The 60,404-nt window shown below is 34.6% G+C and overlaps 5 protein-coding genes across 7 annotated transcripts; 3 read left to right on the plus strand and 2 right to left on the minus strand.

Annotated features, from left to right (window-relative positions):
* Positions 1 to 379: 379 nt before the first annotated feature.
* Positions 380 to 17,000, plus strand: LOC129803169 (annexin B9). Of its 3 annotated transcripts, none has more exons than XM_055849541.1 (4): positions 380 to 595; positions 6,495 to 7,007; positions 11,390 to 11,797; positions 16,661 to 17,000. In XM_055849541.1, exons 2-4 carry the CDS (start codon positions 6,495 to 6,497, stop codon positions 16,715 to 16,717), a joined length of 978 nt encoding a protein of 325 aa, XP_055705516.1. In that variant the 5' UTR covers positions 380 to 595; the 3' UTR covers positions 16,718 to 17,000. The 3 variants fall into 3 exon arrangements, with proteins under 3 accessions (XP_055705516.1, XP_055705514.1, XP_055705515.1); XM_055849540.1 differs by having other exon boundaries at positions 442 to 595; positions 11,390 to 11,806; XM_055849539.1 differs by lacking the exon at positions 16,661 to 17,000 and having other exon boundaries at positions 440 to 595; positions 11,390 to 12,642.
* A 3,255-nt stretch (positions 17,001 to 20,255) lies between these two features.
* On the plus strand, positions 20,256 to 38,491 carry LOC129803172 (sodium-coupled monocarboxylate transporter 1-like). The gene is made up of 7 exons (XM_055849543.1): positions 20,256 to 20,546; positions 20,624 to 20,940; positions 21,021 to 21,088; positions 25,452 to 25,615; positions 25,705 to 26,332; positions 26,401 to 26,579; positions 37,815 to 38,491. Exons 1-7 carry the CDS (start codon positions 20,389 to 20,391, stop codon positions 38,080 to 38,082), a joined length of 1,782 nt encoding a protein of 593 aa, XP_055705518.1. The 5' UTR covers positions 20,256 to 20,388; the 3' UTR covers positions 38,083 to 38,491.
* Positions 38,488 to 46,526, minus strand: LOC129803174 (zinc finger protein 613). The gene is made up of 5 exons (XM_055849546.1): positions 46,162 to 46,526; positions 45,425 to 46,085; positions 45,275 to 45,371; positions 45,111 to 45,207; positions 38,488 to 39,068 (listed from the first exon to the last, which is right to left on the minus strand). Exons 1-5 carry the CDS (start codon positions 46,328 to 46,330, stop codon positions 38,938 to 38,940), a joined length of 1,155 nt encoding a protein of 384 aa, XP_055705521.1. The 5' UTR covers positions 46,331 to 46,526; the 3' UTR covers positions 38,488 to 38,937.
* Positions 46,527 to 46,714: 188 nt separating this feature from the next.
* LOC129803173 (probable phenylalanine--tRNA ligase, mitochondrial) lies at positions 46,715 to 50,620 on the plus strand. Its single transcript, XM_055849545.1, has 2 exons — positions 46,715 to 47,305; positions 49,732 to 50,620. Exons 1-2 carry the CDS (start codon positions 46,812 to 46,814, stop codon positions 50,552 to 50,554), a joined length of 1,317 nt encoding a protein of 438 aa, XP_055705520.1. The 5' UTR covers positions 46,715 to 46,811; the 3' UTR covers positions 50,555 to 50,620.
* LOC129803171 (another transcription unit protein) lies at positions 50,555 to 55,563 on the minus strand. Its single transcript, XM_055849542.1, has 2 exons — positions 53,705 to 55,563; positions 50,555 to 50,804 (listed from the first exon to the last, which is right to left on the minus strand). The coding sequence occupies exons 1-2, from the start codon at positions 55,446 to 55,448 to the stop codon at positions 50,608 to 50,610; spliced, it is 1,941 nt and encodes a 646-aa protein (XP_055705517.1). The 5' UTR covers positions 55,449 to 55,563; the 3' UTR covers positions 50,555 to 50,607.
* Between the last annotated feature and the right edge of the window lie 4,841 nt (positions 55,564 to 60,404).

Raw genomic sequence — 60,404 nt, forward strand, 5'->3', positions numbered from 1 at the left:
TAAGTAATCTTTTTTGTATTTTTGTTATAAAATATTACGACAACCACTTAATATCGAATTGACTTATATCAAAACGAGTTATAACTCTGAGAGATTATAAGTATATTACTTCAAAAAATAAAGGCAAAATATTCTAAAGAACTGAATTCTCTTTTAAACCTTGTTCAATTTAGAATTGAGAAAATACAGGAAATACGAAAAATTTCAATGCATGGGTTGGACGGCATACTTTAGTTAGAATGTAGAAAGAGGAGAAGTTAGTAATCAAGTAATTTTGAGTGCGCAACGCTAAGATATTCCCGCCTTTTGGGGGGATTTTCGTGCTATAAGAAAAAACCGTTGGAGCATGTATTTTGAATTGGGCAGTTTTGCTTCTACTACTTCACCATAAACGAGTTGGAGCGGCTTTTCTGGCACTTTGGCTCCACGTGACGTAATCCCCTTATTTTTACACGATACTCCACCACAGTGTGAGTCAGCTAGTCAGTATTAAAGTTGCGTTGGTACGAGTAAAATCCATCTTCTTGGGTGTGTCTTGACAATTCCGACAAGTTCACTTTTAATTCGTCCTGCAAATTTTGCATTTCTGCACAAGGTAAGCTAGATAAAAACCCTAAAAATTTCTCTTGCATGTAACAAACATTAATCATTTCAAATTACATTCCGTTAACATCATGGCCTTTTCCTATATCTCACTTTTATTGCAAAACTCTCCATTGTGTGTCGCTCAATAGCAATGTGAGAAGAACACAGCACTTTCGGCATATTTTCACTAAATAATTTACACCTTGCCTTCAGCTATATGAGAGGTGTTTGCAGTGAGATTAAACCCCATAAAAACAATCTTTTATCTTTTTTGGAAAATTGCTCTCGTGGCAAGTTATCAGGAAATAGAGGTGAAAATAATAAAAAAAAGTAAGCGCAATGTGAGAAAACAACAATGAAGAAAACTAAAAGTGATTCACTGAAAATGGGAGCGAATTTATTAAAATAAAAATGAAGAAAAAGATAAATGCTTGAGTTTGTAACAATTCCCACGCATAGTAATTAAACATCTCAGATTTTATGTCCGAAAAATTCGAAAGTCTACCAATACCATGTAAAGTCTTCCATTTCTTATATTTTCTACCCAACTCATCCTTCACAAATTTCCATTTTCTACAGTCAGTCATTTTGGTAAAATAGTTATATCAAGCTTTTGGCGCTTTTGGTCAGCTAAAAAAAAAACGAACACAGGCGCAGAATAAAAGAATAGAATATGCGGGATTTTTTATGTGAAGGAGAAAACCATATGAGTCCTTGACTCTTTTCAGTGCGTATAGCGTAGTTAATTATTTCCATCCGAAGCAAATTTTTGCTCAAATACTCTCAGCTTGAATCATAGACGCGATGTCGCAACATTAATCGCACGATTCACAAGAAAAATGGCAAGAATCACTCACAAAACAGCGTCTTTATTCCACTGAACAATTCACTGGAATAGTGATGATCTAATATTTTCTTAAAACAGCATAAATATAACATTATTGACAAAAATTTGTCACTCATTCGCTTATTAATTGCCTTTTGATTAGGTTGTTCACTAATAAAGCACATGATTTTGATACAACATTAAATGGCTTTTAATTTTAGAAATTGGATATGATAAGAACGCCAACAGATTAGTGAAGCTCATTAAATTCCAACTTGATACACCCCCCAATTAAAAATGATACCACGTGTAAGAAAGTGAAATTAAATGAAAATTTTGAAACTGATGCCTGAGTGAAGACTTCCATTTAAGAAAAAGTCTATCGCAATTTTCTACAAAAAAAATATAAAAATAGTTTTAAAAGTATGAAATCTATTTTTAGAAATCACTTCAATTTTCCCTGCAGTTCAAGAGATAAGTCTTTGACACTTGAGAAGTGATTGGTGTTCTTTAATTAAGATCTTTAGGTAAAGTGTCGCACTTTTTGAAATTTTTAAATGCTTATATTGATATGGCCGAGATTTGATATTTTGAATATTAGGGGAATTTTAGGGAATGTGGTGTATACCTTTGAATTTTAAATAGGTTTTTTCCTATTTTTAAAGTGAAACTGAAACTTACCATGATTTTACTTAGCTCCACAGTATTGTGAATCTCAATTGCATTATAAGGCTCAGTTTCATTAAAATATTTAAAGACGATTCAATTCAAAAATACCTCACTTCCCTCTAAGCATAATTAATTTTTTTATGAGACAAAAACATTTTGAATATTGACGTTTAACTCCAAAAGTTGTAATCATTCAATCAATTCAAAAATAGAAGAAAATTGCTCAATTTTAAAGATATCCCATTTCAAAGGTGCCCCACTACTCCCTACACGTTGTGGGAAATTTTTGTCAAAATTGGGCACACTCAAAATTAGATTAAAAAATTTTGGAGAAAATTTCTCATAATAGGGGCCATTCATTAATAGTAGGGGAGACTGGGGCAAAAAGTCACAAACCGAAAATTTTAAAATTCAATATCTTCCAAGATAAATAAGATAGCGGTTTAAATTTGTCTTAACTCTTCTTCAATGTCATAATGTTAGAATTTGAACAAGGAATTTAGAAAATAAAAAATATCGAAATTTTTAGCCCTATTTTTGAAATATTTTCCGTGCAGAAGATATCAATTATTAGCTACTTATATGAAATTTGATGCACTGGTGAATATTTCCCAAATTATCTGGATATATTTTGAATACGAAGCCGCTATCTATTTTAGAATTTTACAAAGATTCTTTTCTCCATAAATCCTTTTATTAAAAACGACCACTTGGGGTAAAAAGTAACAAAAGCTATGGAGCAAAAAGTACCAAAAACCGAAACAATTTCTGATGTCCCACGGTGAAAAGAAACGTCAATGCTATGTGTCGCCGCTTGTTGTTTGCATTGGTCAAACGATTTGCAGTCTTTTGTGTGTTTTTTGTAAAATAGCTTAAAATGCGCTTTTCTCGCTCCGATAAAGAAAACGGTGTTTTACAAAGGTGTAGAAGAATAAATTTCCTATGAAAATATGTAATCTAGGTATTTTACTTAAATTTACGAAATCCCGTAATAAAGCGAATCAAAATGTGATAGTATCTTATGCCTGATACTATTTGCCCCAGCAGTTTTGAGAATGATCACAAAATTACCTTTTAGAAAACGGACCGATAAATATATTTCCTTACAAAATAGAGGAAAATGACTTTCACAGACTTGTAGAGCGGTAAATTTCGTATAAAACTGTACTAATTAGAAATTTTGGAAGTGCTCGAATAGCTTATAAAAAAATAAAATATCCGTTTTGTGACTTTTTGCCCCAGTCTCCCCTACTCTTTAAAAATACATATTTCAAAGCAATCCCTTTAATTCTATGATTAAAAAAATTGAAGTGTTAAGTGAAATATTCATTAAAGTGTCAAAATTAAAAATTTCCTTAAAATTTTCTGTATTAAAAAATTAGAAGATCTTCTCGACCAGGTTTAAAATAAAAGAAATCTTAACGGAGTTCAATATTTCCTGAGCTTTGGTATTGCAAAACCTCTTATACATTTAACTTAAATGCTGAAAGAAAGGAGAATGGTCAAAACTATATGGGCGCTGGTCCCGGAATCGCCACAAACGAGAGTAGGCGCATTTTGTAGGTACTGATATAAGATTGAAAAATTGCCGGGACCCAGGACGATAAACGCTGGGAGTCCTTGTAAAAATGCCTTTATCCTTTCGTTAAATCGCTGTTTTGACAACGAATTACGCAAGAACGGCTAAAGTGATCTTGATGAAATTCGGTATAGGGTCACTGTATGGCTTAAATTTTTTATCCATGCATACCACCCCCTCCTCCCACCCTCCATTCTGATAGCCCCCATACAAAATGGGAGCACTTTACCTTATAACTTCTTTCTAAGAGGAGGCAGAAAGCTGTAATTCGACTAGATGTCTATAAATGCATATAAAATCTAGAAAATTATTGTTAACTTATTAGTTATTCATTTTTTTTCATTCTTTTACAAACAAACTACTTCTTCTCAGAAAAGAGGTCAAAATGTTCTCATTTTGTATAGGATTACTAGAAGGGGTGGTGGAGGAGGGGATTAACATTCATGGTTGAAGTGTCTTCCGTAAGCTTTGTTCCCTTGTTGAATATCAGCTTTCTACATCCTCTTAGAAATAAGTTATAAGGTAAAGTGCCCCCATTTTGAATGAGGGCTATCAGAATGGGGGGTGGAGGAAGGGGGTGGTATGCATAAATAAAAAGTTTAAAACATACACTGACCCTATACCGAATTTCATCAAGATCATTTTAGCGGTTCTTGTATAATTCGTAGTCAAAACAACGATTTTTCGGAAGGATAAAGGCCTTTTTTACAAGGACTCCCAGCATTCATCGTCCTGGGTCCCGGCATTTTTCTCAACCTTATATCAATATCTTCAAAATGCGTCTACTCTAATCTTTGTATGAAGATGAACCAGCGCCCATATACTTTTGATCATTCTTCATCATTCTAAAAAATAGTTTTTATGCTCTAGAACTGTTCCTCCATGGTTTAGAACATTGATCCCAGAACAAAAGTTGTTACCTATACTAATGTCTATCCAATGACATAGGTCCCGTTCGTGGCGATTCCGGGACCGGATTTGACCATTCTCCTTTGGCAATTTAAAATTAAAGATCTTTATCACCAAATATAAATCAGGCATTATACGCCAATTTCAAGGTTTAAGACTTAACGATTTATCTTAGAATTGAGGGAATATAGTGTCTAAAACAAAGGTATCCTATTCTGGATGAAAGGGTAATGATGCTTTATCTGTTCCGTCATGCCTCAAAATTTTCTGTTTTGAAAAACCTTCTCAATCAGCTTTAAAATTATTTATTATTTATTATTCCTATTTTATGTTCATACGAAATTGGAAATATTCCAACTTGAAGTTTTACACAAAGTATAACATTTTAAAACAAAGGTCTTGAGCAGAGAATAAAAGTCAGCTCTTTAAGGTCGATCTTGTGTCAGGATTGCTGAGATTATGCTTAACACGTTTATTTCAACATTTTTGTAAAAACCACAATATTCAAGGAATATTCAATAATATCACTCAATAAAAGCGAAGAAACATTGTTAGTACTTCACCACAGCTAAATAAGACTGAAGTAAACACAAAGTTCTGTCATATTTCTCGTAAACAATTGCTCACACTGAATTTTAAACAAAGCAATATTAACTCAAATCTTATTCAAAATTTAACGATTTTAGTGTTAAAATCTTCCAAAAAGAACAAATATTTAGATAAAATTCATTATTCATCAAATATTAGAATAAAAATCCATAAATTTAATCAATTTATTTCTAGTGTCCAATTTTATCCTTAAAGTGTCCACATTAACTTTAGGTTAGTCAGGAAAAATTTATTTTCTTTATGGGACACCGGTGTTCCAATCATCCTTAAAGGGTTAATCTGGAAATAATGCTAATTCATAAAATTTTAATTATATTACAAGTTACAAAATTTTAGGATATTCGTAATTGATTATATCTGTTTTTTAAGGATTAAACTTTAAATATTCAAGAATATTGATTGATTACATTGAGAACTATATTCCGATTCATGACAAATTCCTAAGACACGAGATTGTGAATCTCATGACATGGTTAATGTAGTTAAATAAGTGATGGTATTGTTTAATGATTCATAACACGTGATTGTGTTTGTAACTCTTGCTAGCAACACTAAGAAAAGGTTTTATTAGTAAAAAGAATTTTCAACAAACTTACATTTTAGACATGTGTTTGAAGATCTAGGAGGGAATATGATTTTTCATGGCCATTAGATATATCTTTTTGCCGATTTTTTTTCTAATTCAAGCATTGTGCTCAAGAGTTGGATTTAATTGTTAAGCTTCTCACGGAAGAAGTTTCTGAATTTGGCGGATATTTTTTTTGCTAGAAAAATGTGATTCAAAACCTTTCTGCAAAAGCCTATCGACATTGATCTCTAATCTGTCCATTTATATGATATTGAGAGATGAGAATTGCAGACAATTGTGGAAACTCGTTCACATTAGAAGGTTAATGAAGAGTGGAAAGAATGGCACTAATAGCTGAGATGGTGATTGACTTATGTTGGAGAATTTCTGTGCCTTGGAGCAAAATATCGTCGCATAGATGTTATACCTTCTCTATTTCTCTTTCAATGAATGTACACGTGATAATTTAATTACCCTTCTTTAATCGGTTTCTCGGTTTCACCTCATATACTTCTTGCGAATGCAATAGCTTATTTTTTTTATTTCTTATTTACCATTTTAAGACCTACGAGAGTATCTTGGCATCTTCTAATCCAAAGCACCTTTTTTTATTTTTTTGCCATGAGAATTAGTTTAAAAGATATTAAATCGCACATTGAGAAAGATTGTGTTTTTAAAGGGAAATTAGGTCACAATTTCACACAATATCATCTATGCGAAATTTTCTAATTGATTTACGCATCTTTCAGATGTCTTCAGCTGAGTACTATCCCTTCCGTTGCACTCCAACCGTTTACCCGGCCGATCCATTCGATCCCGTGGCTGATGCTGCCACCCTAAGGAGTGCCATGAAGGGCTTCGGGACGGACGAAAAAGCAATTGTCGAAGTTCTTGGTCGTCGAGGAATTGTGCAGCGTCTTGAGATTCTTGAGGCCTACAAAACCTCATACGGAAAAGACCTCATTTCCGACCTCAAGTCCGAGCTGGGCGGAAACTTTGAGAATGCCATCGTGGCTCTCATGACGCCCTTGCCTCAATACTATGCTTCTGAACTCCACGATGCAGTGTCCGGAATGGGAACTGATGAAGATTGCATCATCGAAGTTCTGTGCTCACTATCCAACTTCGGCATCAAGACCATTGCCCAATTCTACGAGCAGATGTACGGACGTACCCTGGAGGATGACCTCAAGGGTGATACCAGTGGCCACTTCAAGAGACTCTGCAGATCTCTAGTTCAGGGCAACAGAGATGAAAATCAGGTAAAGACACCTTTCTCCATCTCATTTCCGCGACTATCGAGGCGAAACACCTTTTTAGGCCTGCAATTAATGGCTCTTGTCGCGGCAGCATAATCAAGTTCAGTGGCACTTTTTGCTCACATCAACACTTTGTCACCTCTTTTCCCATGGAGGCTCATCTCCGGAGGAAAATTTCACTTCAGGCTCACAAGGGTGTACGCAAAGTTAGAAAATAACAGAAAATTTGCTAAACTTGCAACACTTAATTTTAAATAACGTGATATTAAATAAATATTTATCTTAATTAACCTTCATTTATCAAATTATCATTTTTTTTAATAAATAGATATTTTTATAGTAGAATATATTTATTAATTAGTGATCTAAATCACGAGAAAAAGCCTCGAATTCACGATTTTGGGCTGTCCACGAAATATTTTTTTTACATCAAATAAGGGTTATGCCCTAGAGACACTTACGACTTAAGTCAAGATACGGCTTAGCGTAATTATAATCAAAATAATGATTATATTTCCATCAGTTTCTGATTAATCCGTCTTACGGCTTAACTCTCTATCAAGTAAGACCGCAAAACGCATTTACTGAACGCATTTAATAAACATAAAACGCATTAACTGCGATAATATTACTTATTCGAAGTTAAAATATCTACAGTGTCCTCAGTTATAGTCTTACTAACATTATTTTCCTTATTTTATGAAGCTGAACTCATTTTAATCTTTCTTTTCGTTACCATCTTCAGTTTTGTAGGACAAGTCACAGAAAAACAACAAAATGTCGTTCGCGACATTTTTCGTTTTCAAGTGCAAAAAAGATTGTTTTAAATCTAACTGTAGTAAGAATTCTAATAGATATGCTATTCTAGCTTGTATATTTCAATTGATAAATGTGAAAAAAATAAAGTACGAGTTTAAGAAGAAAAAAGAAAAGGAAAACCGCATGTAGGCGGTGTTATTGGTTTAGACGTAAAATTTTCAAAAATTACCGAACTGTTTATTTAATTGTTTTGGATGTTATGGTAAAATATATTATTATTTTGCAATATATTAATCATGGAAAATAATTGAGATTACACGAAGACTGTCCAGAATAAGTGAAATGGTCGATTTCTGCGAATTAAACGAAATTTCTAAAGAAAAAGAAGATTTCAACAGTGATGATGAATTCCTTAATTCGTCCTTTAATGCTCCAGGTCGTGAAATAAAACCAGAAGTTGAGTAGTAACCTGCGACCTTTTCGATAAAAATCAGTCTTTTTGTCATACCTTGAGCTTCATTAACGTCTAATTCTAAAAATTTTAAACGTTTTTTCCTAAAATTTATCATTTTTTTAGATAATCATAGAACATTCATCCATAAAAAACGTTTAAAATTCATTTATTTTACTATTTGTTTACTATTTTTCAATAAAAATATTTAAGGTTTTTGATGTCTTAAACAGAAATGACCGCCCCCAGGCCTTTACTTTTTCTCACCTGGCGCCCAAACGAAAAGAGATAATGAAGAACAGATGGTTTTTTGAGTTTATTGGACCATTAATTACCCTAGACTAGATTACATTACATACAAGATTTTTTTGCATATTAAAGAAAATACTGTTAGAGGAGTAAACCGAGAAACTGCTTAGTTAGTGAGAAACTGATGGGAATTTACTCAAATCATTATTTTGATTATAATTACGTTACGCCGTCTCACGGCTTAAGTACTAAGTGTGTCTAGGGCATTACTCAGTTTTCGTACAGTATTTCAGAAAAGAGGTTTACCCTAATTTCTAAAAGTCTGGATTTTATGAAATACCAGCAATTTCAGTAATTTTTCATTAGCTTTAAGACCAATTGTCTCTAATAAACAATTCTGGGTCAAAGTGTTCACAAAAATCTTGGTTATTGAGAAACTTAGAGCAGCTAAGCCACGTAGATAAGTCTTAAGTTTGAATTCCTTGTAACAGGTTACATCTGATTTATAAAACTTTTAAAAGTTTGCCCAAAATAGCACAGGAATAAAGCAATTCAATTTTAATTTAAAAAAAAAACTATAATCCGTTCATTATAATATGCATAACCGGTTAGAACCGAATAAGACTTATCAGAAATTCCAAAAGCTTTCGAAGGAACCTAAACTTTCCCATACCGGTTGGAAAATACGCTATTTAGGGTCTATTTTACTTTTGACTTTGAATGACTGTTGTAAGGAATGATTTAGGGACATTTAGATACAAAGAAAACATAGAAAGTAGAATAAAAAAATAAATAGAACAAATGAAATGTAAAATCGGTAATTAACTGCAAAAAAATACGGAAAAGAATTGAAAACTCTTGGCTTCAAATGATATTGGTAGGGGAAGGTATCTATATGCTTTGCTAGGTCCTAAGCTTCATAATGACTAATTTTTTCTTATGTTACTGAATAAATGTGACTCCGAAATATATTTTAAAAACAGGACACTATCCCCTAGTTTTTAAATTGTGGATGCGATGAGTCATATTTATTGAAAAACTTAGTCATTATGAACCTTGGGACCCTGTAAAGCACTGGGCACTTTCCCCTACTTTTTTCCAAGATTTTAAAGAACATAAAATCTGTTAACTGATTAGAAAAATAATATATTACTGGAATGCCGATTTCAAACTTGAGGTTTTGCCCTGTTTCTGGAATTTCTCAAAAATTTAACGAAGTGGTTAAACTGATGAAGATAATATGAAGGCAGGACACGAATGTCCCTTCCGGAAGCGTCAGTGGAAAAACGCGAAAGGACATTCGTGTTCTGCCTTCATATTTTCTCAAAAATCTATATAACAAGCAATTTTACAGAGTTTTCGAAATCTAATGGGTCATTTGTCCTTAGTATCCAATCCTAAACAACAATTTCCTTTAAAATCATGCCTGATAAGGAATTAGTGACATTAAGCTAAATGGCTAAACCTTGGGTCTGTAGCCAATATAATTACTTAACTAAATCAATGCCTGAAAGGATAAAGGATTTTTTTCTGTATTCTTAATGTACCGTCGTAAGTGCGGATGACTTTGTCCCCTGCAGGTAACTTTGACACCCTCCTGTTCGTAAGCTTTTGTTTAATTCTAATATTTAAGGACGGTTCTTAACGATCAGACATGATAGATCGGATCGATAAAGACCATCCTTAGGTTCTAGAAAAGACCTGTGCTCATTAAAAGTCGTGTAATACCGGAAATTTTGTGTTGATAATTTTAATAGAAATTACAGATAGCCATACTGGCAACACTAATCCCGCTCACTCACGGTGCCATGATAAATATTTTTGCGCCAAAAAGACATAACAGACATAAAACTCATATAGAAAGAAATTGTCTTCTTGATATCTTTGTCGGAAGACGGATAGCTGTTCACAACACATCCTTTTACTTGAATCTTGCAGAAATACAAAGAAATTAAATGCAAATATCACTTGAAATGGAAAGTTCTAAAATCGCGCACAATTCAACTGTGAGAGAGAGAGAGAGATAAAGACACAAATGACTCATTTGATAAACGTCTGGCGGCGCTGCGGTTGCAAAAAATCTCTGAAATGCGACAAAATATTTTCTTCTCTATTTTATCCTTATTAGCAGGTCGTGTCCCTTCTTGTAATATGTACTTTTGCATTCCTTATTAACCAAAATAGTGTTGTACAAAAGGGCTTTTCTCAAACCTATCCTGAATTTTGGGACAGCTCAAAAGAATATGAGTCTTCCAGCTCAAAATTTCATCCCAATGTTTTTTGTTGGAATATCAACAATTATTCACAATTAACCCAAATAACTGTATTTAACTAAATTATTAAAAGGATTTTCTTGTGAAAATGACTTAAAAAACAATTTTAAACAATTTTCACGTTAAATAATCTCTCATTTTCTCTATGTGAATTTTCGCGGCATTTTGAAGAATGCCAACAGGCACCACCAAATTCACTTAGGCTTTTCTTTTAGCTCAGGCCTGTTCTAGAAGTAAAGAAAAGCTTACGATCTGGTATCAAAGTATGTATGAGAGACAAAGTCGAAGATATTCGCATATAAATATCCAATATAAAAAAATTTAAAAAAAAAACTTTCCGATCTCGTAATTGTAATTTATATTTCACGGAAAATTTCACATGAAACTTTGAATCAAATGATTCCTAAATTCGCACAGTGTTGCAAATATCTTTTCCACATGAAGAATTGTGTGTAACTCCCTGAGATCTGTGTTGGCTGAAGTGACGTAGAAAATTATCATGGTTGAGTCACAATGTCGCAGTATTGTGACCCCCACTGAACATTTATTCACTAAGCATCTCGATTTTTAGAGATCGTCATGGAAAATGATGCGAATCTTCTGAGATTTTCATATGATTTGCTGATGATGTGCTTTTTTTTGTATCTATCCAGGGAGTGGACGAAGCTGCTGCCATTGCTGACGCACAGGCCCTCTTTGACGCCGGTGAAGGTCAATGGGGCACCGATGAGTCCATTTTCAACTCACTCCTCGTGACTCGCTCCTACCAGCAACTGAGGCAGATCTTCCAGGAGTACCAGAACATCTCTGGCAAGGACATCGAATCTACCATCAAGAGTGAGTTCAGCGGAGCCGTTGAGAAGGGAATGTTGGCCATTGTAGGATGCTGCAAATCCAAGGTGGACTACTTCGCCGAGAGGCTCCACGATGCCATGAATGGACTTGGTACCAATGACCGAACCCTCATCCGAATCATCGTGAGTCGCTCAGAAATTGATCTGGGAGATATCAGAGATGCTTTCGAGACCAAGTATGGCAAGAGTCTCGTGTCTTGGATTAAGGCAAGTTGGGTATGGTATTGTTTTTTAAATTTTATTGCTCGTCTTCCTGTGCATCTTCTGGACACAGCTATGGGTAAAATAATCCACTAACCACCTTCTATTACAGGGCTGATACAGGAGATAACTTTTCTTTCGACTATTTTTGTAGTTTGTCGAAAAATCATAAAAATTTGTGCATGATTTTTATTTATACTTTTAATGGTGCACTGAGAGAAATCCGAAAAAGCCAAAATAACATGTCAAAAATGTTAATTTTACCCTGCGGTATTGATCTGAAATCGGTGTAAATATTACCCTTTTTAGGTGTATTATGGGTTAAAGTTACCCTTTTTCCGTGTTGATTTTACCCTCAAAAGGTGTAAAATTAACATTAAAAAATGTTGATATATTTTTACACCCGAAAAGTGTTAAAGTTATAACAAAAAAATTAATCGTAGCCTCTTTTTTTCTCAGTGTGACAATAATGCAAATAAGTAACGGATATTTTAGAGGCATTTGTTCATGCAAATTCGCAATTTTATTTTTAGAACTAATCTATATTTTACTGGTTTGAACTACTCTGGAATGTTTGGAGTTATCAGTTTATACTGAATTTTTAGAAGTCAATGTTACACTTCGCAATTCTTTATCAATTTTTGGGTATTGATAAATATTTTGCATTATCTCAATAGCAATGAAAACAAATCTTTGATTGCGATAAATCTTTATCGAGATACATAGAGGTATGTGTAAATTGTAAATCGACAAGAGGATTTCCATATCGGAAATCTCAATTTGAAATTTTATAAAAAAGTGCTGTTGTTATTGTAAAATCTAGAGCAGGTGGATGAAATATTAAAAAAAATATTTTTTAAGTATAATTCTTTCAGCATTCAGTCGTATTGTTTAACCCTTTAAAAATGACAAAGAACACAAAATATTTAATACGGGAAGTTGTAGCAAAATATGGCAAGCCGGCTAAACCAAAAGATTTTTTTACCCTTTAAGGACGATTGGGTCACCCGTGTCCCAAAAATGATTTTTTTCCTGCGGCCTACTAAAGCTGTACTTTGCTCTAAAAAGTTAGAAAAAATTATTTTTTCTGACCCTCGATTTTCAAAAGGTTGGAAAAAAGCTTCAAATTTTTATCATAGCCTTCATAAGCGTCACTAAGTCTTTAGAGACCTAAACCAGGAATATGGAAACTAAAAAAAAATATATATATCTGGTGAAAGTTTCAGTCCTATTTTTGTAATATTTTTCTTGCAACAAATATCAATTTAAACAAAATTATTTTCCAAAATGCATTAGTGATTGTTTTCAGAATATAATTTGAATCCGCAGAAGACATAATCCTTTTCAGGATTTCCAGGATATTTTCCAGTTCGCGTTTTTTGTCTTTTCTAAACCAGTGTAGAATTTTCCTAAAAATATTTTGGGAAATAACTATAAAGGCACAATTTGTTACAAAACTATCTACAACAGAACTTTAAAGAAATAAAACAGAATGCTACGAATTATCCTTAAGCGGCTTAGGGCAAGCCTGATAGTACTGTCCTCAACATTTTGAGAAATTTCACAAAATCAAATTTTAGAAAATACCTTATGTCTCGAAAAACACATTATTCTTGAAGATACAGATTCAAATCTTTTGGAACTTTCTGCAATAAATATCCGTTTTCTGACTTTTTTATTCAATTTTCCACTAATGCTTTCTTTCAAAAACGGAAAACAACGTTTGATGAAAAATTATTATTAAGCTTGCTTAATTTTCCAAAAAAAAAATTCTCAGAGCTTTTACAACGTACAATTACTTCCAAAAGCGATCAGAAATTTGTTACGTATTTTGACTTAAAATAGTCAATCGTTTTTAAAGGATTTAACTTCACATTTCCTTTTATGCAAATATGACTCATAGCTTATATAATATTTCTGGTGTTTGTTATCACGGGTGCAATGAATATTCTATTAAATTTTTTCAATCTATTTTAAAGATAACACCAATAGAAGTGATGCAAGGATCATTTCCAGACACTATCTAAGAGCAAGAAACCGAGGAATTGAATAAAAAAATTTGATTAGAGTGGGGGCATCACTTGTGGCCTGTCTTTACTTAAAGCCATGTCGTAATTTTTGTCAGAAGGATTCTGGAAACGAACAAATGTGATGTTATCAAAAGACATCAAATATTTTAAATTTTGAGGTTTTTCGAAATCATTTTGCGACATTGTAAAGTTTTTTGCGAGGAGACCATAAGTAAAGACAAAGGCTACAATTAATACCTCTACCTATTAACTGTGTTATTACATAAAAAATTATACTGGTCAGTAGAAAATCCAAAATTATCAAAAGTATTGCGTTTTGTTTACTAAAGACCACAAAATTAATCTGAAAACTCTTTTAAATTATTTAACTTGTCAAGATGGCTCATCATAAGTCCTTAATTTATCCTTTGCAGCGAAGAGTATTTTGGGTCATGAAAACTAAAAAATAGGTTATTTTCTCTAATTTTTTATTGTAAAGGAATTTTAATTCAAAATCTTAAGCATGTAAAAATACACCATTTTCAATAATCATTTTTTAATAATAAATTCAGCTATAGGGGCGTGATTTTCAGAGACCTTTCTGAAAATAAATTTACTGGACAAGATTTTGTAGTCAAGATTACTCAGAGTGGATCCATCTGAAATCAGAAAACCAAATATTCCTGTTGGCAGATAAACTGAACGAAGAATTTTTGAAAAAAAAATTGAAATATGGATTTCTGGAAGAACTTTATACAAAAAATATCACATGTTCGGTGAGCTTTACATCATAGTTCGTCTTGTAAAATTATTCCTGGGGTGGCATGATAACTTATTTTCGATACTATCGACTGTCGATTCTGAAAACTTTAAACGATAGCTGCACTTCCTGTATCCAATTTAGATGTGTATCAACAGCCTCATTCTTTTAAGATTGTTGCAATAAATGGCGCAACAATCCGTAAAAAGTCAACAATCACTTAATCTAACAGATATAGATTTATCGATACTATCGATTCGACAGTATCGAAAAGTTATCATTCCACTCCTGATCAAAGAAACAAAAAATCCTTCGTTCAAATACAAATCTAACTCTTCTGCTAACAGGAAATTTTTAATATTTTAAATCTAGATGAACCTACTTTGACCAATCTTGCCCTCCGCAAAGTCAGTTTTTTTTTAGAGCGGTCTCCAAGGATCATATCTTGACAGTTGAATTTACAAACAAATTTATTTAAATCAAACTGAAGAGCTTGAATTAAATAAATTATTATTATTATGAAAAAATTAGAGAAATATAATGTTTATTTTGGTTTTTTGACTGGCGTAACTTCTTCACTTTAAATTATGGTTTTTGAGTTCTTTAAAACGCTTTTATTATCTTGCAAATTTTGAAATTTTTCTGTGAAATTCAAGGTGGGAGTTCGGTCTATTTTTTTCGTTTTTCAATTTATTTTATTAACCAACGTTTGGATCCTGGATAGGATCTTCAAGGCCTAATTACATTAAAAAAAATCATATTCTTTAACTTTGAGCACTGTTTTTTACTGACATGAAAAATCCAATTGTATATGCGTACAGTCGACAACCAGAAGAGTCATTTAATTGCGTATAAAAGTACTTAGAAGCATTCAAAGCGGTATCTCGCTAAATATCTAGGAATCTTCTTGAAGATTTTTGTATATTTCATCGAAAAAAAAATTTATTGCTATAAAATTCTTTTGATTTGGTGACTTTATTTTATCTAGCTAAAAGGGCTTAGGGGAAGGCTTTCAGGCTTCGCACACACTCTGACTTCGAACACTTCATAATTTTCCGTATTGCTTTAATGAATCTGATTTATGTATGGCTATATATTTTATAGATATATATTTTATATATCTATAAAATAATACGATAGATTCATAAAAGTGATATGGGAAAATATGAAGTGTTCGAAGCCAGAGTATATGTGAAGCCTGAAAGCCTTCTACATGACTCTATCTATGTACCTTATTTGATTTTTCCTGACCATTTTTACCAAAATACTGCCCAATTTGTTACAGTCTGAAAATGTGATTTTTGCGCCACTTACGGTGATCTGACGAACTTTGCATGTCTTAAGATCTTTGTATATTAGTATATTGTGTTTGCAGTATATTGTATTTGCAGGTTCAGAAATAATATGGGGCACTCAATGGGTCAAGTAATAGAGCGCTCGCTCTATGATGCAAGTGTCCCGGGTTCGAATCCCCTTTAGGTCACCAGGAATTTTTCTGGCGTAAAAGGTGTTCGGATTGCATCCAGTGAGCTTCATTGCACTTGATTCCACGGGCATGGGACTGACAACCTCATCCCGTACAAGAAAAAATTAATAATGCATGTCTAGAAATCCTCTTGCGGGAAGGCCTTGTTCCTTTATGGAATGTTGTGCCAGCATTATTATTATTATTATTATTTTTACGGTGATCTGACGAACTTTGCATGTCTTAAGATATTTGTATAGCAGGTTCGGAAATAATATAAAAAAAAATCCAAATGCTATAGATAATCTGGGAAGACTTTTACTCCAACAGTATTATAGGTACCCAATTTTTATTGAGTATTATTCACCAATTAATAATTAAAATAACAAAAAAAAACATGGTAAAAAAACTAACTCATAGAAATCATTTTAGAACTAACTAGTCAATTGCTCTGAATGGATAATTATTTAAGAAAAGTTATCTCCGTCTTTTCCCGGATGTGTTTTTTTTTTTGTTTTCAAAATTCAACAGCCCTGTTTTCAAATTAATCTTGCATGTTTCATTTTCAGTGGCTCATTTGCTAAAATTCCTAAACAATAACCCCCTGTTTCTTATCATTTTATCTCCATCTTTAGGGCGACACTTCAGGTGACTACAAGAAATTACTCCTGACACTCGTCGGTGGCCTTTAGAAGAAGTCAGTGATTTTGAGTGCCTCCAGAGTGCCTCGTAACACTTTAATATTACCTCCTTCAGCAGCCAACTGAAGAGACAAATTTTACCAATATTTGCATATTTCTGAATATTTTGCGAATAAAGTCGTGCATGTTGTCGTTTTCTTTTTTTTTTGGAGAATCTCTTATTATATACAACAAAAGATATTAGATTTACACATGAGAAAAACCTACAAAAAAATAACTATATTTAAAAGTGGTTGTAACAAATTTTCTTGGAATAAAACTTCTTTTCAAACAACATTGACCTTTTTAAATCGCAACATTTTTTTTTGTGGATGATCGCGTTCCCATCCCGATATATATATTTGTTTCTAATAAGGAAAGCCAGAAGGTGATTTGTGCCAAACCACATTTCTAACACATTCTGCATACGTCCGCGATGGTGAGATAAAAAGACCTCTATCGATACGTTGAATTTCTGAAAATTTTCCACTGGCGTATCATAAAATATTCATGGAATTATTTCTTAGCGTCCATTACTCAAGTATAAATTGAGAAAAAATCCATAATATTGTTCCACAGAATTGTTGTTAATGTGCAAAAACTATAACTTTTTTTTCCCCATCCAGCTGGTAGTTTTGGTGATATTTGCACTGGAATCACAAACATCATCGAAATGAGTGAGTGAAATGGATGAGGGGCTAATCAGTGCAATAAAAAGGTCTTCTGTATAAAATTAATTTCAAGACGCTATACGAGTATCTGGAATACTTTATAAGAGTTTTGTATGCCCAAATTTTTTTTAAAAATTTAAAATTTAAATACAGTCGAGTTTCTCAAATTTGAACGACGGTTGAGTTCAAAATGTAAAATTTGAGGTTATGTGAAGAAAGTTTTGCGTGGAGTATGAATTAGAACTATTTTTCTTTGGTCTTTCCTCAATATTATCGTATTATAGTAACTTCCGCAACAAATTCCATCTATTTCATAATAAATGACATTGATATATTCTCTGAAGTTATTTATCTTAATTTAGGGAAAGTGAATTTCATATGAATTCCGTTCTTGAAATATTGTTCAAATTTGAGGAGTGAGAAATGTCATCTATACCCCCCAAATGTTCAAATTTGAGAAACTCTACTGTGGATGTTTTATAATAACTCATGTCGACCGACATTCTATAGATCAGTTTATCGTTTAATCGATTATTGTCATTGACGTGGAAAACTCTAGATATGAGGAAAACTTTCGATCGAAAAAAAAGCAAATGATGAGTCCAGCTATGTTCACGACAATGGCTAAATTTCGTCGACCAATGCCCTAACTACATAGTTTAACGAAAAAGTATCGACCAGTAAATTCTAACACAAGCTTCAAACTGGAGATTTAGCCCAGTTCGCAAAGATTTTAAAATCCTGATAATAAACCAATTTTATTGATTTTTCAAAACCTAATGGATCCTTTTATCTCAATATTAAATAATAAGGTACAATAGCGTAATTTGGAATCGGATCTAAATTGAAATTATGAGACTTTCTCATTGTTTTATATAAGCGAAAACCACTAAGAAGTACTCTTGAATGTAAGTCTTGTAGGGGAAAGTGCCCATGCTTCACAATGACTAAATTTTTCCCATGTTTCTCAATAAATGTGACTCATCGCACCCATATTTTAAAAACTAGGGGAAAGTACCTAGTTTTTAAAATTTATTGGGGAGTCACATTTATTCAGGAACAGGAAAAATTTATTCATTACGAATAAGGAGCGTACGAAGCCTGGGAATTTTCTCCTACTTCATTCTTTGTGTGTTCCTTTTCTCTTTGCCAATCTTAAACAAATTTTCAACACATCACGCAAAATTTTCCCAAAATCTTACCTAATATAAGAAATTAGAGAAGTTAAGCCACGTAGCTAAGCCTTGGGGCCCAAATAGACTCAGTCTGATCTTCGAGAATATTTAGCCTGTAAAATTTACCACGGGCATGGGACTGACAACCTCATCCCGCATAAAAAAAAAATAATAATGCATGTCTAGAAATCCCCTTGCGGGAAGACCTTGTTCCTTCATGGAATGTTGTGCCAGCATTATTATTATTATTAAAATTTATCGATTTATCCCAAAAACTGTCATTTACTTAGAGCTTAGGATCATCAGCTGGAGGTCCTTTGCATAAATTTGCTTTACATAATTTTTTATATTAAAATATTTTCATATTAAAGCTAAATACTCTTGAGGGTCAACCTGTGTCTATTTGGGCCCTTAGACCGTCTTCAGACTAGAGGTTTAGCCCAGTTCCCGAGGGTCTCAAAACCTTAAACAGCAACCGATTTTATTGATTTTTCAAAATGTAATAGGTCATTTACCCTTAATAATCCAATCCTAAGTCAAAATTTTCCAAGAAATCTTGACTGATAAGATATTAGAGAAGTTAAGCCATATGGCTAAGACTTAGGTCTGAAACCCGTATTAGCGTCCAAATAGATTCAGGTTGATACTCGAGAATATTTAGCCTGTAAAATTTGGCAGTATACTTATCCCAAAATATCATACACTGAGGATTTTAGGATCATCGATTAGAACATAAATTGCCTTTATATAATCCTTTACTGCTAAATTTTACATACTTAAGACTCTCGCTCAATCGGCTCTTTTTCAATCGGGCGAAAAATTTTGTTGACAATTTTCACGTTTAATTATGAAGCTAATTTGCTCAAATTCGCTGTAGTTCTTCCTATTTTATCGTGATTTTTTATAATTGAGCGCTTTTTGTGGAATTTACAAAGATTTTGACGCCCAAATCTGTCGATAAACCGGATGACATTTTGCCCCAAATGCCCAATTGAGAGAGAGTCTACTGTATTTTCAAAGATCAACCTGAGTGTATTTGGGTCCTTAGTTCTGAATCCCGTCTAACACTCAACAAAATATTTGAGATTTTTACCAAAAAAGTTAAAGTTCTTTCTTAAAAAGCTTAAAAGTGTATATTAAAAACACACTATTTACCGAAGAAAGCTTGTATGAAACTTCGTAAAGTTAAATTTGGAAAGGCGGACATTTAAGAAACAGCTCGACTTTACGTGCATTTGTGTGTACTGAAGCCACCTGTTATAGTCCGACATTTAGTATGTCCGACTTTCAGCACTGTCCGACTTTTAGCTCCGTCCAACTTTTAGCAAATTACGCTAAAAATAAAATATTTAACAATTGATTTTCAAACCAATGCACTTTAGGTTTCAAATTTTCAGCGTATGACAGAATATTGCATATAACGTTCCACTATATTATAATCAATCATAAATATCTTATCTAAAAAATAATAATGCATAAATAGACTTTTTCAGTATACTCCAATGCACAATCAGATTAGACCAATATATATGGAGTTCGAACCAAAATAAATTTATATGGGAGGTAAATGCCTGATGAATGAAACCCCAAGTTATTTATGATTCAATCGATAAACCCATCATTCGTTTATCTGGAAGAAAAAAATGTCATTTGATAGGAAGGGGCTTTATTTTGAACCTGCCGCAATATTTACTAGCTAAATGAAAGTCACGGGGAGAGTGAGAAGGCAGATCTGTAGCTGCAGCGGTTTGACCCTCAAACTAGTATTTATCAGCCTCCCGAAAAACGCGCCTTAAGACGGTATTCTCGCCAGAGTGGTTCAGTAGCTCATACGATAATGATCGGTGCTAACGTTGCGAGTCAATCCTTTTCCATTGTGGATTTTGTGATCTTGATCCTCATGCTCATCATATCGATGGGCATTGGGGTATATCATGGATATGCAAATCGCAGGACATTGAAGACTGAGGCTGAATACCTGATGGGTGGTCGAAAGTGAGAGTGGTTTTAGTGGAAAATTCCCTGTGTAAGAGAGATGATGTGGTTAAAAAAAAGAATGTGCTTTCTTGCAGAATGAGTGTGATTCCAGTGGGAATGAGTATTCTGGCCAGTACACTGAGTGCCATTGGTTTGATGGGTGTTCAGACGGAGATGTATCTCTATGGGAGCACCTTTGCTTTCTCCTTCTTCCCATTTTTGCTCACAGCCCTCCTATTCAACAAGTACATCCTGCCCATCTTCTATTCGCTCAACATCACCTCCATGTACCACTATCTCGAGAAGAGATTCGACTGGCGAGTTCGTCTCTTCGGTTCTATCTCTTTTCTCATCCTCTCAACACTCTACATGCCAATTCTTCTGTACGTACCAAGTCTGTCACTCAATCAAGGTGAGATATCTCTGGTCCATCATTCAGCAATAGAATTGCAGTATTGAAGCACTTTTTTTCGCTCTCTTTTCCATTTTCAGTAACTGGCACCAATGTACACATCACAAGTTCTATTTTGGTATCAATCGTTGTTCTTTACACCTGTATAGTGAGTTTTTTTTCTCATAATCTTTCTTTCAACTGCCTCTTTATGGATTTTTCCATGAGGATTGGCTATCCTAAAGGGGCTAATCATTCACAAACCTTCAATACACTTGACCTACAAATTTGACGAATTTCCTAAATATTTTATTGATAATACACTTGTTACCACTACCACACGTTTTCAGTTAGACAGAGATTAAAATTTTACGCAGTTACCGTCCAATTTCCACTTTATCAGCATATTTTATGCTTTTGGGCAAAAAAATCTGATTTTTTTCGCGAAAAAGTATCATCATTTTAGTGCTGATTCAGTATTCATTCAAAGATTAATGAAATATGGTAACACACCACTCAATGTTTTGCCTAAAAATTATTACCGAAGGCTAGTGAGGTCAAACATTCTGGAAATTTACATTTAATTGAGGAGTTTAGTCAAGAGATCTAAACCTTATGGAAAGTTTTCCACCGGAATACTTTCCAAAATCTTTCTGAGGATTTGCAAACCAATCATTGTTTTTTTTTAAAGTCGACCTTGCAAAGAGCATTTTGCAGACAAAAAATCAAACGGTCTTGTTCCATTGACGTATATTAAATATTTAATTTTGGGAATCAATAAAAAAATACAGCACAGAAAGGTGGTGGAGATAGTTAATATCAATAAACACTCAGAGAAACTCCTGAAATAATCAACTCCTATTGATTATTTTTCTTCAATTGTTTTTTTTTTTCAAGAATTCTTATAGTGCATTAAAAACTTTGCACGCTACCAATATTTTAGTTTTATTTTTTTTTTAAAGAAGCAGCACATGAAAGCTTTTTGTCGAAATTTGCTTCATGTAGCATATTTAATGCAGAATTTATTACATTTTTTTATATTTATTTTATTAATAATATTTCTTGTACCATCAAAAGCAGTAAAATATCTATAAAATTTGCAGTAAAAATCATTCACTATTATTAAAGTCATTAAAATTAATCGTTAGATCGTCTTCAGATCGAAGGTTCAGCCATATGGATTAACTTCTCTAATTTATTATAAGGCAAAATTTCCTGGAAAACTTTGAATTAAGGACATAGAATGGCGTTATTAGGTCTGTCTTTACTTCTGGCCTCATCGAAATTTTTGCTAGAAAATGATTCAGAAAACCAAAAAATGTGGAATGCTGTCATAGCATATCAAATATTTTTAATTTCGTGATTTTTCGAAATAATTTTATGACAAAAGTTGAATTTTTTGGGAGGAGGCCATAAGTAAAGACAGGCCACAGATAATACCGCCACCCTATGATCTATTAGGTTTTGAAAAACCACGAAATTTTCTTGGTGTTTAGGAATCAAAAATAATTTGGAACTGAACTAAATTTCCAATTCGAAACCCATAGGAATGGTTTCGAAGTATAAAGGATATCATTACGGTTTTTAGACTGAAGGTTTAATCTCGTTACTGAATATCTGAAATCTATGGAAAATTCTTAAACAGAAACACCCAGGACTTTAATTTCAAATCCCATCCAATGAATTCCAATGCCCTAATCCTAAATCCTTGATCATTTAGTTTTAATTGTAATTTGCAAGACATTTTTCATTTTTCTGCTAATGCTGAACATAAACTCCCGATCTCTTAGCGTCAAAGAGATAGTGATTCTAGCCCATTTCATGGCAAAGAGCTTCTGAATTTAAACGCCTCACGTCCAATTTAAGTTCCCGGAGTCTTATATATTCTTAAATTTAGAGTCAAAATTTTTCTGTGTGTAGCTAAACCTTAAGTTTGAAGCCCACTTAAGTAAAGAAAACTTGACACCTTGGTCACGAACGATTCTTCCAGAATCTCTGGCGTTTCTCTTGATAATCTCTATACTCTTTCAAGTTTCTATTCATTACCTTTCTAACTTAGCTGTTATCCTTTCGTAGTACGGACTTCAGATCTAAGGTTTAGCCATCTGGCTTAACACCACTAATTTCTTATCAGTAAAGATTTTTTGGAAAATTTTGACTAAGGATTGGATTATTAAGAGCAAATAACCTATTAGATTCTGAAGAACTAAATCAACTGGTTTCTCTTTAGGATTTTGAGACTTTCAGAAACTTGGCTAAACCTCTAAAGACAGTATAGGGATAGAGCGTTGTCTGAAACTTGAAGTATTCGAATCCTTTCCACGAATCATAAAAACTTAGGGTAGATGGCCCATTTAATGCCACGCTCCATTTGATGCTACCCCTAATAAATTTATATTTCTTATATATTTTGTCAATTCAATTAGTATTTTATAACGCGCTTCTAAAAGGTTGAAATAATTAAAGAAAAATATCAATTTATTAGATGTGGTATCAAATTGGCGTGGCATTAAATGGGTTATCTACCATGTCTTGTACTAAAAAAAAAACATTTAGAATTTAAATCCTTTTTAGATGATATGCATTTTTAAAACGATAATAGGGTAAATTAATCTAATTCAAAACCTGCTCCAAATGGAAATTTTTTGCTATTCCAAATGGAAACGTCACTGTTTTCCTGATAAATACAGTACTAAATTACTATATTTATATATTTTCTATACCACAGTTTCATTATTTAGTTACTTTTGCTCCAAATAAATCGAAAATCCATTAATATTCACAAATTTTAATTTGTTAATTTCTCAGAAAAATTAAAAGTGTACCTTATCACCATCGAATTTTTCATCGATCGACCATGTTTTTATCAATGAAAAACACAATAAGATGACTGTTGTTTATTCGTTTTGTTTAACATTTGTCATATTTCTGGCTAATTTTGGTTAAATTAAGTGCTAATCTTTATTGTTAACGGCACGTAAAGTTTTCAAATGAAATAATTACCTATTTCATGAAAAAAAAAGGGTTTTTCTGAAGTGTCTGAAAATGCTTCAATAGGAAACCCCGGAAATATGATTTTTTTTGGTGAGATTTTCTTATTGTCTCAGATGGGAAAGGAGAAAAGACCAGGAATAAGAACAAATCCTGCACTCAGGAGCAACTTAACAAGGTTTTGGAAGCCTTTCGTCGCGGTTTCACTTACACTGTTTGTCTCCAATTACAAACTTTCCCTTGTCTCCATTTGGATTAATTTGTTTCCAATAGAAGAATTTTACGCTCGTGTATTTTTCTTGTATTTAAGAAGTTTTCAAATTATATCTAAAGAATTTTCACTAAATAGTAACATTCTAGAAGAGTCAAGGAGCAAATTTATGTAATTTTCTTCAGAAAAATATGAACTTAATGTGTTGAATCTTCTGTTAAAGTTAAAGCGTCTGGAAATGGTTTTGAATTAGAACATTAACCCTAGCTTGAACTTTTTCGCATCTGTTTGGACTCTGGATGCCCAAGGAAAAAATGCAAACTATAAGGACGACGTCCAAATCTGGAATATTTTTTTAATACAAAAAACTGATTAATTTTTGAGTTACAATATTTTTAAACAAAAGTCATGAAATTGACTCGTTGGATGCGTTGGATATTTTACGGTCCGGATAGTGTTAATTTGATTACATCCCTTCTCCTCCTTACCTCTTGATCATTCTAGAGCTGTACAGAAAAGCTGTTATTTTTATCTTACAGAAGATTTTTAGAAATGGACTACGAGCATAAGTTGTTCTTGTACAATATCTAAACGTTGGTACCTCGTAGGATTTTTCCAATAAGTAAGCCCACATGGCTAAATTAGTGACCAGAACGCAATTGAAATTACCGTTGGCATGACGTTTTATTTAATTATTTTTCAACGGCTTTCTCTCCCGAAGTATATGCCAAATTTAAAATTCATTCCAATCTTATAGAAAGTACGTTGAACCCTCAAAATATCACAGCCTAGATATTACTTTCCCAGATCATTAATAAATACAAATTAAATCAAATATATAATACGAAAAAAAAAACGTTTTTGCGATTGATTCTTTTCAAAGTATCCGGATCCGAATGATAATTTCTCCTATTGAAAATTGCTAAAAAATTGTTTAGAATTCAGACCTTTAGTACCAAAAACATAATTTGCGGTTGTGATTTACATCCAAGAGCTACTGCTATTTTTGGACTTTTGGTATTGGTATTAATTTAAAATACACTTATTTTTCTCTCAGTATTGCTTCCTGATGGCTGCGAAAATTCTTAGTATATTTAAATATTTTCAATCAATATTTAGTCAACAAACACAAGTAAAAAATTTCAAACTTTTTCCACAATTTGTGTAAGTTATTTAACAGCCAGATGCAATGAATCACCTGGAAGTTTATTACTTAAGCTTCTGTGTGTTTTTTTGAAGCTGTGAATGAGTAGCCCCTCTGTGGACCCAGAAAATTCATGGAAGTCCGCTAAAATCTTCACAATTCTCTGCGATCTCTTTCACTCCGCAGGGTGGCTTCCGTGCGACAGTATGGACGGATGTTTTTCAAACAATCGCTATGTTTGGGTCGATAATTGTGGTGCTAATAAAAGGCACTATGGAGATAAGCGAAGAAATTGGCTTTGATGGCATTTTCCGCAACACCTACGAGAGGGATCGCTATGAATTTCCCACGTAAATCACACACTAATAAACCCCTTAAGGGCCTCCTAAATGTTGGAGGATAATGCGACCGAATTAGTGTTAACTTGTGCAACTTGTAGATTTAACATTGATCCCACTATACGGCACTCCTTCTGGTCCATCACTTTCGGAGGCGTCGGCTACTGCGGTTACATCTTCTGCAATCAGAATGTCGTCCAGCGGTATCTGTCCCTGCCAACTATGCAGAAAGTCCATCGTGCAGCCTGGCTTTCCGTGGGCATCTTTGTCACCATCTACTTTCTCAGTATCTACGGAGGATCCTTGCTTCTGGCCACCTTCACTGACTGCGATCCCAAGATGGCTGGTTTCATCCGGGAACACGATCAGCTAATCCCTTTCTTTGTGCTGCTCATCTCCCGAAATCTACCCGGACTAGCGGGAATCTTTATCGGAGGGATGTTTTGTGCTGCACTCAGTTCAATGTCCACTTTTCTCAACTCTATGGCTGCTGTGGTACTCGAAGACTTCTTCAAACCCCTAGCCAGAAAGAAGCTCAGTATGCGTGCCAAAAATTGGATCATGAGGGGCGTTGTGGTTGTCTTTGGACTGCTCTGTATCCCATTAATGGCCATCGCTGAGAAATCCAACACAATCATGCAGCTGACAAATAGTTTTGAGGGGGTTACTAGTGGTTCCGTCCTAGGAATCTTCATCCTGGGCATTTTCTTCCCCAGCATCAACGGAAGCGTAAGTTAGAACCTCTCTAGCATAGCCAAAATTACGTTCCTAACAAAATTTATCTGATTTATCCCTAGTGTGCCCTTACAGGAGGCATCGCAGGACTGATTCTCATGGGGTGGATTAGTTTTTCCGCCCAGAGTGCTATTGCAGCTGGTGATATAGTGTTCGAGACAAAGCCTCTATCTCATGAAGCTTGTCCAGATCTCTTCAACGTCACAGTCAATCTCAATGAGACATCGTTAGAGACAGAAAGGTGAGAATAGGCCAGGTTAATTTAACTAATTCCCATGTTTATGTGAGATAATCACTTGAGAACAATGATTCATCCTTAGAAATTTCCAAAAGACGTCATCACTTTTTTTTTCCTTAATTTCCGAAACACAAAGACGTCCATTCGTCCATTAGGTAGCCCCCCAATATCAACTAAAATTCCAACCGTAAGGAGTATTGATTTTGTAATAGGAACTTATGGAAAATTTCCACAATTCGATATGATAACTATATATATGCCAAAAAACGTGATTCATTTTTATATATAGCTGGTATCTGAAGCCAATTCAAGATCGACATGTGCTAATTAATCACCCGATATTGATATAAACCAATTTAACAAGAAATATTTTTGGTTATCGATTGCTCTGTTATTATGTTTTATTCAATAAATGCAACTTGTAAGGAATTTACCAAAACAATTAATTTTATTTCCCTGTCGGTCAATTGTTTTTAAATTAGATTTTTTTTTAATTAATTCTGACTTTTATAATAAATTAGAAAATTTGAACAAACTTAATTTACTAAAATATTTTATAACATTTTTAAAAGTTTGTTAATAAATATTTTTACCGGAATTATTCTTATGCAGTATGATCAAATTTTTCTTTTATGAATAAATTTTCCAAACCGACTTTAATGATTAAAAATATCTCATCAAAATCTAAAAAAAAAATGGTATTATCTTATAAAAAAAATTTGAAATTACGCAAAATGTCTATGAACTAATGAAAATATTGCTCTAGAATTATCATTATTTACTTCACAATTTTGCAGAGAAAACAGAGTAGTATTAAAGAAAAAGAAGTAGAGAAATAGATAAGACTCCGCGGACTGCTCAAACTTGTGAATTAAATTTCACGATTCAAATTTTAAATCATTCTTTAATTGATCTTTTTTCCACAAAAATAAAAGAATTCAATATCTAATAGAACCAATAGAAATAAATCAATTTGTTTGTGGCAATATTCCGGGTAACTTTCATGCCATTTCAAAGACTAGATTTCCAAATTAAACAAGGTTTGGGACGTTTGGGAACAAGTAATATAATTTAAATTATAGAAACTTATTGTGCACTGCTTGGAAATGCCTCTTTTCAAAAGATGAGGCACAATACGTAGGGTAAAGTGGTACAAGTTGGACAATGGTACAATTTGGACAGGGCTTTTTGTCTTGATAAATTTAGTACTTCATTTTTATTTGTATATTTTTAATGCTTTAGTTTTATAATTTGATTCCTTGTGCTTAAAAACAAATTTTGTACTGTATTTATCAAGAGAAAAGCCATGTCCAACTTGTACCGGCGAATTGTCCAACTTGTAACACTAATTCCAAATTATATCACTCTACACCCTAGACATACCACAAAAAATCTATATTTACTGCTAGGGGGAAGTGGGGCACCTTTGAAAGTGGGGTACCTTTGAAATTGATATTTTTCTCCTATATTTAAGTGGATCTGAGCCATGCCAAAATGTGATTTAGCTTCTCAATATGTTTGTGCAGCTAAATTATGTCACGATAAGGCTAAATGTTAATTAAAAATAGGTGAAAAATGCCAATTTCAAATGTGCCCCACTTTCAAAGGTGCCCCACTTCCCCCTACTCTATTTTTTATCAAAATTCCAAGATTCCGGTAATTTATCACTCGTAGGTCACATCAAATAAGCATTATTCTCAAAGTAGGTCCCGGTCAAAATCCCGAATATCAAAATTTCGAACGCCACAATCCTGAATTCTTAAATGTGACATCCTCCGTATTATTTCGTCCGTTTTAGGATTTTGACCTTAAGGATTTTGACTGCCATCGTCTCAAAATTACAAACTTATCCGTAATTCAAACATTTTTCAGATCATCCTACGCTTATTCAAATCTGTTGATAAATGTGTTTTCCACAAAAGAATCAAACAGTTTGAACATAAACCCACATTAACCCTTCATACTCTTCTGTAAGTGATTTTTTCTTAAAATAATTTTAACTCTGAAAAATCACATGAAGAACGCGCCATCAAAATTACCAATTATGGGCCAATTTTGTATTTATGATCCTAGAAGCTAGTGCAGAACGACTAGGTTGAATATTTTTACAGTAAAGACAAGGTTTTTGATTACATATCTTATGCCTAATGGCCTCTACATACTAGAGAAATTTATGTCCACTGAAAAAAATATGGCCACCCATTCTGGTAATGTTATTATACCAGCTGAAAATCCCCATACATTAGTGGAAAATATTTTCCTATCAGACATGCAAAAAACTGAATGTTGCTCATGTTTTACTGAAGAAGACAAAATTTTGAAAATTTGCTCCATCAGTACAAAAATTATACCAACGCCGTAAAAGTTTTTTTTTCGCCCTTGGTAAAATAAAATACCAATGAATGCTGAAATGTTTTCAATGGTTATATATTTTACACTCTGCGAAATAAAAATAAACATATTCCAGCTCCGGTTATATAGTTTACTGAATACAGTAAGAATCTACATATAGTTGTCACTTTCTCTAGTCGTCTCTTTCTTACGCTCTACACAAAGTGAGACAGTTCGCTCTGCGCAGAAGCGTCAGTTCCAATTTTTGCAAGTGACTGTGCAAACGTGACAAATATTTTTGCCGGTTTTGTGGGGAAAATTAGGTTTTCCTGAGTTTTTCATCGCGTTCAAAGGTGAGTAATGGATTCATCAATGTATTTATCTTGTTTGTTAGTGAATTTTACGATTATAATTAAATGAAAGAATGAGTTTGTCCAGAAAACTTAAACCTAACCTATAAAATTTCTTGTGAAAAAAATGGGAAAAAACTTTTTTTTTATTTCTTATCATTGCAGATGAAGGATTCACATTCACATCCAGAGACTCATTTCTTTGTATTACGTACAAGAGTTTGAAGAATGTGATTTTGAAAAGTGGTCAACGAGACGTCTTTTGGACAAATGTTAGCAACCTCGGGAAACGCTCTCTTCCTACACCGTGGAGCACAAAAGGTGTCTTTTTTATTAAAACCAGTTATGTGAGGCTGCTGATGGTTAGCACTGAGAAGCTAAAATGTTCGAAGATGTCTGCAGGATTAGAAACTACTTAATGGACTCTAGGACTACTTCATGGCATGAAAGTTTGAAGCTCAAAGATTCCCGGATGCATTCAAAGTTTTGCGGAGATAACTGAAGAATTTCATGCCCAATTTCTGAAAAAAAGAAAAAAAGGCTACGGAAGAGAGACAAGTTCCCTTGCTAAAGTAATCTGTATCAAGATTAAGTAGCACTATTAAATATATTTTTTTTATTTAAAATCACATATTGTGTCTTCTTATATACGTAAAATGGGTGTACTTATTTTACTGAAAATGGACAATATTGTACTGAAAAGAATAGATCCACAATACCAGAGCCGAAATAAGTTTGTCGTGATTGGTAAAACATTATCTTGTTTCAGTCATAAAATATCACCAAAAAAGTCAAAAGAAGTCCATAAATATTTTTCCGTGCTGGTATAACTTTTTGCTTTGTCAGTATAATTTTTACCAAAAAGCTAATACGTTGTACAAGGACTAAAAGCGTTAATCATATAACCAGAGCCGTCTAAATTTATGTCGGGACTGGTAATATTTTTTTTCAGTGTCTGTATGAAAGAGTTTTTCCTACTCAAGCATAGCGAATTTGGTTCAATATGGACATCAATTTCTCTGGTGGGTAGAGAATCAGTTTTTCTGATTCTGGTTTTATCTTACACGGTAAAAAAATTCGACACATTTTTTTCAAAAATTAGCTCGTCCACGGACACCCAAATTTTTGTCATAATCTTATTCCTTTTACGAAAACTTAGGAAGATTCTCAACATTAGTAACAAATTTGTTCCAAAAAAACAGCTCGTCCATGGATATTGAAAATTGTTGGAATAAATTTGTACCTTCTAGGAGAAACAAAAAAACACCCAATATTAGTAACGAATTAGTTCTGAAGGCCACCATCGAAGCGAGGAGGACGCCAAAATTGTGGAAATTTTCGAGCTACAATATTTAGTTTCACTTTTTTTAATTTCGAGGTTCCCGATATTTCTTTCCTTCCCCTCCTGATGCCAGCACTCGCATATGGTTTTGTAATGCACTCGTCTGTATAAAATACTATTAAGTTGACTTTTATTTGATGTTCTTCATGCACTTTCGCCATAGAAATCCATCTCAACTGAAGTATAGGCCTTAGCCGTAAGACGAAAGGGACGAAATCCTTTAAATTACACAAATTTGTTCCAGAAAATGGAAACAAAATATCTACATTCGGTTCCAACTTTTAGAGACAAATTTATATAAAACGAAATCGACACAAATTTGTAGATATTCCACCGTATCAAAACGGTTCTAAAAGAAAACTTTAAGAGAATTATCGCTATATTTCGTAACAGAACCGTAAAAAAAAATATTGGAACAAAGAAATATCTTTTCCAGGTACATACTTGTTCTACAAAAAATTGTTCAAAATAAAATTTGTTCCAATATTTTTGTCAGTGTCCAAAAGTTTTTACTGTATACAACAACTGATCTAAGCCGCAATTCCCAAATTATTGACTGCAATAGAATAATTTTAAATAGAATATAATTTTTAATTTTGAGTTTTTCTGTGTTTTCTGAGTGAATCGCAGATAATACCACGACGAAGTGCTTTTCTCCTTCTCTTTGGCCATCTGAAATAGTGATGGAATCTCCAAAATTCAAAATCATATTCTATTCCAAATTACCTCACTATCACTGTAACGTACAAATAACAATTCCCGGATTATCCATGGACTTATTATGCTTATTATATTTGGAAATTGGACGAAAGGGTTGTTGGTGAAATTGTACGAGCTTCATGCCAGAGGTAGACAGATTTTTTAGTGACATTTTGACTGAGGATGGTTGAATTAGAAGAAATCATTCTTTTAAAGTTTAGGCTATTAAAATTCCACACCCGCATTCGTTATTTAGAAATTGAGAACCTTCAAAAATATGGTTAAGCCTCCAATGAGAAGACTGTTTTAAGGCCTATGGAATCATCATCTATAAAAAACTAAATATTTCCTGTTAGCTGATGAGTTAAGCTCGTACTTGAACGGTACTTTTTTTATTTGGATTTTTGATATTCTACCGACGAAGTACGAGTTTAACTTATCAGCTATCAAGAAATTTTTAGTTTTTTGACATCAGTGATGCAATTCTGACGCCGTCACATTGCTATCCCGCCAGAATTTTCCCGATTTTGCGAAATAGAAATATACATCATACACAGAGTCTTCACTCTGTATGAGTGGGCACGGATAAAGAGTGTGGCGCTCTCAGCGGGATGGCATGTGTAGTAGTGCGCAAAAAGCGGAATAATGGCTGTTATTTTGAATATCCCGCGAATTTTATCTCGCGAGCTCCTGGAGGTCGCGAGTTGGAAAAATAAATGCATTTTAGGTGAAAATTTCGCGGTTTAATGCACAAAAAATATTTGTTAAAATTGTTTTATATTTAATTTATATACTATGATTTATAATTATAAATAACACTGTCCACGATGAAAAATTGAAATGATTATCGATGAACACTTTGGGGTTTCTTGGTGCCTCCTGAACATATCTCACGAAGGTACTCATTTGTGTAATATGGTTATATGATTCGGACGTCAAAATTCTAAGTTATTTTAATGTGAAAATTCTCAAGAAATGAGTAGAATTATTTTGATTAAGTTCATGTTACCTAAATAATGGTACTTAATAGGATGTTGGTGTACGGAAACGGTTCGTGGAAGATAATTCAAAGAAGACTGCCCTAGAACCAACCACTTTCTTATATTTTAATTTTTAATTTCTTATACTTATGGGACACTTGTGTTCAAAAACCATTTCGATATCGAATTTTCAAATATGAATGTTTATAACCACTTTGGATGGCCTATTTTCAATCGATTTGCTTAAATTAGGATTTTTTTTCGCGTATATTACTTATTAATTTGTTCGTATGCTTGTTATTCATGCTAAGTTTAAAACCTACTTTCTTAAGCAGTGTCTTATTTTTGAATGGTTTATTTTTTAATTTATCAATTAATTTAATCGGTAGTAATGCGGTATGTACCCAAAAAGCATGCGAAAAGATGATACACGGATAGCTCTTTTCCGTGAGTTCGAGCACTCCGCAAAGCCGGGACGATTTGCCATCTCTTTTTCTATAATTTTCTTCATTTTCCTCATAAATACCTGAATACCATTCGAATCCACGAAAAGGATTGCGCAGGACTACTTATTTTCTTTACGAAAAAAGAGCTAAGTCACTGAAGATCATAAATACTAAAAAGTTAAGGTGTTCAAAGAAATTCTAATCAAATAATTTAGGAATATATAACACGGTGATGATATCTGTACAATCTTCTCTTTTATTCTCTCATACAACCTGCATCATTTCTTATATAAGACAGTACAAAGGTCATCACTGTGAATATATTTTTACATCCATTTCCTTGACCGAAAACGCGCTTCAAATAATATAGGGTCATATTCATATTTTAAGACGTGTTTTTTGTTCATATTTTACCATATTGTTAACAGTGTCCTCGATCCTATAATATTCAGTGATCCTAGCTTTTTCTTCAAGAAAATATTCACGTGAAGGACACAAGTTGTCCCATACAGCTTTATTCGTAAGTTTGAAATATATTCAAGGATTTAGAAGGAAAATCGAGCAAAACACAGGAAAATTAAGTGATAAGGAAATTGTTTGTTCTAGGGAATTTTTCCTTGAATTCACCTTTGCAAATCATTCCTAGATTCTGGACACCAATGTCCTGCAATGAATAGTTATTAATATAATAATATGAGTTTAAACAAACAAGTCAATTCATTTCTTGAGAATTTTCACCTGAACATATCTTAGAAATTTAAAGTGGTACTCCTCCATAAATGTCTTTGAAGAATATATGTTCATGAAACACCAAAAGGACCACAGAAGTAATCATCTACTTCCGTCTCACGAGAAAGGATTTAATTTTATTGCATTGTGTTTTAGAAAAAAAACACTTTAGGTATTACAGTAATAACGAGATTGTTAAATAAACACCTAAGGCATTAATAAATTCATATGGAAAAATCATTTTAAAAAAAAAAATATTTTGTTGCCTTGGACCAAACTTATAACAAAGAAATTAAAATTTGAGTGATTTGATAAAATTGTGTATCTAACGGAAATGATTTTGAAAATATCCCGCAAATAAAGAGTGAATGAGAGAGTGCGAGCGAGAGCAATTGCATGATTGAGAAATGACAGTCTCATTGAACAAGCGTTGAATTTCACAGATTTTTCTCTAGTTTTTCGCGATTTTAATGTTTTAGTAAATCAAATCACAACAATTTTCATCTTGTGATAGGTGTTTCTGTGTTTAAATGTGAATAATTTGCTCAAAAATGCACAAAATATGAGCTGAAGCGGCTTCACACACACAACCACCATTCCGAAAAATCTGGATAAATTTCGTGACGGACATCGGAATTGGGGGTCAGATGAATATGTTCTAAAAAACTTTGTCCACCGAAAAGTATGTTTTATTTCAAAAACCCGTTTCCAAAAATCAGGTTCCAACGGCTGAATTTTTAAGATTTTTAAATGAAAATTTCAGAAAATACAGTTTAAATATTGTACTATAGTGAAAATATGGTGTTTTTTTTTAGTCTACGTGACCCATGTAACCCCTTAAGAAGTTAGGGGATATGTAAAGAAGTTAACAGGAAAGAAGTAAAGGGGAGGGAAAAATGTAACAAGTTAGCAAAAAAATAGTTTTGTGAGTTGGGAAGGTTGAAGCAAAAATATATAAAATGGATACTTAGGGTGAAGTTGGATACCATTAAATTGGTACACTTTTGAAATGGATTTTTCCTATTTTTTTTAAATTAAACTGGACCTTACAGTGGAGAATTAAAATATTTTCGTCAAGTGATCATGTTGCAAAAAATGTTTGTAAAAGGTATAAACTTTTACGAAACTTTAAGTGAGTTATACGATTTACGAGTATTTCGTAAGTCCCCAGTAAGGACACTGAGAGAAATCCGAAAAAGTTAAAATAACATTACAGAAATGTTAATTTTACCCGGCAGTATTGATCTGAAATCGGTGTAAATATTATACTTTTTAGGTGTATTATGGGTTAAAGTTACCCTTTTTCATGTTAATTAGGTGAGATTCTTAACAATCTCACCTACTATAATCCTAACAAAATTTCATGTCGTCCGATCGACCTCAAATTTGGCCAAAATGTGTTTCAGCACTTCCTGATCACGAATATATATGTGGCTAATTTACGTTCCCGGCCGGCCGGCCGGCTGGCCGGCCGGCCGGCCGGCCGGCCGCTCTTTGGAGCTTAATAGCTCCTAAACTAAAAAAGATATCGACTTGCGGTTTTCGGCAAAGGTTATATATCGCATGAAAATTGCAACTTGGTGCATTGACCCCCCACTCCCCGCCCCTCCTTCCGCCATTTTGAAGACCCCCCTTTTTTTGTTTTCTCAATAGCTCCGCCCCTATGGCATCGAGCGGGCTCAAATTTTAGTATGTTATAGCTAGGCCTTAGAGCTTTCCATCAATACCAAACTTAAGGTCCCCCGACCCCCCTGACCCGAGCTATAAGGGTCCAAAAAAAATTTCTTAAAATGGCCATAACTCCGGTTCTAATTGTCAGAATTTAAAAAGTGAGGGCTTTTTGGAAAGCTCTCGTGAAATGCCACTTCCCCTTCTAACATCGCAAGTTCATAAAACCACCGCTAGGGGCGCTATTATTAAAAGGAAAATTTTTAAATCTTATAAGTTAAATAACTCAAAAATTCCATTGTGCATCGGGCTGAAATTTTAGTATGTTGTAGCCGTTGATTATACCTATCAAACAAAAAAAACCTTAAGTCGATCCATAACCCCTGACCCGAGCTATAAGGGGTCAAAGTTCGAACATTGACCGGCCTCTATCTCCGGTTCTAACTAACATAGCGACCTAAATTTTACCTTTTTGGTTTCGTCTCGATGAGCACTTTCAGATGGAAGTTCAAAAAGTCACCACAGGTGGCGCTGTGATAGCGTCAAAATTCATCGAAATTCAAAGTCACTTTTCTCAAAAACGGCATTGTGCAAGTTAATGAAATTTTAGTATGTTGTAGTCCAGTCTAGGACGTTTCCAAAATGGTGCGTATGTGCGCTGTGGTTTCAATAGAACCGGAGATATGAGGGGTCAAAGTTCACGAAATTCAAAAAATCATATCTCCGGTTCTATGTGACCGATTTTGATGAATGAGGGCTTAAACGAAAGATCTCACCAAATGCTACAACTTTCTAGAACATTTGAACTTTGTGGGACCAACACCAGGGGCGCCACAGTCGAAAAACCAATTTCAATATCACATAACCTCAATTATCTCGACTGTCGCTGAACCGATTTTGATGATTACTTCGACAAAATTGTAGAGAACATTTGTCTCTACATTTCGTCCATATATCATTTTCCGATCAGACTACGCTATCACTCTGATTTTGCCGTTTAAGTGTGAAAAAAATGATTTTTCCCATAATAACGCTTTGAAATCACTCAGATGCCAATTTGACTGCCTCTACTCCACCAAGACACTTAAAATAGGGTTTTAAATGGAAAGTTCCGCAAAATACAACAATTCTTTGATATAGTTGAAGTTCAACAAATGACTACTTGGGGCACTCTGGATGAAAAAACAAGTTAAGAAACAAAAAACCTCGCTTATCTTGGCTTCTGAGTAATCGATGAGATCATGTTCTATAGGAAAATTATAGAGTACATTCTGATCTACATTTCACCCATATATCACTTTTCTGCCAGTTCATCCAAATCCTTGATATTTTGGTTTAAATACAAAATTTGTATAATTTCACGAATTTGATTCAAGATAACTGAATGGCGACTCACAATTTCGGCTCTAAATCGAATTTGCATGCACTCCGAGTTAGCTCACGTTAAGAATCTCACCTACATAAGCCGGTTAGGATTATCTGTCCCTTTTACTCTTAAAAAGGTATAAAATTAACATTAAAAAATGTTGATATATTTTTACACCTAAAAAGTGTTAAAGTTATGAGCAAAAAAAGTTAATCGCACCCTCTTTTTTTTCTCAGTGTATTCACAAGCATGCTAATTCTTTACTTGTTCTTCTTTTATTGCCAACGTTTCGGTTCTTTGGTTCTGGGACCTTATTTAGGGAATCAAAATTTGGAAGAACAATTGTTGGTATTTTAAAAACACTATCTTGATTATTCACTTCTTTTCGATGTACAATGTACACACATCGCCTGTGGAAGATCAATAGACCGTATATGTTAAAACTACCCCAATCTCTTACAAATCATTTTAAAATGTAGGGTAGGGTGGGGTAATTTCACGCATGCATTACTTTCGAACATACATATTTTTGAGATAATTCATAACTATCTAGGAATTGTGCTGCATATTTTTAGATAGCAAATACTCAAGAGAAACTCACGACACATAATTAGTTCAAATAGAATTCATATTCATTTGGCAAATAAGATTTTAAAAAAAGTTTAGCTGTTTGAAACTGTTCCATCCTCTCTTTAAACTAAATCTAGTCTATCTAGTTCAAAAAACTTATTTGAACTTAGCGAACTCGTCTTAGTTCTTAAGACAAGTTCATAATAAGATTGATATTAAAAGAAATATTCCAATTGTGCCCTCAGATCCCCTGTGTGCCCTTAACCCTAAACCTAACGACCGTTTTTGGTCGTTTTTCCGTCAAAGGACAAACCGCGGTAGGGTAGGATACAAATTTGTCTTGGAAAAGAGCAAAAAAATAAAATTTAAACACTGGAAAATATATTAAGAAATTCATAGTTTGATAGTGACATTGTACCGTTTAAATATGTGTTAATTTTAAACCGGTCAATTTGAACGGGTCTTGGTAGGTTTTTATAGTGGTAAATGTGTGATGAAAAAGGAGGCTGAAACATGTTATATTGAACCCTGTTCAAGGTTATTTATATTTAGTCAGACAAACACTCAAAATAATTCCTTTTCTTTTTATAAATACCGTATTTGCCTTTTCAACTGATAAATATTTGTAGCCCAAGCATGATAATGCATTCAATTTATTATCAGATGCAGACAATTGCCAATGAACGGGTTTAGATAAGATTGCGGGGGGTCAATCTACAGAAAATGACTAAAACATCGTTTTTTTTTGTATTTTCAGATCTTATGTGATGCCTCTGTACCGATTATCCTACTTATTTTATATTCCCCTGGGAATTATCACGACAATGTCTGTGGCTTTCATTATGAGATACCTAACTGGTGGCAACAAACCCGGAGATGTGGATTCAACCCTCATTTCACGTCTTGTGCACTCGCGTGATACAGACGTAAACGAAATTGCCCAGAGTCAGAACATTGTTGAGGAGAAGATCGATCTCATGCCGAAAGACGAAAGGACGCTGTCCAAAGTTAAAATAACAAAATAGTAGTGATTTTTTTTCTATCGATTACATTAGCAAATATACTTGTTTTTATTAGTTTTTTTCTCATACTTTGTATAATTTTACAATTGCAAGACATATTCAATAAGTCATACAGTAAATTAAATAATAAATATAATTATATTTTTCAAATATATAATAGAGATTAGAAGAGGTGTGTTTATATATTTTTCACTTATCCACTAAATTTTTTGTTCTTTTTTTCACTTTTTTTTTATACTTACGCAAATACTCTTTTATTTTTGTTTTTTTTTCATTATTTTTGTGTTTCATCTGCATTCCATTTTTTTTTCTTCTCCTTCATCATCATGACTAAGTATTAACACTGAATTTATAAGATGAACGAACAATAATTTTGCACATACGACATTAAATTAGTAAATTAAAAAATCAATTAAACTGGTGGTTTTAATTAATTTCTAAAATTTATAGACTCTCTGGTAGGTTTACTTCAGGAGGATTTTATATATTTTTCTTTCTCCTTTTAAAAAATACTTTTTTTTTCTTCTCCTCACCTTTCTTTCATCAATTTAGAAAAGGTTAAAGAATCCTCCGTCACAATGGACATATTGTCATTCTTTTTTGTTTTTATTTTTACTTGTCATAAGATCCAGCAGCATCGTGAGTTGTAATTTTTTTTTCATTACTAAATAAATGGTCATTATTAAAACTAAATGACACTGGGATAAAAATATTCATTTGAATTATACTTATTACTTTTTTTCTTATCCACAAACACGAACACGCACAGAACTCGCTTAAAACATTTTTTTTTGCTTACTCACGATGCTGGATGCAAATGATCAATCGTCCAACCTACCAGAAGTCTTTGTACGAGGCTCAGGAAGCATGTATTTGACTTCTACTGCCCGTTCCTGTGGTGCCAACAGCCTGAGCAGATACCTCAGACTTCACCCGACGTGCAATATGGCTTCGAGTGTGCTTGCGCAAGTGATCCTTCCGGTAGAAGCCTACATTTCCGCATTTGGCAGCATCACAAAATTCAGACAACAACATGAGACACTTGTAACTAAACTCCCCTTAAATCTATCCATGGCATTTAAAGGGACTTTATGACTCTGGACTTGACCCAATCTCAGAGAGATTAAAAATAATTTTTATGACGACGTAATTTGTAAATAATAAATTAGTAAACATGATATAATTTACAAAAAGAAAGAATATTTCCAGTTTTTCATTTACAATTTGTAAATGAAAAACTAAATGAAAATATTTGTCGAGAAATATTATAAAAACTTTTATAGTCATTAAAAATTATTTTGGTCAAAGAGTTTTCTAAAACATCTTAATTTCACATACGTCATGTCCTCTTATGTCAATAGCACGGTTTATAATTAAGATAAAAGTAATTTTCACGCAATTACTCACATTATAAATAAATAAATGTGTTTATTAGGGGAAGGCATCAACTTCAGACCGCGTTAGCTTCAAATATTGAATTTTCTTTTCTTTTCTTTCTCAAAGCAAAAATATTGTTAGAATATAGATTAGATATTGTGATCAGTGTTTTTGAAAATTGCGCTAATTATACACCGCCGCCTAATGTTCAACGCACAATAACTTTTGTTTTTAAACACGTTTTTGCCTTTTTGAGAGTGAATGAAATCTAGATATAGGGGAAAGGCTCATAATTTTGTCCAGTTTCATATTTTGGTCACTTTGAGGATAACATTGGACACTAAAAATAAATTGATTAAAATGATAGATTTTTATTCCAATATTTGATGAACAATGAATTCTATCTAAATATTTGTTCTTTTTGGAAGATTTTAACACTAAATACGTTAAATTTTGAATATGATTTGAGTTGAAATTGCTTTGTTGAAAATTCAGTATGAGCAATTGCTTACAAGAAATATAACAGAACTTTGTATTTACTTCAGTCTTATTTAGGTGTGGTGAAGTACTAACAATGTTTCTTCGGTTTTTTTGAGTGATATTATTGAATATTCATTGAATATTGTGTTGATTCACGTTAGTGGTGATTTGTACATTTGACCTGATGTGAGATTTGTCTTGTGAATTAGATTTTTCGGGTGAAAATGTGAAATGTTTTAAGACATTTACCAGTGAGATGATACTCCTTATTTTGGACAGGTGTTTTTCTCACGAAATTTCGTGAAGTTTTAGCCTTTGTAATGACTAGGTTGGACAAATGCCTGGAGAAACAAAGGAGTATCATCTCTACGAAAGAGATGTAGCGAGAAATGCCTTGAAAGGCTCCCGGAAAGGCCAGGGAATGAGCAAATCCGCACATACTTGGAGTACCGAAATCAACTTACTTTAATGAATGATATGGAAAGTTTCCGGGCTTCTTGTGACATTCTGCGGTTCCCTTACATGAACAGGAAGAGGACTTGGTAAGATTGGTTCATCAAATGAAGAACAATGGGCATCCTGTTAAAACGGATTAGCTGTCCAAATTTACAGCCAAGTTGTCCAAATTAATAACCAAGTTGTCCAAAATAAGAGTCAAATTCACCTCTATATATCAATTCATTTTTAAACGTATTAAAACTAATTTTATTAAAAATAAGACGATAAATAGCTTGCCAAGTTTTTAAACAATCCTTCTGAAAAAAGTGTAACAAAAAAAGTCAATTAGTATTGAAAATATCGCACTTCAAGCTTGGAACATCGATACTTAGAAGCAGACTGGACCAAATTATGAGCCTTTACCCTAGTCATCTCGCATACTCTCATAAGAAATATCAAAAAAAAAAGTTTACAAACACAAGTTATTGTCCGTTCAACGTAATGCCCAGCGGACAATAACTTTTGTTTGTAAATATGTTTTGGAAATTTTCTGTGAGAGTTAGTGATATGACTAGATTTAGATCTTACTCATTCTCATTGAAATGTCAAAAACATGTTTACAAAACAAAAATTATTGTGCGTTGGGCATAATGTCCAACGCACAACAACTTTTGCTTGTAAACATATTTTCAAAATTACCTATGTGAGAAAGCGAGATGATTAGATCTACATTTCATTCATTCTTATGACCACCGCACAATAACTTTTGTTTCTGAACATGTTTTCAAAATGGCCTATGAGAGAGAGCGAGATGACTAGATCTCGGTTTCATTTACTCTCATTGAAAAGTCAAAAACATGTTTACAAAACAAATCTTTTCATTAAGAACGACCACTTGGGGTAAAAAGTAACAAAAGGTATGGAGCAAAAAGTAAGAAAACCGAAACAATTTATGATGTTTCACGGCAAAAAACATCAATGCCATATCTCGCCGCTTTTTGTTTGCATTGGTCAAACGATTTGCAGTCTTTTGTGTTTTTTCTAAAATAGCTAGAAAAGCGTTTTTATCGTTCAGATAGAGAAAACGGTGTTTTACAAAGGTGTGTAGACGAATAAATTTCCTATTAAAATATGTTATCTAGGATTTTTTTTTTGAATTTACGGAATCCCGTGGAATCCCGTAACAAAGCGAATCAAAATGTGATAATATCCTATGCCTGATTACTATTTGCCCCAGCATTTTTGAGAATTGTCACAAAATTATGTTTTATAAAACGACTCGATAAATGTATTTCCTTACAAAATAGAGGAAAATTACTTTCACAAAGTTGCAGAGCGGTAGGGTAGAGTTACCACTTATCGCCATGTTTAGGAAAAAGAAGAATTAATTTTATTATAACTTTTGAACTCTTATTACAAGATAACTCAAATTTGACACAAAACTACTCAGATGTATTGGCTTTTGATTCGTGAAAACAATAGTCCTAGAATTTATCGCTGGACTACTGAAAAAAAAAATGATTTTTATTAACAATGCAAAAATAATCACTTCGTCGCCAATTTTCACTACTTTTCGCCAGTTGTCTAATCACTTCTCGCCACCCACTTGAAAAGGTCCAAATTCGATTATTTTAGGCAATGTTATAAAAAGATTACATTCAGCATTTCTTTTTCCTAGTGATCACCTCATTATTAGGAGAGACTGGGGCAAAATTTGTCAAAACGAAAATTTCAATATTCACTATTTTCTAAAATAAAAGAGACTGAGGCTTGAAATTTTTATTATAGAAAGCCTTCATGAACCTTCTTAAACTCACAAAGTTTCAAGGAATTCGAGGAAGGATTATGTAAAATAAAAAAAATGAAATTTTGAGCCCTATTTTCGGAATATTAGGCTTACAGAAAATATCAATACTGATTAGCTCAATTTAAGCACATTTCTCGTTAAGATAGAGAAAAATTATCTTCGACAAAGTTGTAGAGGAATAAATTTCCTATAAAAATATGTCTATTTGATATTTTTAACGTTTGCGAGAGTAAAACGTCACAAATTATCCGAAGACTGACAAAATTTGCCCCAGCAATTTTGAGAATCTCCACAAAATCGACTTTTAGAGAATGATTCGAAAATCACATTTCTTTCGAGATACAGGAAAATAGTCTTCTGCAATGTTGTAGAGCAGTAAATTTCCTATAAGAATATGCTCATTATAAAACGTTTAAGTTTTCTCAGAGCTCGTGAGAGAATTAAATATGCGTTTTGACAAGTTTGCCCCAGTCTCCCCTACTCACTTTAAACGATTTTCTTCGACTTTTATTTGAGAAATCAAATTATGGGCCTATTGCAGAAAGTAAACAATGCAAATTTGACAATTGAGAATCTATGAAGTGAAGTTAGCGCCGCCTATTGAAAAGAGATGGCGACAGGTGGTAAAATCAATTCCAGAAGATAACCACTTTTCGCCATGCCTCATTTTTATATAAAAATGATATAAAATGAAATTTTTATTAACTAAATTTTATGTATTCCACAAGTGTAATTAAATATTCAATATACAAATTATTTATCCAAAAAGATATTTTTTGCTTAATGAAAATTTGATGACACTTACTATATTTGGTAAGAAATATTGCATTCAATGTATTTGCTTAAAATATTACTCTAAAAAATGCTCAAAATCGTAAATTCAAAACGAATAATTACTATTTTTCGACTCTATATATGTAGCAGCAGTAAAAATACAAAGATATTTGCGGCTCATTTATTTCACAAATCGCGAAAAATAGCGATTTCAATATAGGTGGCGAAAAGTGGCGCATTGGCGAGAAGTGGTGATTCCACCCTAAATTTCCTATAAAACTGCGCTAATTAGAAATTTCTGGGGCGTTCGAGTAGTTTGTAAAAAAATAAAATATTGGTTTTGTGACTTTTTGCCCCAGTCTCCTCTACCCAGGCACACATTTGACCATATACGAAAATACCGTTGAATCATTCCTAATAACGATTTTTCAAGGCCAAAGGTTAAAAAGACACTAGGGAGCGTATTTATCAAGCGAATGGGGTCATGTTTGGGCTCGTTGGAAAGGTCTTGGAATTTTCTATAAAACTGAACCGGTTCCAATCGGTTCTGAACCGGTAATGAACCGGTTCATAACCGATAAAAAATTTTTATCTGAAAATAAAACCTATTATTTTTAAATCTATTTTGGGGAATCTTTTGAGAGATTTATGAATCGGTTCAAATCGGTTGAGAAATGGTAAATTCCCGTCAAATAATTTCGTCAGATATCTTTAAGATTTCTGCAGAAAATATCTACACCTCTGACGAAAATCTGCCGGGAAATCTGTAGATATTCCTACGAATTTTATTTGGGCTTGGGACAAAATTCGTCAGAAATTCTTCCAGATTTTCTGACGAATCCTGGTGCATACTCTGACGAATTTCTGTAGATATTTTGCCGATTTTCTGTATTTTTTTTCTTACTTTCCAGACTTTCCAGACAACTATGTCTGAAAAGATGGAATATTTTTCACTGAAGTTTGCAAAATTCAATAGAGTTTTTCTTGGTGATATCACAGTGCGCTTATATAAAATAAAGAATTCTGCGACGCCGTGTTATAAGTAGAGAATAGTTTCTTGATAAATCAACAATATTTTTTGATGAGACAATGGAGACTATGCAGATTTCCTATGCAGAAATTCTGCCGAGAATCTGCAGATTTTCGGAAGAACTTCTGCCGAAAAACTACAGATTTTCAGGCAGAAATTCTGCCGAAAATCTACAGAATTTCTCTAAATATACTAGAATATACCGTCACAATTCAAAAAACCTACGAGTAAAATCGGCAGGTAGAGCAATGATTTGACGGGTTGTAAATGATGCGAAAGTAATTTTGCCGTATAGCATCTAAGTCGCGAGTTTGAGCTTTTCGTAATGCCTACGACGCTTACCACCCCCTTTTTTATAATAAATTCTAATGCTTAAGGCATGATTTTTTGTTTGAATGTAATAGGGTAAGTGTGCCAAATTCCGGCCAGCTTGCAATTTCGGCCACCTTTTTTGTACCTCGAATTTCCATGAACTTTTGGATTTTACGTACTCTAGAGATTATACAATGCAAAAGAATAGCAAAAAATGTAGCATCGACAAACGAGATGACGTGAAAAAGATATTGGAAGAATTCCCAAAGGGTAAGGAACTATGAGAATGAAGGTGGCCGAAATAGGGCACCAAAGCTATGTCTATATTTTTATTCATTTTAAAATGTATTAAGAATGATTTTAGAGAAAATAAAGAGTAAACTCTTTACAAGGTTCCAAGCAACACTCTTTCAGAAGAAAGAATAAAAAAAATCAATTTTTATTTAAAATATTACATTTCAAACTTGAGACTTTGACGCTTGCATGCAACTATGCCGAAATTTGGCACATTTACCCTACACCTTGCAAAAATAATTGAATAAAATTTACGGAAAAAGCTGATATAAGTGACGATAAGTTAAATTGAGTCTGATAGATAATCTCCAAAAATAGACTTCTTCTATACTAAACAATTCCCAATTAGGGCAAATGTTTTCAAATTGGAGAGTTACAATATAAATCATATTTGATCCCAATTAGATTTATAAAAATATGCATTCATCCAGATTGTCGCTAAGATTTAAAGGTCAGAGTCAGAGTTTTCCCAGTAGCCATGGTTTGTTAAAAAAAAAAAAAGAAATATACGCCACTTACCTTTGCCACATTCCGGACATATGTGCTTCTTCTCACCAGAATGGATAACGATATGCAGTGTCAATTGCTCTTTGCGCTTGAAAGACTTCATACAGATCTGCAAAAGAGAGAGATATTAATGTTTTAACCTCCCGCGGGATTGTCACTGAATACGTTCAACTCACATTGCAAATGTGCGGCCTGTCTGGAATATGAGACAGCTTGTGTCTTGTCAAGTGATCCTTACGCTTGAGAGCGGCATTGCAAATGTCGCAGACGAATCTGGAAGCGAAGCTGATTAGTTTTGGGATAAATGGCATAGAGGGGGATTATACCTTCTTTCTATGGCATGCGAAATGACGTGCTGTTCAATCAGCGGCCTGTCCGGATAGGCCATCTGGCACTCCGGACAGCAGTAGAGTGTTGATCCATCGAGAGCCTTTGTCTCCCGGATCTCTCCAGGTTTGGGGCGTGGCTTTTTCACCGTCCTGGGGGCCTTCTGCTTAGGTGCCTTCTTCTTTTTCTTTTTGCCGGTGCCAGTTGTCCCAGAAGCTGCTGCTGGTGGTCCACTGGCCACGGATGTGGGTGGATTGAGATCAGCTTCGAGCTCATGACTGAGATTGGCGGCCAAGAGGCTCGAAGCGGCACTCGTGACGGCGCCATTGGCTGCGCCGGACGGGCCAGTCCCTGAGATGCCAGACTCCTTCTTAATGGATTCTGAATACTTGAGGAAGTGCTGGATGGAGATGGGCAGTGTGGCTGAGAGCAAATGGGAGGAATAGTCCACGGAATTGGCTGGATTGGCCAGGGTTTGCCAGGACTGATTGACATTTTGCAGGATCTGCTGATTCAATACAGCATCATCCCGACTGCGATCCAACTTGAGGCCCACACTCTTCTGTTTGTCATGCAGAAAGAGATGCTCATTCTGCGATGGCTGCCCAGACGCATAAGGGATTGAGATGTTCTGAGCATACTGCATATTCGGACTAGACACTGCAATATCACAGATAAATCGCCCAATTAGAACCCGGCTAGAGTACCCCTTAGTGACCCAGGGATGCTGACTCACCTGCTGGATTCTGACTAAAGTGATTAGGATTGGCATATCGGGTGTCCTGAGCCCCGGACTCCGACGACGCGTTCGCCGCATAAGAGCCAAGTTGTGTGGAGTCATTGCCGAACTTTGCGGCAAACTGGTGGATGCCAGAGAAGGGTCCACCGAATGCTGAGAAGTTCATTGTCACCGTTGATGCGTGGACTTGAGATTTATTGCACTATTTTCACCTCAAATACTGCACATTGTGCCTTTTTCTCACACTCGAGAATAAACAAAATGACAGGATCGCTCAAAATTCTTAGTGTGCTTGGGAAAAAAAGTTCTTTGGTCTAATTGGTCTAAAAAAAAGAGATAGATATAGATATGGATTTCGACCAAACCCAATTCCCACCAGATGGCAGCGGTGCTGAATTCCGTTGAAGGATTAAAAAACAGATGATTACCGATGGGTGACAAAAAGTAAAAAATACCGTTCACTGTCTACTTGTCTACTTAGCTTAAAATTCGATAACTTTTATTTTGTGATTCTCATCATTTTGATTTTCTTTGATTTTCCTTTTGCAAAATTCCAAGAATAAAAACACCAGCGCCAAAGTGGTGGGAACCTGAAACTCCAACTCATCGATTCCATATTTCGTAATCGATTAGAAAAATTGTAAACAATGCCGGGTGCAAAGAATTTTCTAAAAATCCCTAGAATTTCCACTACTTTTCCCAGAATTATCATCCGTACTCTTTCTACCAAACCTATTGGTAATTTAAAATCAACTCTCGAGATTAATCGCCGCGTGTATCAACCAGATCAGTGGACAAATGTTAATCCAAGAATCCTGTCGTTCCTCGAGCGACGAATTCACGTCCAGGAACATCATCCACTGTCTATAGTGCGTCAGAGAATTGTGAAATTCTTCGGGGAGAAGTACAGGAATTCTAAAGGCAATCCCCTGTTCAGTACACATGATTCTCTGAGTCCAATTGTAAGTGTTGAGCAGAACTTTGATAGCCTTCTGATTCCCAAAGATCATCCAAGTCGGGAGAAATCCCAATCCTACTACCTCAACAGGGAGTTCATGTTGCGGGCTCACACTACAGTGCATCAAGCTGAGCTCATCACTGCAGGATTGGACAATTTTCTGGTTGTGGGAGATGTCTACAGGTAAACCCAGTTGGAAATGCATATGCATTACCAAAATTATATAAATAAGAGATTGGATTAGTGATGAGTAGAGCTGGCCAGAATATGTATTTTGCATGTTTTTATTAAGCGTTCTAAGGCTCTATTTGACCCTTTATCTTCACGAATTAGGCTCTTGCGATTCAAATTAAACCCTATTTCAAAATGCATATTTTGACATATTTCATGTTTATTTGCATATTTGCATTTTTGCATATTTCCGACTTTTGTTTAAAAGAAATTTTTTTCTTGTAAAATGAAAAATTAGTAAAAACTAATGTCTTGCGCACTTTATGTCTGCATCTTAATTCAATTTTTACTGCTCGAACTCAACAGAGAGAGCAGGCCCATTTAACCCTTAAATATTTTAAAAAGCTGCTAAAGGAGATTGAAAAGTGTACTAGTGTTACTAAATATTTTAATCTACTAGATAGAACTTTTCGCTAATTTTACAAAAGGCTTTTTAATTTCCATTTTTTAAACATAAATACTATCTGTAAAATAATTTCAGGTGTTTTTTTTTACATTTGGCGTTGAAAAATTATTAGAAGGAATGAATTGAGGTTATTGTATAAGGATGAAATAATGTTTAATTACATGTTCTGTAAATCATACTCTAAAAGAATAAAAAATACTTAGATCAGTTTTTCGGAATGCGCTTGCAATCTGAACAGCTCAGTCATAAAACCGTTCAGATTGCGCGTAAAAATTCGCACAGCTCAATCATAAAACAATTGAGATCACGCTTAAAAACACGCATAGCTCAATCATAAAAAGCTTAAGATTATGCTTAGAAATACGCACAGCTTAATCATAAAACGATTTTGATCGCGCTTACAAATACGCACAGCACAGTCATAAAACAATTAAGAATGCGCTTAAAACACGCAAAGCCTAAACATAAAACAGTTAAGATCGCGCTTAAAAACACGCACAGCACAGTCATAAAACGTTTAAGATTGCGCTTAAAAATACACACAGCTTAATCGTAAAACGATTAAGAATGCGCTTAAAAACACACACAGCACGAGCACACGCGTAAAACGGTTAAGTTTGAGCTTAAAACACGCACAGCTGAATATTAAAACGGCTAAGAATACGCTTAAAAACATGCACTGCTCAATCATACAACAGTTCAAATCTTTACCGTTTTATGATTGAGCTTTGCGTGTTTTTAAGCGGATTCTTAACCGTTTTATGATTCTGATGTTCGTATTTTTAAGCGCAATCTCATCCATTTTACGATTGAGCTGTGCGTATTTTTTAAGCGCAATATTCAGCGTTTTATGGTTAACCTGTGCGTGTTTTTAAGCGCAATCCCAACAGTTTTACGATTTAGCTGTGCGTGTTCTTAAACGCGTTCTTAACCGTTTTAAGATTGAGCTGTGCGTAATTTTAAACGCATTTTAAACCATTTCGTGATTGAGCTGCGTGTGTTATTTTACATACAACTTAGGTCGTTCATGCTGAGGCACTTAGGATGTGATGTATATTTTATACTTAAGGTGTGCACGTTTTCTTAAATCAATCTGTCAAAATTTAAGCTTAGGTGTTTAGTGTCTAAAACTAACCGGAAAAGTTGATATAATTAATCCTGCAAAGCCTCTAAAATTAAGTCTTAAGTTTCTAAAATCAATCCAGAAAGTTTCTTGATTTGATTCTGTAAAAATTTTTATAAACAATCGTATAATTTCTAAAATCAATCCCAAATGTACTAGAATTGCATTTATTTATAGATAGCTTTAAGTATCACTTTGTTATACCAGGGAAAGATTTTGATCATGAAAACATCATAAAATGTAAAATATCATTTGTTTCATTTTACAAAGGAACAAAAACTAAAAGAGCATATTTTTAAATTTCAAATACTGAAATAAGATTTGTTGTTGTTAAATGTTGTATTCAACTACTTTCCAAATTAACAGACATTGTTTAATTTCTTTTTAAATCGTATTCAATCCGTCGACTGGTTTTAACTTTATCTATTATTGGTTCAAAATAAAAGGATACTAAATTTATTTTAAATAAATACAAAATGCCATACTGCGTGTTCGATTTATCACAGCTCTCAATTTGTATATTTTTCAAAAATATTGCTTTAGGCAATGAAATAGTGCATTTTTAAAGAATACTACTACTAAGCAATTCAAAAAGTCTTTTTGAGAAATACAATACTTGAAATGATTACTGGAGACAGATCCTAATGAAAAGTAAATTTCCAATAGTTAAAGGTTTGTATGTCAATGTGCTACAAAGTGCTACCACTCTTTTTTGGGTTAAAACATGAATTAAATAAATGCATATTTTTCCTACATATTTTATGATTTTTCGTGCATTTTTATGTCGCATATTTCGAAGATTTTTTTGCATATTTTGGCCAGCTCTTGTGATGAGATTTTCTCTTGCAGACGAGATGAAATAAATTCCACCCACTATCCAGTCTTCCACCAGCTGGATGCTGTGAGGATTCACACAAAAAAGAGTCTCTTTGGAGAACTTGATCTTCAAGTTATGGAAGAAAATCCTCCTGCCCTGGAGGAATCCACCCATCAGTCTTATCACACCCTCGAAGCTGTAAAGCTAACTGAGCAGGAACTAAAAGATACCCTTGTGGGTCTTGTCAAGAGTCTTTTTGGCCAGAAAGTTAAATATCGCTGGGTAACAACAACATTTCCCTTTACTCATCCCTCCTGGGAGCTCGAAATCTTCCATCGTGATGAATGGCTAGAGGTTCTAGGCTGTGGAATCATGCGTCATGAGATTCTCAGACGATGTGGCCATGAAAATGCAATTGGATATGCTTTTGGATTAGGCCTAGAGCGTCTAGCAATGGCACTCTTCCAGATTCCTGATATTCGTCTATTTTGGAGTCGTGATTCTGGTTTCTTGAACCAATTTCACAATGATATGCCTCCGGGGAAGATCTACAAACCAGTTTCACTTTATCCTCAATGCTCAAATGACTTATCCTTCTGGCTGCCGGGCACTTCCAGCCCGGACTCCTTTGACAGCAATGATTTGTATGACGAAGTGAGAAGTGTTGGCGGAGATATGGTTGAACAAGTTCATCTTCATGACCAATTCACACATCCTAAAACAGGAAGGACAAGTCTCTGTTTCCGAATAATCTACAGACACATGGAGAAAACTCTAACGCAAGCAGAAGTCAACGATATTCACGAAAAAATAGGAAAAACTCTTGTTGAGAAGTTCAGTGTAGAAATTCGATAGTTTTTTTTTTGGAAATAGCGTGATATTTATTGTTGAAATAGAGAAAAAACAGTCTAATCATCTTCATTTTTGCTGTCATCATCTTCTTCATCGTCGTCCTTATCTTCTTCCTCCTCAGCTTGATTCCCACCATTATCAGAGTCACTTTCGTCTGAATCCTTGAGAGCAGCCTTACTCTTGTTGCTCTTCTTGGGTCGCGCTTCAAAATCAGAGTCATCCTCGTCCGACGAATAAATTCCAGCAGCGCCACCTGAAAATTTTTACAAAATATCCGTCAAATATAAGATTCAATAAAATTTGTTAAATAGATTCCAGATCGCAGACACGGATAAAGACAAGGACCGGTCTTCCGAAGGATCTACACTCACGTGGGATTAGATAGATAGAACAATAAAGGTAAACCTTTGCCTAGGGAATTCTGCCTATTAAAACAGAGAACAAGAAAATCTGTTAACAGAGCCCAAAATACAATGCTGGATCGCGACTGGGAAGAAGCGACCGCTCGTAAAAGGGAATATAAAAAAGCATTGAGAAAATGGAAAAGGGAGAATTGGAGGGAATTCTGAGGGTTCTATCCAAGGATCCCTCAGAGCGGCTAGGCGTGTTGAGAGCGTCCAGAGGAATCCACACAGATTCTGCGGATCAAGTCACGCGTCTGCTGCTTGAAACACACTTTCCGAACTGTCAGATCGATAATACGGAACCAGCACCTATACGACCTGAGCTATATTCGGGGAACCAACGTGATTGGGGAAAGGCTTCTGAGATTGTCACATCTGAAAGTGTGACATGGGGCAATCAGCAGCTTTTTAGGGCGTGTTTTGCCATCGGGTATGTACCGCATACTTGGAGGCGAGCGCGAGTAGTATTTATTCCAAAACCAGGTAAAAGCAATTACGAGGACCCTAAATCCTTCAGACCTATTAGTCTGACATCGTTCTTGCTTAAAAAAAAAACCCTGGAGAAACTCTGTGATAGATATATTAGGAATAGGATTCTTGTGAAGGATCCGTTAAATTCTATGCAATATGCCTATCAAAGAGGAAAGTCAACAGAATCGACTCTCCATCAACTCTCCATTGATTGGTAAGTCGTATCGAGAAATCGCTCACGAAGGATTAGTCATAAACAAAAAAAATCTCATGGTTGTTTTCCAATATCTTCTCATATGCTAAAATAGCAAATTTGTAATTTTTAGATTGGTTTCATGATTACATAAACGATTTTATATTCTACGCTTTATAATGTCAAACAAAATTTAAGTCAAAAAATGCCCTAAGAACCTATAAAATCACATTTTCAATGGATACAAGAATCAAGCATATCTAAAAAATCAGAATTCGTTGAATCAAGTTAAAAAAAAATCAAAAATAACAATAATGGAAGGCTCTCAGGCTTCGCATACACTTTGGGTACGAACACTTATTTTCCCATATTGCTTTAATGAACCTGACTTCTATTTTTAGGTCACACGTTTCCTGAAGAAATTAGGTCAGATTCATTAAAGGAATATGAGAAAATATGAAATGTTCTAAACCAGAGTTTGTGCGAAACCCGAAAGCCTTTCGCTGTGTATTTATAAACTCCATCTAGATTATGATTGAGTGTAAGAAAGATCATATTTGTGAACGTGCATCTGAGCACCTTTTGTTACGTTTGTTAAATTGTGATCACAATTTTACAGAAAAAATTGTTCTAATATTTGAAGGTATTTCTGGGAGCTGCTGCCCATATAGCTTGTTTTTGACCGAATACTTTAGAAACAATGAACATTATGAGAATATTTTTGCAAATAAAATTTTCTTATCGTTGTTTCCAGGAAGGAAAGGTTGGCCATTCGTGACTTATTCGTTTTATAATTCTGAACCGTGGAAATTGTCTAACATTACCCTTAATGATAAAAGATATCATGATCCATTAAAACGGGTGGAACTTTTTAGGGTAGAGTCAGTACCTTTCGCCACCATTAAGCTTTAGGGGCCTCGTAAGGTGTGATATTTTTGTCAGACTAAAATGAATTTTTGTATAAAGATACTTTGAAGCAATATCTATCTATATATCTAGGATACGTCTCGAGAGAGTACTTTTCGCCACCTGTTTTAAAACGCATTTCAATTAACTAAGAGACGTAATAACGTATTGGGATATTAGAACAGAACATATTATGAGTGTTGAAATGCTACTTATTCTTAAATACCTTAAATTAGTTGTTTTATATTAGGTGGCGAAAAAGTGCTTACATGGCGAAAAGGGCTGACTCTACCCTACCAGTCCTATTGTAGGGGAAAGTTGTAAAAGGCTTTGGGTTTTATTATATCACAATTTCGCTATTTTAATGACATTTTGAGGATTTTTCGAGTATTACCGAGATAGAGAATTTTGTGCACCTTCAGAATCCAGTTTTATCTCGGAAAGTTTGTACTGAAGATTTTTCGTAATTTTTAATTTTTCATGCGCTTGCTAGTTGTATAAGTGATACTTTCAATCTTTTCTTTTAAAGATTAGTGAAAGAATGGCATTTCGCATATTACATGCGTCAGTACGGCCATTAATGTGTAAGGTTCCCGTCTTAAATATTTATTGTTTTTCCTCAGTATTTGGGAGATATTTTAATTTTATAGATTGATGATTTTGGTATATATTTTTGTTGGCGTTTTTGGTTTTTAAAGGATTTTTTACACAGGATACTGGTCAAAATATGCCTAAAGGCCTAAGACCTTGGTAAGGGGGGACAGGTAAGGGGGGAAACAAAAAAAAAATATTACATGCGTCGCATTTCTAAAAAATCTAACTTAAATTTATTTACACATGAATACGAAAATAAGTGGGAAAAGTTAAAAAAAAAAAAAACTTCAGTAAATAACATTTCTATATCTCAATATGTTATTAAATTGCAATATAGTGATTCTTTAGAATTAGAAAAACGGAAAACAATTACTTTAAAAGAGAAAATTACGTTAAATTTTATGTTAAAAAGTTCCAATTAAATATTATTAATTTATGAAAAACAATAATTTAGTGTTTGAGGACTTCTATATCTCAAAACACTTACTAAAAGTGCCATTAAAATAGCGGATTGACGATATATAATCACATTACTTACACGAATAAATAAAATAGTAATTGCATCGCATGTTCAGCCGGGCTTACCTTTCTCAAGTGGTGCTTTTCCCTTTTTATACTTGTTCTTGATAGCCGCAAGGGAAATTGCTCCCTCATCTTCAGATCCTTCATCATGATCCCTGTAGGACATGCTGGCCAGATTTCCAGAATCCCTGCTTCTCTTGGGCTTAGTCTGATGCTGTTTTTGCCTCAGCGCCTGACGCAGTTTCTCTTCTTCCTTCTTCAAGAAATACTGTCTGTCCTGGTCCGGATCTGGACCCACTTGCGAGAGAATCTTGATTCCACTGGTCTTCTGCAGTCGATCTGCCAATGACATGGTCATCTTCTTGTGCGTGAAGGATTCCGTGGAATGAGGACGGAAGGTGAGCTTTGTACGGAAGACAGCTTGGCCCTGAAGACCAGTTCCTTGACGAATGAACAAATGGTTGTGATCACCCTGCAGAGGCTGTTTGTACACATCGAAGATTTCATTGCCCAGATGCAGGCTCATGCTTCCGTCAGACCACTTGACGACTCTTGCATTGGAATCCATCTTCTTGGTACCATCTTTGTCAAAAGTCTCCATCCATCTAATGGTATTGCTCACTTTCAGCTTAATTCTCTGTCTACCCTCCTCATCGAGTGTCTCTTCTTCGTCAATTTCATCTTCATAGGTGTCTGGATCGAAGGGACGCGTCTCCACTGAGAGGAAATTGGGCAGGATGACAAAGTGAATATCTCTACCGAGATCCGAAACAATCCTTGGTATTTCAACATCAATACGCGTCTCATTTACTGGCTCTGGCTCCTGAGTAGCCTCCTTCTCTCCCTCTTCTTGCTCACTCTTTTCTCCCTCATCTTCTGACCGGATAAACTGACGCTCCTCATTTTCTGGACTTGGAGATTTCTCCCTTTCAGATCGCTTCTCCTCGCCATCTGATTTGCTGGCGTCGTCGGAACTGATGTCATCAGCGTCCCCAAACAACTTATTGGCAGACACTTCCGGAGCCTCTGACTGCTTAGGAGCTTCCTCTTCTTCGCTGTCTGAATCAATAAGAGCTGAAGCCTTTTTGCGATTCTTCACAATTGTCTCCTCATCCGACAATGGAGTACGAGAACGCGCTCTCTCTGGCGTTTGTGATCCTGACTTCTTGCCAGGAGATCCACTTCGGGATCTCGGAGAGCTTTTACCAGATCTCGGAGAGCTCTTTCCAGATCCTGGGGAACTTTTTCCAGATCTCGGAGAACTCTTTCCAGATCTCGGAGAGCTTCTTCCAGATCTCGGAGAGCTTCTTCCAGACCTAGGAGAACTTTTTCCAGACCTAAGAGAACTTTTTCCAGACCCAGACCTCGGTGAGCTTCCCCTAGAGCCCGCAGAACTCCTTCTGGATCTCACTGAACTTCTCCCAGATCTCGGAGAAATCTTTCCAGACTGTGGTGATCCTGGCCCTGATAGTGGCGATCTTGATCTTGATCTAGATCTAGACCGTGACGAATCTCTTCCAGAGCCCGGAGATTTAGTTCCTGATCTGGGAGACTTACTGCCAGATTTCGGACTGTCTCCGCCTGAGTGCTGAGATTGTGGAGAACCACCACCAGAACGTGGACTTTCACCTGCTGACCTTGGGGAACCTCCTCCTGACCTAGAACTCCTGGGAGAATCATTTCCTGATTTATCTGACTTATTGTCATCGGAGGCATTTCCATCGATCTGCAGTTTTGGCGAACGCGATGCATCATCATCTGAACTATTGTGGGCATCATTGACACTGCCCTCGTTATCTGATGACATTTTGCTGTAAAATATTGTCGAAAAACACAAGAAAACCACGAAAAACTCTAAAAACCTAAATTTCGTAAACAGCGGAAAAACAACACGCGGCTGTCAACTGAGTTTTTAGTACTAACCCAGCTGACGAGCTGGAATGTAAAGTCTCCATACGCAATACATACGACAATATACATACGCAAAGCGAATACAGTGCCCGATTTTGTAATCCGGATGATTGGGAAACAATATGACAGATGTCCGCTTCGTTATCCGGATGGTTTTTTGAATTTGTTTAACGTCTCGTAAATAGGGTATTAGGTAATTTGGAACCATTTACAATTTCGGACACTTGAGCTTTTCTCACTGTTTCAGATGAACAAAGAGAAAACAAAGACCACAAAATAGAAGAAAAAGACGTTTACCGTGTAAACAGACGGAATTTCCACGGGAATTCCCACGAGCAAATGGTAAATTTGCTATACTAGCGCCCTCTGCAAAAGTGCACGAAACTGCCCGAATGTCTTGAAATATTTTGAATTTCAAATGGAAATTTTCCGTTGGAGGGTGAAATATTCAATTTTCTAAAATGGAAAAAAGCTATCTCGCTCGAGATAGCTTTTTCTTTAGAAATATTAAACTAAAAATTTTCAACTTAAAAAAAATTCAGCGGGTTAAATTCAACTAGAGATATTCAGCGAAAACTACTACGATAATCGATTTACTCCCATTACACGCGATAATCGTAGTAATTATTTTTTACTGTGTAATTTTCCCACTTCAATTTCGATATTCTCTAAATAATTTTTGTTGTATTTTTGGTGACACATTAACTTAATTTTTCCTATTTATGAAAAATTCCTGATGAATTGTTATATTTTTCCATATCGTCTTTCACCTTTTGCGGGTGAGCTAATTTTTGGGTGGAAAACAGCTCAACTTTTATCTTTAATACACAGAAAAAAAATTTTGTAAAATAGTTCGTAAATGTTTGTGGAATCCTATGGAGAACTTACGAAATGCTCGTGAATCGTATAATCCACAAACAAGTTCGTAAAATTTTGTACTTTTTTCACAAACATTGTTCGTAAAATGATCATTTGACGAACATTTTTTGTACTTTTACAAACATTTGTTCGTAAATGTTCGTAAACACACAGGAAAATATTCGTAAAATCTTGTTCATTTGTTCGTATTTGTTACGAACAAATGACAAAATTTTACGAACATTTTCCTGTGTGTTTAAGAACATTTACGAATATAATATTGCTACACCTCAAAATCTGTTTCGCACCTGGCTATGTCCTTTTTACGCAGTATTGTAATTGCTCTATAATTTCATCCGAAACGCTGTTCCAATATTTTGCATTAAAGCAAAATATTATTCTTTCTGGAAAACTCAACCGCGAGTGCTATGAGCTGATCTTGATGCTGTTTGAGAAGACACCCTGTTTCTCGTAAATATGTTTAAGATTTTGTCCTTTCGGGCACTCCAAAACTTCTTGGAATTGAATCCCACTTCAGCTCCCTGTAGAGCAGAACGGCACTGGAGAAGATGGTTTCTCTTGGAGCTGATCAAGCCCTTTCCATTCTCTCCACTTCCTCCTGAAGGTCAGTCGGAGGCCCCCAACGGGAAGAAGATCATCAATGTCGCTTTCTGTGAGCTGCGAGAGTAATTTGAAGGTTATGCCGGCTTCTGAAAGGAAAAAACCTTAATGTTAGGATACTCCTCTTAATTAAATAACACAAACTCATTCACCTTGTAAAGTGGACAATATTTCCTCACATTTTCACTCAACCAGGAAGCTCCTTAAAACCAAATCTTTACAAAAACTGTCTAATTCACTGAACACAACTCCTTCTTCAGAATCTGACGCTGTATGACATTTCAAAATGGCGGATAATGAAAACTTCAAATGTTTCGTGAAATTTTGCTGTTTCTTCGTAATTTTTTGTTTCTTTGACAAAAAATTACGAACAAATGATAAAAATGTTCGTAAATGTCTGTACATTGCGCAAACATTAGCAAAACATTACAGACAATCGGCAAAAAATGACCGTCAATGAAAAATTAACGAGCACGATTAACGAACATTTACAAAATACTTATTTCTGTGTATAAATCGCTATTTTGCAGTACCCTGAAGAGGTAATTAGGTTGATGCTAAATCTGGTGAGTTTAACGGATGCTTTAGTTATTTTCCACTGCATCTCATATTAGCTTTGCTTTGGTTTGTTTTGAGATGTGGAGTTGTGATGAAATATTACACCTTTCCTGTTCATGAGGTTGTTCCTTTGTTTTATGCAATGTCCCTCTACAACAAAGGTGGGCAAAAACCGTTGAAACCGAATTAACGTCAAAATAAGTTTGTTATAGTAGCGTTTTGACCATTGACGTACATGTTTCTTTTGACGTTTATTCGGTTTCAACGGTTCTTGCACGCCTCTGCTCTACAAACAATCAAACTACTGACAGTATAGGTCTGAGTCGGTGGCAGCCAAAATCCCGAAAGCCAAAATCCCATATGGTCAAAATCCTGAAAGAGTCCGCAATTATCCAGACCAGATGATAGTCTGTGGAATAATTTCCCAAAACACAGAAAATTTCTCTTTGCCTTGCTTCCAGCAAGCGGGGGTGCAATCGTGAGAGTAGCTGCGGGATTTCAGCCTTCGGGATTTTAACCAGTACCCGTCTGAGTCAGTTATATGTCCGTGTGTCTGTGGTAAGATTTCGAAGTAAATTACTCCTTCATGATCCCACCAAATGGATATAAGCCCTCTCAGTGGTGTTAAGCTTGGTTTACTGACTTGATCAGCTATTTCAAAGCGTAGCTTCCAAGTCCTCTTTTGAGTTACATTGGCGTATAGCACCCATTTTTTCGTCTCCAATGCCAATGAGTATTCTAAACGCATGGAGTATCCAGAGGCCCAGCTTTAATACATGTAGCCCACATTTCTCAAATGTCGAAATGTAATTAGGGGAAAGTACGCTCCCTTCGAACGTTCATGCCTTCGAATAACGTGAATTTTCTTTTAGTTTTTCTACGACACTTACCCGTTTCCATTAAAGTTGGCTTGTCATCAATTGTTGATAATTCCGTGATTATTTAGTGTAAATCTCTTATGAAAAACAAAAGAAATTCACATTATTCGAAGGCATGAACATTCGAATGGAGAGCACTTTCCCCTACATTCCTAATGAGTGCTGACGAATACTTTTAACGTATAAGAACCGGTGAGCCTTGGAGATGTGGGGTAGCTCAGAAAAAGTAAATTTTCCCCAAAGCTTTCGGCTTGGACTCCAAGCCTTCCTCTGTGGTCAAACATTAAAATTGCCTTTGTGAGAATTTCATTTATCACACAGAAGCCCAAGGGTTTTGTTTAAGAAATACTACCACCAAACATATTAAGTTATTTTAAAGGCAGTTTAAATCTTAAGATTTAACCACTGAGGAAGGCTTGGTCCAAGGCTTGGGATAAATCTGCTTTTTTTGAGTGAGCTACCCCGTACCTCCGACCTCAACGGTTCTCATATGATGTGTTTCTACGTCTCACGTTGAGCTCTAATGCAAGATCTTTTGTAGAAGTTCTGGGATTCTCTTCCAGGACGGATGTAATGCCCTAGACACACTTACGACTAAAGTCCAGAGATGACTAAGCTAGTTCATAGCCAAGTCAGTTCCTGACACACTACAAATGAGGCTTAGCATTCACTGGTATCCACAAAAAATAACTTTCCTGAGTTTTTATGGTTTTTATGCAGATATTTCTACTGAAATGCACTAGTAGTACATTGGGAATGAAACTACTTTTAAATTTACTTCACAATTCACGTATAACAACAAGAATTATTCACTAGAATTACCTAAATTGGCTTAAGTCGCGAGTTAGCTTCCACCTCACAAATAATTGCAATTAACAATAATTATTGGACGTGTACTGAGACATGATATTATAAATAGTTTCATTTTCAGAGGAGTATTAGTGCATTTCAGTAGAAATATCTGCATAAAAACTCAGGAAAGTTATGTTTTGTTTTCAGGAACTGACTTGGCTATAAACTAGCTTAGTCGTCTCTGAACTTTAGTCGTAAGTGTGTCTAAGGCATAATAGTTGTGTCATTCGATCATCTACCACTCCTTTTCTTATCTTTAAGATCTATATTGCCTTTCTGGATATTGGGAAACCAGTAATGTCGCTCACAGGGTTAATTATAGCCGCCATACACCTTTTCCAATATCTTCACTCTTCAGCCAAGTTTAAATTAGGACAGCAAAGAACTTCTTACTTGATTCTTCTTTTGGTTCATTATCAATTAAATAAAAGGTTAACCTTTGTGGTATTTACCAGCGCTAAATGAAAACTCGCAAATTACTTTTAGAATTTTTTCCTTCACCACGAACATCTGACATCTGACATCCACAGACGGTCGACGAAATGGCACTGTGGTATTCTGGGCATATCTTCTGGGCATATGTTGTCTACCACATCTCTCCTTTTTATCATTAATTTCAAAATACAAGAAAGGCTCCTTGCAAAAAATCACGTTGGCTTCGATGTTAAGGGTTCTCTGTCTGCATTGCTGTAACCTTCTTCAGATCAGCTATATTTCTCTCCAACTGTTTCCCAGTCTCCAAGTCCTGGATAAGAACAGCTGCCTCTGATTTACACCTTATACTAAGTTTTCCAGAAGACAGTTTGAAGTTTACCCTTGTTGGAGGTTTCGCGTCAACACCATAACTCCTACGTCTATTTTCGATGTTTTTGCCTCACATCTGGCGTCCTCTATCTCTCCTTTTCTTTTTTAGATTTGTCTCCATTGCGATAATCTGTGCTGGGGTGGAAAAGTCTCGATGTCCCCTAGCGATGGTATTTTTCCTCTTATCGTTCGACCATAACACAGCTTTGTGGACGTTTTCCCTACATTGCTATGTGGAGTTGTGTAGTACATCAGTAGGTAGTCTTGCAGATCTTACCTCC

This window comes from Phlebotomus papatasi, chromosome 2, assembly GCF_024763615.1.
Source record: "Phlebotomus papatasi isolate M1 chromosome 2, Ppap_2.1, whole genome shotgun sequence".
NCBI classification, from domain to species: Eukaryota; Metazoa; Arthropoda; class Insecta; order Diptera; family Psychodidae; genus Phlebotomus; species Phlebotomus papatasi.

Coding starts and splice junctions, on each gene's coding strand:
- LOC129803169 (XM_055849539.1), top strand. CDS start 6,495: ATGTCTTCAGCTGAGTACTATCCCTTCCGTTGCACTCCAACCGTTTAC. Junction 7,008..11,389: donor GCAACAGAGATGAAAATCAG/GTAAAGACACCT, acceptor GTATCTATCCAG/GGAGTGGACGAAGCTGCTGC.
- LOC129803172 (XM_055849543.1), top strand. CDS start 20,389: ATGATCGGTGCTAACGTTGCGAGTCAATCCTTTTCCATTGTGGATTTT. Junction 20,941..21,020: donor AAGTCTGTCACTCAATCAAG/GTGAGATATCTC, acceptor TTCCATTTTCAG/TAACTGGCACCAATGTACAC. Junction 25,616..25,704: donor GATCGCTATGAATTTCCCAC/GTAAATCACACA, acceptor TGCAACTTGTAG/ATTTAACATTGATCCCACTA.
- LOC129803174 (XM_055849546.1), bottom strand. CDS start 46,330: ATGAACTTCTCAGCATTCGGTGGACCCTTCTCTGGCATCCACCAGTTT. Junction 46,086..46,161: donor CTTTAGTCAGAATCCAGCAG/GTGAGTCAGCAT, acceptor GTGATATTGCAG/TGTCTAGTCCGAATATGCAG. Junction 45,372..45,424: donor TCGCATGCCATAGAAAGAAG/GTATAATCCCCC, acceptor CTTCGCTTCCAG/ATTCGTCTGCGACATTTGCA.
- LOC129803173 (XM_055849545.1), top strand. CDS start 46,812: ATGCCGGGTGCAAAGAATTTTCTAAAAATCCCTAGAATTTCCACTACT. Junction 47,306..49,731: donor GTTGTGGGAGATGTCTACAG/GTAAACCCAGTT, acceptor TTTCTCTTGCAG/ACGAGATGAAATAAATTCCA.
- LOC129803171 (XM_055849542.1), bottom strand. CDS start 55,448: ATGTCATCAGATAACGAGGGCAGTGTCAATGATGCCCACAATAGTTCA. Junction 50,805..53,704: donor AAAAGCACCACTTGAGAAAG/GTAAGCCCGGCT, acceptor AAAAATTTTCAG/GTGGCGCTGCTGGAATTTAT.